The sequence below is a fragment of the Portunus trituberculatus genome, unplaced genomic scaffold, assembly GCF_017591435.1.
Source record: "Portunus trituberculatus isolate SZX2019 unplaced genomic scaffold, ASM1759143v1 PGA_scaffold_205__4_contigs__length_1045770, whole genome shotgun sequence".
NCBI classification, from domain to species: domain Eukaryota; kingdom Metazoa; phylum Arthropoda; class Malacostraca; order Decapoda; family Portunidae; genus Portunus; species Portunus trituberculatus.
In genome coordinates, this window is record NW_025541373.1 from 818,836 (window position 1) to 890,924 (window position 72,089).

At 41.3% G+C, this 72,089-nt stretch overlaps 1 protein-coding gene across 4 annotated transcripts; it reads right to left on the reverse strand.

The window, feature by feature from the left end:
- Positions 1–10,219: 10,219 nt before the first annotated feature.
- On the reverse strand, positions 10,220–41,971 carry LOC123500366 (52 kDa repressor of the inhibitor of the protein kinase-like). 4 transcript variants are annotated; one of them, XM_045249085.1, is made up of 4 exons: positions 40,348–41,330; positions 36,268–36,351; positions 12,934–13,506; positions 10,220–12,885 (listed from the first exon to the last, which is right to left on the reverse strand). In XM_045249085.1, the coding sequence occupies exons 1-3, from the start codon at positions 40,348–40,350 to the stop codon at positions 13,048–13,050; spliced, it is 546 nt and encodes a 181-aa protein (XP_045105020.1). In that variant the 5' UTR covers positions 40,351–41,330; the 3' UTR covers positions 10,220–12,885; positions 12,934–13,047. The 4 variants fall into 4 exon arrangements, with proteins under 4 accessions (XP_045105020.1, XP_045105019.1, XP_045105021.1 ...); XM_045249083.1 differs by lacking the exons at positions 10,220–12,885; positions 12,934–13,506 and adding exons at positions 26,153–26,724; positions 41,913–41,971 and having other exon boundaries at positions 40,348–41,295; XM_045249084.1 differs by having other exon boundaries at positions 10,220–13,506.
- Between the last annotated feature and the right edge of the window lie 30,118 nt (positions 41,972–72,089).

Genomic DNA, 72,089 nt, shown 5'->3' on the forward strand with positions numbered 1-72,089 from the left:
ACCTCCCTGATCTAAAGCCATGTTGGGTATCTCTAATTAATCTATTCTCATTTAAATGCTCCCAAATACTACCCTTAATGATTTTCTCTAGTATCTTACATACTATACTAGTTAAACTGATCGGTCTATAATTATTCGCATCATCCTTCCTACCTTTTTTGAATATTGGAGTAACATTAGCTAAGTTCCAGTCCTGAGGTATCTCAGCAAACCTAAGTGATCTTTCAAAGATTAACTTAAGTGCTTCAGAAATACTGTCTACACCCTCCCTAAATACTCTGGCATGTAGCTCATCAGGACCACTAGATTTCCTATTGTCTAGTTCAAGAATAAATTTCCTAATAATTCCCGGTTTTATATCAATATTTTCTAAAGCTCTTAAACTACTCGTCGCACTGTTTGTAACAGGATTTCCTATTCTTTCCCTAGTAAATATCGAAGAAAATTGTTCATTCAATAATTCTACTATGTCTTCCTTTTGATCCACTACTATGCCATCTTTTCTGAGTGGTGCAATCCTATCCTTATTTCTTTTATCACTGACCTTGTAATAACTATATAATTTTTTGGGATCTTTACTCCCAGCTCTAGCTAGTTTTATCTCTGCCTGCCTTTTACTTTTTTTTATAACCTTACTCAAATCATCTCTGACCTGTCTGTACCTAATCAAATCTATATCTTCCCCACTTTTCTGCAACTCTCTGTATGCCCTCTTCTTCTCTCTGATCTGGCTACCTATCTCATGAGTCCACCATAATGGCTTCCTGTTTCTCTGCCTTATATCTTTGTAAGGGATACACTGCATCACTATACCCTTTACTACAACCTTAAAAATATCCCACATCTCCTGTGCAGTTTTATTTCCAAAACTATCTTCCCAGTTTACCTCTCCTAATAACTGACGTAACCTACCATGATAGTTTGGGACTCTAGTCTTATTCACTATATTATCCCTACTGGAATTAATGATAAATCTAATTATATGATGGTCATTGTTTGCTAAAGTCTCTCCTACCTCAACTTCCTTTAAACAATGCTCAATATTTGTTAGTACTATGTCTAAAACCTTCCTCCCCCTAGTATGTTTATCTACCATCTGCACTAAATAGTTATCCTGAAAACTTTCCATAAACTTATTTTCACTAGCATCTCCTACCATCCTCTCCCAGTTTACTGACTTAAGATTAAAATTCCCTAAGATAATTGTCTGACTAGTACACCCCCTATTTATCTCATCTACCATAAGCTTGTCTACATCTGCTGACTGGTTAGGTGGTCTATAATAATCTTACTTTTGTTTACTCTAACATCCAGCCATAAGGACTCTACTCTGTTATCTACCTTAATACCATTAACCTGACTGGAAATGAAGGATTTTTTTACATAAATAACTACTCCTCCACCTATCCTACCAATTCTCTGGTATAAATACATAATGTATCCATCTACTTCATATTCTTTCCTATTTTCCCTTAACTTTTCCTCATTTACCCATGCCTCTATGACATACAACATCTAAGTCCTCCTCAACTATATAACTAGATAACTCGTCCTTCTTGTTCCTAAGACTCCTGGCATTTACATAAAAACATTTAAGTCCTGCTACCTTCCTAGATGCTGTCTCCTTATTTGGAATCCTAATCTTATTCTCTCCTATTTTCACCTGGAAATCTTTCCTAATCTTTTCACTATCTCTGTTTATCCTATCTAATTTATGTCTAACATCTTTCTTCTGGAATGCATTTGTTACCTCACCCCCTACACTCCTATGTTGTGCATACTTCAAATGTGTATTCTGTAACGCTAACAATAAACAAGATGTCACGGTGTGGAGGTTTACACTCTGCACATTAAAGTGTTGATATACCCAGTAGCCACCAAACAACTACAAAAATCGGGTTCAACTATATTGTGGTTTACATTAGATAAACCATCACTTCTTCCTTAGATTTCCTCTAGTAATGAAAAGAAGGCGAAAATTTCCCATTGCTTAACACGAGAGAGGGCAATGTTTAGGGTGAGTTACGATCGTAAGCTCCGCCCACTGGCTTCACTTTTTGTAGTACAGCGGGATAGGCGCGCGGCGTCTCCATCAATATAACGTCCTTCCATCATTACCGTATGCCCTGCTACACCACCACCACCACTGCGTACTGGCGGCGGCGCAAGGCGCGGGTGCGGCAACAACCTGTTGCATGTGGGGAGAAGATAATTAATGGGGTAAAATATGGGTTACTCACCAAAATTAGTAGTTAATTGGGTAGCCTTTCTTCTTCTTGACCTTCTCCAGGCGTGTGGGAAGAGAATCAGCTAGATGTCGAAGGTGTTCCTCATCAAGATTATCCCAAATATCTTGAATAGCTGACTTAAGGCGATCGATGGAAGATGTATCCTTATCTTGCAGTCGACGCTTGATGATTGCCCAAAGATTTTCAATGGGGTTAAGGTCCGGTGAATTACCAGGCCAAGGTGCCAGTAACTCAACCCCACAAAAATCAAACCAATCACTGATCAACTTATGGCAAGGTGCACCGTCTTGCATGAAAATATCAGCCTTGCACTGCAACATGCACTCATCAAGTTCATCCAAAACTAACTGAAAATAGTTAATTTGATTCATCCGAATGTTTTTAGGTAAGAACACTAGCTTGCCAACACCGTGGTATGAAAAACACCCCCACACCATAAGCGAGTCTGGATGTTTCACGGTGTGCTTGGTGTAGCGTGGGTCGGTAGGGTCGCTCCCACGGCGTCGGTACACTCTCCCTCTCTGGTTATCAGTAACCTCAAAGCTAGCCTCGTCAGACCACAACACTGTACGCCACTTGTCAAGGGTCAATTCACGGTGTTCAGCCACAAAACGCAGTCTATTTACTCTGTGGGCACGTGTTACCCATGACTTAGGCACATCACGGCAACTTCGGTATCCCAGCACTTTCCTCAAGTAGTCACGTAGTGATCGTTCCGCCACTCCAGCCAACAGACGTGGGTTCCTCGACTTAAGTTCCTTACTAGTTATACAAGGTTCGACCTCAAGCTGCCTTCGTATAACGTTGAGAGTCCTCTGAGATAGTTTGGGCTTAGGCCCTGCTGGCTTGTGTGGTGGTGGGACCTTCACGCCTCCTCCCGAGCAAAATTTCAAAGTCCAACGTTGAACAGTTCTCAGTGCTAGTCCGGTGTGAGCAGCTATTTCCTTGTTTGTTTTATTCTCTTTCACTAAAGCACATATCACTGATATTTGAGAGCTATTTAAAAGCTTTCTAGGCCCCATGCTTGGCTGGTAAAACAGCAAGATCGTAGGCACGGGAACGCTAAAATGCGACAGAAAAATGGGCACTCGACGCTCGAAACCCACCACGAGCGGTAATTATTAATCACCGAGGCAAGTTTTTTTTTTTTTTTTTTTTGTTTCCTATAGGCAACGGTCCCAGTAACCTGCCAGATGTCGCTAGATTCCGAATCCCCGAGTAAATAACGGACTTAGAGGGGTTACAAAGAATTTGGTGGTGGCGGAAGGCGCGGGCCCTTCGCGCCTTCCGCCACCGCCAGTACAGCTGTCTGTGACGGCAGTACAGTGTTGCCAGGTTCCCAACCCATTTTTTCTGTAGCTTTGCCATTAAAATATCTTGAGATTCCGGAAAAATTCTGTAGACTATGCACACACACACACACACACACACACACACACACACACACACACACTATATATATATATATATATATATATATATATATATATATATATATATATATATATATATATATATATATATATATATACTGTATATCGGGACTACAGTAGACTAAATTAAACTCAATACTACATCAATTACATAATATTTTCATTTACATTTATTACCAGTTTTTTGGCTTATTTTTGCCATTACAAAATAAAAAAAATCCTCCTGAATGTGAAACTGAAATTATGAATGGAGTGCAAAAATCAGCATAATACAAAATTATTAAAAAATATTGAAAAAACTTATCTACTCACTGTTATCATCTTCTATGTCTTTTTCCATACTGTACATATCCTCTTTCATTAACTTCATCATTTGAGTTGGCAAATTCATATTAAAACATGTACTAGTGTTTGAGAAGAGTCTCTTAGTGTGCAACAGGCCAGTCAAAGTACCAGTAGACAAGCGGTTTCTAAGCTTTGTTTGATGGTGTTATTCTACTGAGATAAATCTAAACGTCGCAGTGCACAACAACAGGATACTTCGCGTGACCGTCACGCTGCTCAGCTGCTGACTGCCGAGTGCCGACTGGCGGCCGCGGCCGCGCGGCGACTGCCGAGTCTCACCGGGTCTGCCTGCTGACGCGTACGGTTCAAGTACAGTGCATGGGGGTGGGGGGGCCTTGGCGGAATGGCGGGACGATTGACCGACGGCCTCATTTTTTTGTCATTTGTAAAAGTTGTAAAGTTTATAACTGGATATTCCATGATATTTATTGATTATCAGAAATTGGATGAGATTTCTGCAAATTTTCTGTGTAAACTTAAAAATATCTGTAGATTTTGCACAAAAATCTGTTTTTCTGTATACTCTTCGAAATATCTGTAGAAATACAGATATTTCTGTAGACCTGGCAACACTGCGGCAGTACAAGAGTCGCCGTGGAAGGTAGGGCCGCGAGAGGTCTGCCGCTAGCATGAGTTGGTAACAGTTGTTTCGGTATTGGTATAACTGTAATCCGGATTTGAGCTCCACGAACGACAACAAAACCACAGTGCCCGCTACAAGAATGGAGGGAAGAAGCGTCTACTCCTCACACCAAGCTGCGGTTATCCGCCTCACCTGCGTCTTCCTGAAGAAGTGTGGACAACTACCACGCCTGTGATCACCTCACAGGCCGCCACCAGGGCTCATAGGATCTGTGGGATCGTCGAAGCCCGAAAACAACAACAACAACTCACGCACGAACAGAGAATAATGATTCTCAATCTTGTAAAAGAGAATAAAGACTTGCAAGACCGCTCAACAAACCCAGCTAGCCTTCAAAAGAAAAAAATTAGCTTGGGAGGTGATCACCAAGTCATTTAATGCCATTAACATTTTTTTAATACTAAGATATTTATAGCTAAATCAAAATTCAAGATTTTAGCATCAGCTGGTGCTCAGAGAGAAACTGACAATGTGAAAAAGAGGCAGGCTCAGGTAGTGAGTAACAAGCCCACATGTGATCAGAGTTATTGAATATCTGTGTCCTCAAGCATTCCTTATTGAAAACCTGGCATAGCTCTTTTCCCGTATGTTACAATTAGGTAAATACAATTAGGTAAATACACACACACACACACACAAACACCTGCCAGGCCTGGCCGCCAGTGCACCCCACCACACACCCACACGCTCCCAGGAAGAGTGAAATGGATAGACCCATAAGAAATAAGTTACCAAATTCAAAATATGCCGATGAAGCCCAGGGAGCAAAACCTAAAGTAGCCATTCAAAATATGAGTCCATCATCAACAGGGGCAACAATGCAAGGTAGATTGGTAATGTTAGAGAAGAAATTTGAGGAGTTGGTGAAGGAGTTAAAAGTTCAAAGGAGTGAAGATGAGCAAGATAGAGAATTCCGCAAGGCTTTGAAGGAAAGAGTCAGGAGAGTGGAGGAAAATGAAAAACGATTGGTGGATGAGAATGCACACTTAAGAGAGGAGGTTGAAAAATACAAGAGACGGTTGGAGGAGAAAATGGAGAAAGTTGTAAAGGAGAAAGATGACTTTAAGGGAATGATCAGTGAGCAAAGTGAGAAGTTTAAAAGGGAGTGGGAACTGAAGAAAACACAATGGACTGAGTCGAGGGAAGCTGAGATGGTTGAATTACAAAAAATAATTAAAGATCAGTTGAATGAAGACAAAAAAAGAAAGGTCCAAGGAACTGGTTAATGTTATGAAGAACAAGGAAACATTGATAAGAGAAATAGCAGAAAAGAAGGAGAGTGTGTTAATATTTTGGATGAAAGAACAAAATATAACATATAAGCCTAAGAGAATTAAAGAAAAATTAAAAACGGTAAGAGATCTGTTAAAAATCTAAATGATGATGAAAAAAAAGACCTACAAGAAGAAGTGGAAGAGATCCATAGACTGGGTCCGTATAAGGAGGGAGTAAGGAGACCGATTAAAGTAGTACTGAAGTCACAACAAACTGCGGAGGACATTTTATATAGAACATCAAAATTAAGAGAGGTAGAAGGTTGTAAAGAGGTGTTTGAAGAAAAAATAGAAATGAGGAAGAGAGGAGAAGATATAAGGAATTGTTGGAAGAGGCGAGAAGGAAAAATGATGAACGGTCTGAAGAGGAAAAGGAAAAGTTTTTTTAGAGAGTTATAGGAGAGAGAGTCAGAAAATGGTATGTGGAAAGAAGGAATGCAGAGAAACCCCTAGAGGGAGCAGTAGGTGGACTGTAATGTATACTAATATAGATGGGATACTGTCAAGTAGATTAGAATTGCAAGACTATATGATAGTGGAGAAGCCTGATATAGTGTGTTTGACTGAGGCAAAATTACATGAAAAATTTGGATAATAAATATAATATATGGAGAAAGGATAGAGAGGGTAAAGGTGGAGGAGGAGTTATGATTATGACGGAGATAAATGTGGATAAGGTTTGGTATGGGAAGAACAACGCAGAAGTGATAAGCATAAGGTTAAAAAGTGATGGAAAAGAATTAATAATCATGGTGACCTATGTACCTCCTAAAACAAATTCTTGGACATTAAGGCAATATGACAATATGATCAAGGATACTTTACAGAGTTTGGAAAGTGTATTAACTGGAAAAAGAAAGGTGATACTAGTAGGAGATTTTAATTGTAAAGAAGTGGATTGGGAAAATCTAGTGAGTGGTGTTGGAGAGGAAGCATGGGAGAGAGATTCTTAATCTAATGATGGAAAATATGATGGAACAGAGGGTGAAAGAAAATACTAGATATAGAGGAGATGATGAACCGGCTAGACTGGATTTGGTGTTAACAAGAGAAGTGTACCTATGTGGAGATATACAATATAAATGTCCTTTGGGAAGAGTGATCATGTGGTTATGGAAATGCAGATGGCAATAACACAGCGAAGGAGAGATGAGACATACAGGAGTGGTAGATTGAATTATAGAAAGATGGACACAGAAAGTTTGAAAAATTATTTCAGAACATTAGATTGGGAGATGTTACAAATCAGAGAAGTGCAAAAAAAATATGAGATTTTTATGAAATATTATAAAGAAGGAGTTATGAAATTTGTACCAAAGTATAAACCGAGAGAGGAAGGAAGAAAGGATTGGTTTAATGCAACTTGTGTTAAGGCTAAGAAAAGAGAGATGTGGCTTGGAAAAGATGGAAAAGAGCAGGAATATACTAAATAAGGAGAATTATAGAGTGGCGAGAAATGAGTATGTGAGGGTAAGGAGGAGGAAGAAAGAAAATTTGAAAAGATATTGTAGACAAGAGTAAGGAACATCCAAAATTGTTTTACAGGTTCATAAATGGTAAACTTAAAAGAGAGAGTCCATTGAAAGATTAAAAGGAGAGCAAGGGATAGTAGATGACCCTAAGAATATAGCGGAATTGCTAAATAATAGGTTTCAACAAGTATTTACTAAAGAAACAATGTTTGTAAAGCCTCAAAATGTACAAGGAAATGTGCACATGGATGACATTAAGATACCTAAAAAGGAGTTATATAAAATGTTGGAGGAACTTAAAGATGATAAAGCGATGGGACTAGATGAAGTTTCAGGAAAATTATTGAAGGAATGTAGAGAAGAATTGATAGATCCATTATATGATATTATAAGGTGCTCATTAGAAACGGGGGAAGTACCAGTGGAGTGGAAAAGAGCTGAAGTGGTGCCCATTTATAAGGGAGGCAGTAAGGAAGAGCCTCTTAACTATAGACCTGTGTCTTTAACAAGTGTGGTCGGTAAGATTTGTGAGAGGGTGATAAAGAAATATTGGATACGGTTCTTGGAGGATCATAAGTTATTATCGGATCATCAATTTGGCTTTAGGAAAGGGAGGTCATGTGTAACAAATCTACTGAGCTTTTATTCAAGAGTGGTTGACAAAATACAAGAGAGAGGAGGATGGATGGACTGTGTATATTTGGATTTGAAAAAAGCTTTTGACAAGGTACCTCACATGAGACTGCTATGGAAATTAGAGATTTATGGAGGACTGAAGGGAAAATTGTTAAAGTGGATGGAAAACTACTTGAGATGGAGGGAGATGAGAACGGTAATAAGGGATGCAAAGTCGGACTGGTTGGTGGTGGAGAATGGAGTCCCACAAGGCTCAGTGCTGGCACCAATACTTTTCCTTGTCTATATTAATGATATGCCAGAGGGAGTAAACAGTTATATTAATTTGTTTGCGGATGATGCGAAATTGTGTAGGTGTGTGAAGAGTGAAGAAGATTGTGAAATTTTACAGGCAGATCTGGATAAGATTTGGGAGTGGAGCAAGAGGTGGGAGATGGAATTTAATCTGAGCAAAAGTCATGTGATGGAGATGGGGAAGAGTGGAAGACGGCCAAGAGGGTCATATAAGATGGGTGAAGAAGTAGTGTTGAAAAAGGTGGAAAAGGAAAAGGATTTGGGAGTGATAATACAAGACCATGGGCAGTTTGAGGCTCATATTGACAAGATGTTTGGAGAAATATATAATTTGATTAGAAATATTGGATTAGCCTTTCATTATATGGATAAAGATATGATGAAGAAATTAATTAGTACTGTAATTAGACCAAGATTGGAATATGCTGGGATGGTTTGGTCCCCTTATAAAAAGAAGCATATAAGGAAGTTGGAGAGATTGCAGAGAATGGCAACAAGAATGGTTCCAGAATTGGCAGAAATGACCTATGAGGAGAGATTAAAAGAAATGAATTTGCTTACCTTGGAACAAAGAAGAGAAAGAGGAGATTTAATACAGGTTTATAAACTGTTGAATGGACTGGATGAAGTGGATAATGAGCAAATGATGTTGAGAGAGGAAAATTTAAATAGAACTACGAGATTGCATAGTAAAAAGATAGCCAAGGGAATATGCTTGAAGGATGTGAAGAAATATAGTTTCCCACAGAGATGTGTGGAGGTGTGGAATAGTTTGAGTGAGGAGGTGGTGTCAGCGAGGAGTGTGCATAGTTTTAAAGGAAAGTTGGATGTGTGTAGATATGGAGATGGGGCCACACTAGTATAATACCCAGGCCCTGTAAAAATTACAACTAGATGAATACACATTATAAGTCTCTGCCTCTCCTTGCACCTCACAACACAAACACAGTACATACAACACTGACTGTAAACTACAATACAACAAAGTACACACCCCTCACAAGATACACAAGGCTAGGTGTAAACTACTACTACTTTCTGTCTTATAACCCACAATACACAAAAAATACACTCCTCACAATACAACAAGTACAAAACTAGGTGTACACTGCTTCGTTCTACCTTGGTGGAGGAGGGGTGTGCTGTCTTTAGAGGCACTGCTACACATGACAACAGTGTAGTGTCTGCTGAGGTGACACTATCATCAATGTATCCTGTGGTGTGGCAGGCCAGCGTAGCATGGAGTCACACAGGCATCCAACACACACCAACGTCCTGAAACAAAGACATTCATTAATACATTATCTTCAACACAACACACACACTGAGTGGTGACACATACAGTGATGGGGGCTGGGGGCCTGGCCTGGGCTATGTGTGTCCTCTCAGACCATATACTGCTGTTATACAAGCACTACATACATTCATACATATACAATCCTGTATCTATGTATCTTTCACTGAACACCCTTCCAGGAGCCCAGTACACACTATGTATCATGTATCAGCCACACTGACAGGACCACTGCCTTCTAGACGAGAAGGCCTGAGTCTCGGATCGATGTCACAAAGAGTGGGTGGACCCTCTCGCGCGCTCTACAGACTTACCAATGTTTCCCATTTTTTTCTCTTATTCTGCCTCCAGTACAGCTCTCCAACAATCATTATGTTTTAAAATATGTGTTACTATTGTTTTCTTTCTGCATCACTCACTTTTCAAGTTTCTTTAGGAGTTTCTTTAATAGTAATTTTAGGAAAACATCAAATACTTTAAGAACTTCCTACAATATTACCATGTTGGAATGATAATAATAATAATATTACACTACTATACTACTACTACTACTAGTAATGGATAATAATGCACACTTACTACAAAAAAATATTTATTAAATAGATTTCAGCATAGAAATGTTGGTTGCCCTTTATCAGTATACTGACCTCAGTGTTCAAGTGTTGACAGTTTTCTGTTTTTTACAATCATGAATTATTGCACACTACAAAAATGTTTATTGAATAAATGTCAGCATAGAAATGTTGGTTGCCTTTTAACAGTATACTGGCCTCAGTGTTCAAGTGTTGACAGTTTTCTGTTTTTTACAATCCTGAATTATTCCACACTACAAAAATATTTATTGAATAAATGTCAGCATAGAAATGTTGGTTGCCCTTTAGCAGTATACTGGCCTTAGTGTTCAAGTGTTGACAGTTTTCTTTTATAGCTATCCTGAATTATTGCACACTACATACAAAAATATTTGTTGAATAAATTTCACAATAAAACTGTTTATCAGTATACTGGCCTCAGTCACTGCGTTGTGCCTCAGTGTTCAAGTGTTGAGTTTTTTTTTTTTTTTCTGAATTATTGTATTATTGTAGGTCTTTGAGAAATTATTTAATAAAATATTTGCTATTGGCCAGATACACATCCTCAGTAGTTTCTCCACTAATGCTTTGCAGGGGCAACACTCACTCATATCAAAAGAATTTTCCTGAACATTTAATGCTAACTGAACAAGAATTTCTCTTTGATTGTTGCACTGTATAAAAGTTGTCTTGAAGTTGCCAATAAGGGCCTCAAACATTTGGTAGGCAGATCTGCAGACTGAAAGTGTAAAATCTGTTGGCCACTTCAAGCCACCTCGATCAAGGATTTTGAGATACTGACAGTTATCAGGAACATCACCTTCAAGTTTTTCATCAAGAGAGACCCTACTAACACATACTTGACACTAACTTTTTCTTAATACTGTGTGCAACATAGCCAGCAATGAAAACCATTGCATTTTCATCATCTTTTGTCAAGCTTTTCTCTTCCAAATATTCCTCAACTCCCTTGAACTTTTCCATGTACTCATCACAACCACTGTGGGAGTCAGGCTCACACTTGGAGAAACTTAAATTACTTAGAGATAATGGTCCACACTTGCCTTTAGCCATGGACAGAACATTCATGACTTTCAGTTTCTTTTCAGATTCCATTACTTGAGCCACACACACATTGTAATTAGTCCCACTCATCTTCCTATACTGTGAGAACCTATACTCCAGATTGTCTGTTTGGAATTTTCCAAGTAGCACATACTGAAAATTCTGGTGTTGCAGCAGATAGTCACACAATTTTATCAGTGTTGATGTAGTGTGTCTAAGAGCAAAACATGTCTCTCTTGATAATTTACCTGACCTTTCCTTCTGAACCTCCAACTCTTCCCAGGCCTTAAGCCACTGATCAAAATTACTTAAAAATAACAGATTTTGGTCAACTGAGGAATGCTGCCTAATAGAGTTAAATTTTTCCTGAAGGTGAACACCTTTGTCTGGAGTTTTCACATTTACTATCTGCCACCATGATATTATTTGTTCCAAGAAAGCAACAGTACCTGATTCATCAGAATTATTCATTATTTTCAGTGCTGCAACATTTTTGTCATCAAATAATCTTACAACTAACTGCACATTTTGCCTTTCTAAATTAGTAGGGAAAAGCACCTTCTCAGACAAACCTGGAGCTAGTTTAACACACTGACTGTGTTCCTTTATGCATAGCTGCTTTAGTGGCAGAAGTTTTGCTTCATATTGATTTTGAAAGTCAGATGGTGAATGTATGACAAAACTTTGGATAGGATTTCTCTGATTCAACCAATTATTCCTTATGCACTTCAATAAATGAACTGAATCAAAAAGTAAGAAAAGTGGCATACTTGAATCACAGGGATGTGGTATGGAGGAGATAAGACTTCCCCCACACAACCTCTCAAACATATTTCTGTTAATCCTGTTATTGTCAGATATTAATGATACTACTTTGTAACTCAAACATATTTCTGTTAATCCTGTTATTGTCAGATATTAATGATACTACTTTGTAACCTGTCATGGAGGAAAACCAAAACTTTGATTGTCAGATCAAAAAGTGTATCTGCTGTCAGATGGCAAAGTGAGTAAAGTGCAGCAATATGCTTGGTTTTAGACAAGAGGGAAGAGATCATAAATGCCTGAATTGTTGTTGCTGGTTTGCATGAGTTCATTGTGGCACCATAAAGTCTACCACCCTTATATGTGAGATTTTTTTTAACATGTATTTCATGAAGCACCAAATTTACTAGTTTTTCTTCACTTTGTAGGTTTGTTACATTTTCCCTCAAAAAGAGCTCATGGGAATTTTCTGTAACCACTGAATTTGCACCACTTACATTGTTTTCTTAGATAGTTAGGGTGAGGGAGAATGATAAATTTACTATCATGCAGGTCTGTGTACAGTGATGGGCTAGACAAATATACACTATAAGCCCAAATCAGAAACTCACAACTGTATCTCATTTTATCTTTACATAACATACTTAGCTGTTCACCACAGAACCACAACACTTCACTTTTTGAATATCTGTTATTTTCTGATTCACAGTCTTTTTCCAGAATTTGGTTTATAGCTTCAATACACTGAGAAAGTTTATCAACATAGCTGATAGCTGATTCTGAGTAAGAACTCATATGGCTTATCAAATTATCAAATTTTGACCATCGATCACATTTTTTTTCTGAACCTAAAAGCCATTTGAATTTTCTTGATTCTAATTTTGTGTTTTCATACCAGATCTGTACCTTTAAGTCTTTCATCACTTTAAAAGATGTCTTAATCATTGGCTGGTCATCACAACATATTTTCATAAATGACACAAAATCCTAAGTAGAAACAAGCAACTAATCTTTAGATACCTTGGGAACAAAATTATCACAAAAATCACTAAAGGTATTTATCATGTCATCTTTCATCCAGTCCTGAAACTGCAGTTCATCTCTTTCTAATGCCTTATCTTTTCTTACTTGTGGATTTACCCGAGCAGGTGGTGCTTTCTTAGACATATATTGTGGGTGGTTAGGAAATATTGTTGGGTAGGCATCCTTTGTCAGAGTTGGCTTTCCTCTCTTAGCTGTAATTACTGTGCCATCTGGGCGTGTCATGCTGTCTTCTCTGATTATAAAATGATCCTCAAAATGTCTGGCACAGACCACCGAGTTCTGGTTTGGCGTGAAGTCTTCTCTGTGGATGGCCTTCACCCACTGCAGCCGTCGTGCTTCATCCTTAGGGAAGTGGAATGCCGACGCATCTGACGAACTATAGTTTGCCTTGCATCCAGGGACACAGCATGACCTAGGCATCTGCAAAGAAGCATTGCTATAGTGACGTGAAACTATAATGTACAGTACGTGAAAGTACAATGTAAACAATAATTTGTGGGAAATTTATTATTGTACGACTGTAAGGCCGCTTCACACCAAGGCAGCACATAAGTCACACATCGCAAGTGGCAAGGCACGTGGCATACCACTTGAAAATGAATATCTGGAAACATATGAAACCTTTCAAACCGAAGTGGCGTGGTACATTGCATGTGCCACGCCACTTCAGTGTGAAAGGTTTCATGTTTCCAGATATTCATTTTCAAGTGGTATGCCACGTGCCTTGCCACTTGCGACGTGCGACTTATGTGCCGCCTTGGTGTGAAAGCGGCCTAAGACTTGATAAATACATATATAATGATAATGTATTTATTTTACAATCAACAAATATTCTACTTAAAAAGTCTTTTGTGCAAATGTGATCATACTGAGGAATGTTGAGGCTCCAATGTATGCATTCATTGCTTATAACAAGAAATAAATTACTAAAAAGTATCTCGTAAAAGGTCTTAGGTATATAACACAAGTAAATTTCCATAAAATGAGAACAATAGATGACAGTAAATCTAATGAAATAAATGCATTAAAAATAAAACACACATTCTGCATTCACATTTAAACTAAGATGATTAATGAGCAAACAAGCACATATGAGATTTTGATATCAAACATAACATGAACAATTTTCCATGAAATAAAAACACTGAAAATATGCAGAATAGTTTCTTTATCAGAATTAGCCTAAAAGTTGGTCCTACATATAATGATGCCTGTTCTTAACACAGTGAAGGTTTTAATGAGTGGTGTTAGGTTATGTTATACTGGTGTTGGTTAACTTAGGTTAGGGCTGGTCATTAGCTAAGACCTCTTCATTCATGGCATTTCTCCTTTCTTTAATTTCCCTTTTTATCTCCTCATTCATCCATGATGGTTCTTTCTTCTCTGCATCTGTATCTCCTATCTCCTTCTTCCTCCTGTATCTATATTTCAATGCTCTGCCTACTGTATATATTTTTAATCCTTTCCTCCATTCCCTGTATACTTAAAGCACTTTCCTCATGTTTTTTTCTCTCCATTTCATCTCAATAAACTTCTAGTGCTCCTGTGTCCATATCATAGTACTCCCTCTGTCTGCTCTCCTTTACAAACTTTATTTTCCTTATGTAACCTAAATATTACTGCCATTAAACAATGATCCAACGATCCGACACAACAAATGCTTCCTTTTCTTCATCAATTTCCACTGCCACAAATTTGTCATATATTTTTTTGGTTGCCAAAGCATTATCAATTACGTATACCTAATCCGTTTCTCACCTTGGGCTCATGTAAATTCTCCTCTGCACTTACAATCATTATTGAACATTAATAATCTATATTTTTTTCCAGCCATTCAATTATCATTTTACCATTTCCATCGAGTTTCTGTTTTCTTTTAAATTCTACATAATTAAAGTCACCAATCACCAACAAAGGATCTTCATTTGTATCCACGATAGACTATTTCCTTCCTCATCTTATCATTTCTCTCCTTATCACTTACACTAAAATATACTTTTGATTTTCCATTCTTTAATAATTGCCTTCACATATAGGATGTCTTCGCTTACAGTTTCTAACTTACTGAACTCAACATGCACTGTGTTGTTTCTTACATAACACCATTATTACATTGTTTGTTTATCATATTATTGAGTAATAGAATTTCATTTTTAAAGTTTATATCTCGTCTTTTTCTGCGTTTCTTTCAAACATACAATCTGATCACTAATTATTCCACTTCCTTACTTTCTTTTTTTATAATCCTTGGATATTTAGTGCATTATGCACATAGATACTACATACATAACACTTGCACACATACACACTCACACACTTCTAGCTTCTAGGTGTCTTGGTGGATGATCAATTATCATGCAAGCAGCATGTTTCCAACATCATCAGGTCAGCCTCATACAAAATCTATTTACTGCACCGACTCAGGTCCCTGGGAGCACCGGCAGATGAGCTGAGGGGAGTGTACCTCACCTTTATACTCTCTAAGCTCATGTACGCCGCCCCAGCGTGGTCCTCCTCCCTGAACCTCACACAACGACAACAGCTGAAGAGGGTTCAGAGGAGGGCGTTCAGGGTCATCCTTGGGCCTGCCTACATGTCCTACGAGGACGCCCTGACCTGCCTGAGTCTGCCGAGGCTGGCCATAAGACACCAGGAAGCCTTGGAAAAATTTGGGGAAGGACTGCTGCGTCATCCACGTCTCTGCCACCTGCTACCCCCCGACGTGCCTCCCCCTGCTCGCGCCACCCGACACCAGAATCGCGTGGCGTCCTTAAGCGCACTGATCGGTATCGACTTAGCGCGGTGCCCACTATTGTGCGAGCCTTAAATAAATAAGTAAATTAATAAGTGAATTCTAGGTTAAGTTATATCCATAGTTAGGTTAAGCATTACAGTTCATTGTCTTAGTGTCCCCCCCCCCCTGTACATTTTCAGTGTAATTTTTTACATTGCCAAAGTAATAAACCGTATATTATTATTATTATTGCACTGGGTGACCAGCAGATGACCGTAGATGAATGAATGAATGACACGGCGGTGGTGGGAGCGGGCAGCGGTTGACGTGATGAGGCACACACTGTTTTGCATGCATTTTACCACTAACAGTTGAAATGGTCTGGGTAATGCACTAAGCAAATAGGTACTACATACATAACGCATGTACACACACACAGTGGGTGAGATCACCAACAAGGTGCAGGGGACAAGATGTTGCAGCAAGGCTGGATTTGGTATTTACCTGGGGCATCTCCCTAAAAGAGGAAATTGAACATGAATGTCCCTTGGGGAAAAGCGACCATGATGTCCTAAGCTTAGAGCTGGATACGGAATTAAGCCCGGATAAGATTGTGGAACACAGGGAGGAAAAATTAAATTATATTAGGGCAAATTATAACCATATAAGGGAGTTCTTTAATGAAATTGACTGGTCCGTGGTATACCAGGAAAGGGATATGCAACTGAAATACGATAAATTTATGGATTTATATAACTCTGCTGTGAAGAAATTTGTGCCATATCACAGAAAAGGGACTTTAAATAATAAACAGTGGTTTAATAGAAATTGTGAAGAAGCAAAAAGGAACAAAGAAAAGGCGTGGAAAAAAATTAAGAAAAACAGTGATGTATTATCAAGAGAAGATTACAAAACAGCAAGGAATAGATATATTGAAGTAAGGAGAACAGCACAGAAGGAATATGAACAGAGGGTGGTGGAAAACTGTGATAGTGACCCTAAAATGTTTTACAAATTCATAAATGGAAAACTAAATAAAAGAGAGGCAATAGAAAAGGTAAAAAATGGGGAAGAAGTATATGAGGATGCTAGAGATATAGCTGAAATTTTGAACGACAACTTTTGCAAAGTGTTTCCAAAGGAGGAGCATTTTATAGGAGAAAGGCCTACAGAAATAAAGCAAATGCAGGACATCATGGTTACTAAAGAAGATATAAGGAAAATTATAAGCAATTTGGATATTAATAAATCAATGGGGCCTGATGGCATATCTGGGAGGTTGCTAAAAGAATGTAAGGATCAATTGTTGAACCCCATAATTGATATTGTGGAAACCTCCATACGAACAGGAATAGTCCCGAAAGAGTGGAAAAGAGCTGACATTGTGCCTATATATAAGAATGGTAGTAGAATGGAACCATTAAATTACAGACCAGTATCGTTGGCTAGTATATTGTGCAAGGTATGTGAAGAAGTAATTAAAGCTAAGTGGAGTGAGTATCTAGAAAGTGAAAACATCCTGAGTGAAAGGCAGTTTGGTTTCAGTAAAGGAAGATCATGCGTATCCAATTTATTTTGTTTTTATTCAAGAGTGACTGACATACTACAACATAGAGAGGGATGGGTGGATGCTATCTACCTGGACTTGAGAAAGGCCTTTGATAAAGTGCCACACAATAGACTGATGTGAAAACTAAAGAAGATTGGAGGAGTAAGTGATAAACTAGCAAAATGGATGGAAAATTACTTAGTGGGAAGAGAAATGCGAACAGTGGGGAAAGGAAAGCAGTCAGAGTGGAAAAAGGTAACCAGTGGAGTTCCACAAGGGTCAGTGCTTGGTCCCATCATGTTTTTTTATTTATGTTAATGATATGCCAGTAGGAATTGACAGTTACATGAATATGTTTGCGGACAATACCAAAATTATGAGGAGAGTAAAGAATGTGGAGGATTGTAACAAGTTACAGGAAGATCTTGATAAAATATATGAGTGGAGTAAAGAATGGCAGATGGAATTCAATATAAACAAGAGCCATGTTATGAAAATGGGAAGAAGTAGATACAGACCAAACAAGGATTACAGGCTGGGTGATGAGAAAATTGAAAAGACCAATGAGGAGAAAGACTTAGGAGTAACCGTGCAAAACACCTTTTCACTGGAGAAACACATTAACAAGATATTTTTGAAAACATATAACATGCTTCAAAATATTGGCCTTGCATTCCACTACCTAGATGAAGGAATGATGAAGAAGATATCATGCACCTTAACCCGTACAGCGTCAGAAGATCTGAGACTTTGTGATTTCGCCAGTGCTGGCCACATCATGGATTTTTTTTTTGCTAAACCAGTCTTAAATGATGTGAAACAAATGAAAATGACAGTCATTCCTCCCAGAACTGACTGGAAGTGGTATTAATTGGTGCGAGATATTTTGCGCTAAGGTTAGCGACTTAGCAAAGCCTTATGTGACTAGTTTATTTGCTTTCTCGTTTCTCACCAGTCGATCCCTGAGTTGGACACATGCATAATATCGTTCCTGAGTTGAAAGAAAAACAACATATCATGTTTTGCTGTTTGAGAGTGCTTGTAGATAAAAATAGACACGAGATATCGCGAGGGAGTGTTGCCTTTCACGGTGCAAATATTTTCCGAGTAATATATACTTGTTTTTCCTTATAACAAAGCGATTGGAAAATACTTATTTATGTCATACAAAGTTTTCACTGCCACAATATAACAGTTACCAAAAACAACTGAAATGGCAAGAGTAAGTAATGGAAATTACGCTTTGTTCATATTAGCGAAGTTGAGGTGTCAGTTTCCCGCTACACCTAGCTGAAGGCAGCAGAAACTGCTAAAGTTCAAAATTGTAATAAATAAATACAGGAAGCATTCATGTTAGCAGGGACGAGGAGGCAGCATGAGCAATGTCTACAGTGCATGATGGCAGTATACTGGTAGGTTTTGAGGACGCAATACCTCCGAAAACACGAGAAAGCTCGCCGACGTATCTCATACGTCTCTGACGCCCGGTTCGCTCAGAGTAGCCGACGTATCTCGTACGTCTCTGACGCTGTATGGGTTAATAAGACCCCAGTTAGAGTATGCAGCTTGCGTCTGGTCACCGCATATGAAGAAAAATGTGAAGAAGATGGAAAGGGCACAGAGGCTGGCACCAGGACTCAGGGAGATAGACTATGAGGAAAGACTCAGGAAACTGGGGCTGACCACATTGGAAGAGAGAAGAATAAGAGGAGACATGATAATTATGTATAAATTGGTGAACAAGATTGACATATTGGACAGAGTTGATAAAGGTGACCACAAGTAATCATCTCCGAGGACATGGAAAAAGCTAATAAAAGACATCTGTCTAAATTATGTGAGAAAATACAGTTTCCCGCATCGTAGTATTGATAAGTGGAATAAACTGAGCAGTGATGTCGTTGACGCAGTGTGTGTCAATCAGATGAAAGAGATATGACAGGAGTGGACAAGGAGACAGGACACAGAGAGCTTAGCTCGGGCCCTGTAATACACAAATAGGTAAACACACACACACACACAAACACACACACACACACACACACACGAGGTAACGAGGCAAACGGGCCAGCCTCAACGTGTACGTAGCCACTGTTCACCTAGCAACAAGTAGGTAAGGGATGTAACCTAGGGGTTGTGACCTCACTCTCCCAGTGTGTGGTTTCAGTCCTACCCAAAGATTGGTCAGAATGAGCTCTGAGCTTTCTGTAGGGGAACGACTGGCTGGGTGACCAGCCGCCCGGTGGAATACTCCAGGAGAGGTACTTATGGGGATGTAGGCAGTGCTGCAGACTGAGTGATTCCCCGTGTCCTCTCTTCCCGGTTCCCTTTGTGGTTTCATTTATACAATTGAGCAGCTGCAGCCTGCCCTCTAAAGACAACTTCTACTACTTCCTACACTACACTACAACACCTTACACTTTTACACTCTCTTCAAATCAAAATTTAATAATGGCTTCACCACGCCCTGCCTCGGAGTCCCCCTCTGGGGAGGGGACCATAAATGTCCCCAGGTCGGACTGCCCTCTGCTGTCGACCTTGGGTGTCTTGACACTTCATCTAATACTTTCACTATCAATTTCTGCAACATTCGTGGCCTTCGTTCTAATTTTCAATCTGTGGAACACCACCTCTCCTCTACTAAACCTCATCTTCTCTTCCTAACCGAAACACAGTTGTCTGTGACTACTGACAGCAGCCCCTTTTCTGTTCCCTCCTACTTGCTCTATCATCATTTTCAATCCAAAGATGGATGTTGCGCATACGTTGTTAACGACACCACTTGCTCTCGTGCCCACAATCTTGAATCTTCAGAATTTTCTACCATCTGGCTAAGACTTCAATGTCACTCTCTAACTAAATTCATCTGTGCTGTATACCTCTCACCTAATTCCTCTGACTATGTAAAATTCTTTGACTATTTGACTTCCAAGGTGGAGCACATCTTATCTCACTTTCCTTTTGCTGAGATCTCCATTTTAGGGGATTTCAATGTTCACCACCAGCTTTGGCTTTCATCTTCTTTCACTGACCAACCTGGTGAACAAACCTTCAACTTTGCTATCCTTCATGACCTAGAGCAGCTAGTGCAGTTCCCTACCCGTATTCCTGACCGCCTTGGAGACACGCCCAACATTCTTGATCTTTTCCTAACCTCCAACCCTTCTGCTTACTCTGTTAAACTTTCCTCTCCGTTGGGCTCCTCCGACCACAATCTAATTTCCGTTACCTGTTCTATCACTCCAGTGCAGCCTCAGGACCCGCCTAAGCGGAGGTGCTTCTGGCATTTTAACTCTGCTAAGTGGGAGGAACTAAGGCAGTACTATTCTGATTTCCTTGGGATGATTATTGTTTTCATGTCAGAGATCCTTCTCTTTGTGCCGAGCGCATAACAGAGGTGATTATCTCTGGCATGGAGCTATACATTCCTCATACTTTCTCTAACCCTAAAGCTAAAAAGCCTTGGTTTAACTCTGCTTGTTCTCGTGCTGTCAATGATAGAGAGGCGGCTCACAAACGGTTCCGTAGCCATCCAACTGCTGAAACTCATGCCCTATATATTTCTGCCCGTAATCATGCCAAATCTATTCTCCAACTTACTAAAAACTCTTTCATCAATAGAAAATGTCAAAGTCTTTCCAATTCTAACTCCTCTCGAGATTTCTGGCATCTAGCCAATAATATCTCTAACAACTTTACTTCTTCGTCTTTCCTCCTTTACTTCATCCAGATGGCTCTACAGCTGTCTCTTCTTTTTCTAAAGCTGAACTCTTCGCTCAAACCTTTGCTACCAACTCAACTTTGGATGATTCTGGGCATATTCCTCCTACTCCTCCACCCTCTGACTACTTCATCCCTAAAATTAAAATTCTTTATAAAGACGTTTTCCTGGCCCTCTCTGGCCTTGATTCTCGGAAGGCTTACGGTTCGGATGGAGTCCCTCCTGTTGTTCTCAAAACTGTGCTTCCGAACTCGCTCACTGCCTGGTCAAACTCTTTCATCTGTGTCTCTCTACTTCTATTTATCCTTCTTGCTGGAAGTTTGCTCACATTCAACCTGTCCCTAAAAAAGGTGACCACTCCAATCCTTCTAACTACCGCCCTATAGCTTTGATTTCCTGCCTTTCTAAAGCCTTTGAGTCTATCCTTAATAGGAAGATAATGAGGCATCTATCAGCTCACAACCTTCTCTCTGATTGCCAGTATGGTTTCCGTAAAGGCAGATCTACTGGTGATCTTCTTACTTTCCTAACTGAATCTTGGTCATCCTCTTTTACGGACTTCGGTGAAACCTTTGCTGTCGACCTTGACATATCGAAAGCCTTCGATAGAGTCTGGCACAAATCTTTAATTTCTAAACTACCCTCCTACGGATTCTATCCTTCTCTCTGTACCTTCATCTCCAGTTTCCTTTCCGATCGTTCTATTGCTGCTGTAGTAGACGGTCACTGTTCTTCTCCTAAAACTATCAACAGTGGTGTTCCACAGGGTTCTGTCCTATCACCCACTCTCTTTCTATTATTCATCAATGATCTCCTAAATCTGACTCAATGCCCTATCCACTCCTATGCTGATGATACCACCTTGCATTATTCAACAGCGTTCAACAGACGCCCAAACCAACAACAATTAAATGACTCAAGGCGAGATGCTATAGGACGCCTAACTTCTGATCTTTCACTTGTTTCTGATTGGGGCAGAGAAAACCTGGTTTTGTTCAATGCCTCAAAACTCAATTTCTACAACTATCTACTCGACATAACCTTCCAGACAACTATCCTCTCTTCTTCAATAACACTCAACTTCCCTCTCCTCTACATTAAACACACTCGGTCTATCCTTCACTAAAAATCTAAACTGGAAATTTCACATCTCTACTCTTGCTAAATCAGCTTCCAAGAAGTTAGGTGTCCTGTGGTGTCTTCGTCCATTTTCTCTCCCTCCCAGCTGCTTGCTCTGTACAGGGCCTTATCCGCCCGTGTATGGAGTATGGCTCTCATGTCTGGGGGATCCACACACAGCTTTACTAAACAAGGTGGAATCTAAAGCTTTTCGTCTTATCAACTCTTCTCCTCTAACTGACTGTCTTGATTCTTTAAGTCACCGCCGCAATGTTGCATCTTTATCTGTCTTCTACCGCTGTTTTCATGCTGTCTGCTCTTCTGAACTTGCTAACTGCATGCCTTCCCCCTCCTGCGGCCTCGCTGCACAAGACTCTCTACTTCTTCTCATCCCTATTCTGTCCATCTTCCTAATGCAAGAGTTAACCAGTATCTTCACTCCTTCATTCCCTACACTGGTAAACTCTGGAACTCTCTACCTGTGTCTGTATTTCCACCTGCCTATGACTTAAACTCTTTCAAAAGAGGAGTGTCAAGACACCTCTTACGTTAACTGGACCCTCCTTTTAGATTTTTTTGTTTTTTCTCTTTCTCCTACTTTCCTCTTAACAGGGCCTGGCAACCAGCGGGATTTTTTTTTTCCAACACTTTGTTTTCCCTTGGCCAGTGCCCTTGTAATGTAAAAAAAAAAAAAAAAAAAAAAAAAAAAAAAAAAAAAATCGACCATAGGCGAATGACATGTGGCGGAGGCAGCAGGCGATGTAACGCGGCTGATGTGTTTCGCATGCCTTCGTCATCTCTTGATACAGATTCTCTCATACACTCACTTCCTATGGTACCACAGGTCACATCTATTACACTGTATAGCCTCTGCTCCATCCTCTACCTCATACTTGCATTTACCACACTCCAATTAAGTCGCTGGCTCGCTTCCTCCTCACATTCTCGGCACAAGTCTTCTTTGTTGACTTCCCATATACAGGCAACCCCCGTTTAACGAAGGTTCACACAATGACATTTCGTTACAACGAAGGTTTCATTTTACTACCATTTGCTCGTTTAACAAACAGCAAACTCGTTATAATGAAGTTTTATCCAGGTAATTTTTTCCAAGTTTGAAAGCCCCACTGTATCACGTAAGCCAACAAGCTTTTGAATACACCAGGAGATGCAAATACTAAGGCCTGCCTCAGGAGAAATTCTGAGACATCTGTAGAATTAAGATAAAGCCTCTCGTGGACAACACGCACCACATAACGGCGTCAGCAGCAGCTCGTCTTCACTCACTCAACTTACCACCAAAACGCCCTGCAATGTGGCCTAGCGTTCCTAAGAAGACCAGGAAGTCTCTTACTCTGGAAGTGAAGCTGGATATTATTCACAGACATGAAAGAGGCGAGAAAACTACAGCATTGCTAGCCACCATCTTGACTCCATATACTGTCTCTACTATTTTCAAGTCAGCAGACTATGAAGAAGGCTGGTAAGACTGTATCTTTTTTGCAAGCTAAAAGAACCACCTGAAATTGTGACTCTACAATAGATAAAATGGAAAGCCTTGTGGAAATGTGGTACATAAGTTTTGTATGCGGTACAATGATGTGCCCTTTGTCTACATTCCACAGGTTGCTGGTTAGTGTCTTTTCCGTTTCACTTTCCCTCCCTTTTTAAATTTAAGATCATCAACATTATAAAGTTATGTACATACATACATTAGTGTACATTATAATGACTTAAATTTAAATTTAACTGCCTAAATGTTAAACTTCATAATTTTCACTTTCATTAAACCTTTCACTGTACTATGATGCACTTTCGCTTTGTTTACTCTCAGTGGAAGTTCAAGTCAGGGGTTATAATCGGTTCGTTTCGCTTAACGAAGTGTTTTTTAGGAACGTAACCCCTTCGTTAAGCGGGGATTGCCTGTACTTGCACTTCCTGCATCCTTTCATTTTAGATTCACACATACTTCCTTCTTTTATCATACTCGCTGCATCTTCTCTACTCATTTCAGCTCATAATTAGCTCAGAATAAGCACTCAAAATAAGCTAGCCCTATACCAGCACTCAACCGTTAAATTTCAAACGCCTCCATTTTCTCTTCCTCTTTTTCCTGTGACAGTGAGAATCTCTCTTTCTCATTATAGTATACAATATCAATACATAACAAGGAGTGAGATTATCTTCAATGAAAATTGCTTTGTTAGTCCGTATTATTTTAATTAAGCATGCCGAGCTGGGATTACCGACATGGCTAACCCTCACCATATTATTTTATGCCTACTGTAGGTAGACTTTCAACATCCAAATAAGATTCCTATCTCTACTGTGACTCTAATAAATACTGATACATATAACATTCACCTTGTATGAAATCCAGCAACAAAAGCAAAAAAATTATAATCCTGATGGAGTACGTCCGTCCACTGACACTGGTGAGGTTGGCTGAGCTGCAAAAGAGCGGACTCTTTCGATGACGTCACGGCTGCACTTGCCCGCGTAGACTCAGGCCTTCTTGTCTAGAAGGCAGTGGACAGGACACACACTGCACACACTGGAATGCTGAGCCTCACACCTCCTCACCCCCAGTGGTGAAGGGGAGTGCCCTAATTGCTGGTCTGTCTGTCTGTCTGTCTGTCTTTTAAAAGGTGTATCTAGGACTGACAATGTCCTTAGTTTTGATTCTGACATGGTACTTGCACTGCCAGGTTAGGTAATGGAATAAGGTATCACTACTCCAATCACATCCACCACTCATGTTTTCATTCTTACTTCCACTTACTTACTTACTTGCTTGCTTGCCTGCCATCTTGACCTCCGCCACGTCCTGCTGGAGATGGAGAGCCTTGGTGACACCCTCGGGAGACCGGTTCCCACTGAAGGCGTGCTTCACCTGGCTGTGCCGAGGAGCAAAGGCTGGAAGGTCAGGCCAAGGTCAGGAGGAAGCAACTCAAGAGAAAAAAGAAGAAAGAAACACACCGCCCACCACCACCACCACAAACTCCCACAGGCATGGGTGTGGCCCCACCGGTCTACACAAAACACCACCTCAAAAGTGGATCTTCACATGCCGGGTAATGTCAGGCTTAGTCTTGAAACACTTGCCACAAACATCACACTTGAACTTCCTCAAGCCAGTGTGTCTGAAGACGTGGCTGTTGAGAGCACCAATGGTTAAGAATTTCTTGCCACACTCCTCACACTCATGATTCTTGATGCCGCCATGTGTCAGGGTGTGTTTGGCGAGTTCACCCTTTCTGGTGAATTTCTTGCCACATTCTAGACACTCATAATTTTTAACACCACTATGTCTAAGGGTGTGTGTGGTGAGGTCACCCTTTGTGGTAAATCTTTTTCCACATTCCACACACTCATAATTTCTAACAAAATTGTGTGTCAGGATGTGTGTGGTGAGGTGACCTTTTTGGGAGAATTGCTTTCCACATTCCAGACACTCATAATTTCTAACACCACTGTGTGTCAGGGTGTGTATGGTGAGGTTAGACTTTGTGGTGAATTTCTTGCCACATTCCAGACACTCATAATTTATAACACCACTGTGTATCAGAGTGTGTGTGGTGAGGTAAGACTTTTTGGTGAATTTCTTGCCACATTCCAGACACTCATAATTTCTAACACCACTGTGTGTCAGGATGTGTGTGGTGAGGTTACCCTTTCTGGTGAATTTCTTTCCACATTGCAGACACTCATAATTTCTAACACCACTGTGTGTCAGGGTGTGTGTGGTGAGGTGACCCTTTGTGGTGAATTTCTTGCCACATTCCAGACACTCATAGTTTCTAACACCACTGTGTCTCAGGGTGTGTGTGGTGAGCTCAGACTTTGTGGTGAATTTCTGGCCACATTCCAGACACTCATAATTTCTAACACCACTGTGTGCCAGGGTGTGTGTGGTGAGGTAAGACTTTGTGGTGAATTTCTTGCCACATTCCAGACACTCATAATTTTTAACACCACTGTGTCTCAGGGTGTGTGTGGTGAGGTGATCCTTTCTGGTGAATTTCTTGCCACATTCCAGACACTCATAATTTCTAACACCACTGTGTCTCAGGGTGTGTCTGGTGAGCTCAGACTTTGTGGTGAATTTCTTTCCACATTCCAAACATTCATAATTTCTAACATCACGGTGTTTCAGGGTGTGTGTGGTGAGCTCAGACTTTGTGGTGAATTTCTTTCCACATTCCAGACACTCATAATTTCTAACACCACTGTATCTCAGGGTGTGTTGTCTAAGCCCTTGTCTGGATGTAAAAGTTTTGTCACATTGCTGACACACAAACTTTCTCTCTCCACTGTGGGTGGAGCTGCCTGCCTCCAGGTCATTCTTGCCACCATGCCTGGACCTCCCCACACATGAGGCAGACTGCTGCTGCTGCTGCTGCTGTTGTTGTTGTTCACTCATACTGCTGCCCAGCCTCACCCCTCCACTGCAGGAATCCCCAGCCAACTGGATGGAGCCACGTCAGAGCCCAGCAAGGCACCCAGCCTGGACACCTGCAACAACACTGATGGTGAGGACACTGAGAGCCACTGGACACTGGAACTGGCCACGGCCAACAATAGTTCTCAGGAGGAAAAAAAAGACACACGAGTGCCAAATGCCAAGGTGAATGTCAAAGACAAAAATCAAACTTGAGAGGATAAATGTGTTGGAACCTTTCTCTTGAAAGAGTTCAAGTCCCAGGAAGGTGCAAACACACAAGCAGGCAGAGAGTCCATCAGTGTACTAGATAAAGGAATGAATGACTGAGAGTACTGGTTAACTCTTGCATTAGAGAGGTGGACAGATTAGAGGTGAGAGAAGGAAGAAAGAGTAGTGGTGGGAGGATAGAGGAGGAGGGGAGGCATGCAGTTACCTAGAACTGAAGAGCAGTTGGCATGAAAATAGCTGTAGAAGACAACAAGAGATGCAACACTGTGGTGAGAGAGAGAGAGAGAGAGAGAGAGAGAGAGAGAGAGAGAGAGAGAGAGAGAGAGAGAGAGAGAGAGAGAGAGAGAGAGAGAGAGAGAGAGAGAGAGAGAGAGAGAGAGAGAGAGAGAGAGAGAGACTGCACGCAGTCAATCAATTAGAGGAGAAAAGTTGATAGGATGAAAAACTTTTCATTCCAGCCTGTCTAAAAGAGCACAAAAAGCTCAGTGCAGGAGAAGATATGAAGTCCAAGTGGAGAGCAGTAGAAAGTGGAGTGCCGCAGGAGTCTGTATTAGCACCAATACTTTTCCTCATTTATATTAACGACATGCCAGAGGGAGTGAACAGCTACATAAATCTGTTTGCGGATGATACGAAACTGTGCAGAGTTATAAAGCAAAAAGATGATTGTGAAATACTGCAGGAAGACCTAAATGAGATCTGGGAATGGAATACAAAAGTGGGAAATGGAATTCAATGTGGGCAAAAGCCATGTCATGGAAATGGGAGAGAGTGAAAAACGAGCAGTGAGAATCTATAAGATGGGAGATGGAGTAGAACTGGAGAAAGTAAAAAAGGAAAAGGACTTAGGAGTGACGATGGAAGAAAACAATCAACCAGTAAGCCATATTGATAGAATTTTCAGAGACATATAATTTGCTAAGGAATATTGGAGTAGCATTTCACTACACCTTCACTAAACCTTGGTTTAACTCAGCCTGTTCTCATGCTATACATGATAGAGAGGTTGCCTACAAAAGGTACCTGAGCCTTCCATCTCCTGAATCTCATACACTTTATATCTCTGCCCGCAATCATGCCAAGTCTGTTCTTCAATTTGCCAAACACTCCTTCATAAATAGAAAATGTCAAAATCTTTCAAACTCTAATTCCCCCCAAGACTTCAAGCATCTAGCCAAAAACATCTCAAATAACTTCACTTCTTCATCTTTCCCTCCTTTATTTCATCCTGATGGCATCACTGCCATCTCTTCTGTCTCTAAAGCTGAACTCTTCTCAAACCTTTGCTCACAACTCCACCTTGGATGATTCTGGGCTTGTCCCTCCCTCTCCTCCTCTTTCTGACTATTTCATGTCTCCAATTCAAATTCTTTTGTTACGGCCCGCCCGTAACATACTCCACTACCATCACCTTCTCCGCTTGCTACCTCGTTCGCCACCTCTCCACCTCCCCTTCCACGTCACCGTCTCATGAAACCCTGCTACTGTCCCGAAGTTGGATTCACGCGGCCCCATTCGACTCCAGCGGAAGTGTTAAAGCAAGGTCGGCTTCCTGGAAAGTCAGTTGAGGTCCAGGCCTCAACCAGTGAACACAACGCCTCTTGGACTACCATGGGATCCACCTCACCCAGCACTTCACCACTGCGACTCCGCATAAGTATCACTTCCCCTCGTCCGTTTTTTCCACATTGCCTCCATATAGGATTAGGATTATTGTTAGGTATTAAGTTGGGTTCTTTATTGTTGTATTTATTTCTGTGTTATATGTATATGTGTATGTCATTTTCCTGTGTTTCATGTTATATCTATGTGTATGTCAGTTTCATTATTGGGTTATTAGAATAGGTTTTTAAAGTGCCCCCCTTGCATTTCCTCACCAGTTGAACTGCAGTGTTTTTTTTCATTGTTATTGTTCACCGGCTCCCCGATGCCAATCTTACCCGTTTAACTGGTGAACGTAACACTTCGTAATGATGTTTTCCATGCCCTTGCTGGCCTAAACTCTCGGAAGGCTTATGGACCTGATGGGGTCCCTTCTATTGTTGTCAAAAACTGTGCTTCTGTGCTTGCACCTTGCCTGGCCAAACTCTTCCAACTTTGTCATATTTACTTTTACCTTTCCTTCCTGCTGGAAGTTCGCCTACATTCAGCCTGTTCCAAAAAAAGGGTGACCGTTCTAACCCCTCAAACTACCGTCCTATAGCTTTAATCTCTTGCTTGTCTAAAGTTTTTAATCTATCCTGAATAGGAAGATTCTCAAACATCTGTCACTTCACAATCTTGTGTCTGATCGCCAGTATGGCTTCCATCAAGGTCACTCTACTGGTGATCTTCTGGCTTTCCTTACTGAGTCTTGGTCATCCTCTTTTAGAGATTTTGGTGAAACTTTTGCTGTAGCGTTGAACATATCAAAAGCTTTTGATAGAGTCTGGCATAAAGCTTTGATTTCAAAACTGCCCTCCTACCGCTTCTATCCTTCTCTCTGCAACTTTTATCTCAAGTTTCCTTTCCGACCGCTCTATTGCTGCTGTGGTAGACGGCTACTGTTCTTCTAAATCTATTAATAGTGGCGTTCCTCAGGGTTCTGTCCTATCACCCACTCTCTTTCTATTATTCATTAATGACCTTCTTAACCAAACTTCTTGCCCTGTCCACTCCTATGCTGATGATACCGCCCTACAACTTTCCACGTTCTTTCAGAGATGACCAACCCTTCAAGAAGTCAACAGATCAGACAGGGATGCCACGGAAAGCCTGACTTCCGATCTTTCTATAATTTCCGATTGGGGCAGAGAAAATCTAGTAGTTTTCAATGTCTCAAAAACTCAATTCCTCCATCTATCAACTCGACACAACCTTATAGACAACTATCCCCTCTTCTTCAATGACACTCAACTGTCTCCCTCTTCCACAATGAATTTCCACGGTCTGTCCTTTGCTCATAATCTTAACTGGAAACTTCACATCTCATCGCCTGCTAAAACAGCTTCTATCAAGTTAGGTGTCCTGAGGCGTCTCCGCCAGTTTTTCTCGCCCCTCCAACTGCTTACTCTGTATAAAGACCTTATCCGTCCCTGTATGGAGTACTCTTCACATGTTTGGCGGGTTCCAGTTACACAGTTTTGCTTGATAGGGTGGAATCGAAAGCTATTCGTCTCATCAACTCCCCTCCTCTGACTAACTGTCTTCAGCCTCTTTCTCACTGCCGGAATGTTGCATCTCTTTCTATCTTTTATCGCTATTTTCATGGTACCTGTTCTAATGATCTTGCTAACTGCATGCCTCCCCTTCTCCTGCGACCTTGCTATACAAGGCTTTCTTCCTCCTCTCATCCCTATTCTGTCCAACTCTCTAATGCAAGAGTTAACCAGTACTCTCAATCATTCATCCCTTTCACTGGTAAACTCTGGAACTCCCTCCCTGCATCTGTATTTCCAAATTCCTACAACTTGTCTTCTTTTAAGAGGGAGGTATCGAGGAATTTGCTCCCCTACTTTGGCTGACGGTTTTGGAACTTTTTACACTTTTTAGAAAGCCAGCACTCAAGTGGACCTTTTTTTTAATTTCTTTTTTTTGCCCTTTGCTGCCCCTCTTCCCTACATATAAAAAGGACAAAGCAATGATGAAGAAATTGATAAGTACTATAAGACCCAGATTGGAATATGCAGGAGTAATGTGGACTCCTCAGAAAAAGAAACACATAAGGAAGTTGGAGAGACTACAAAAAATGGCTACAAGAATGGTCCCAGAATTTGAAGGGATGACATATGAGGAGAGACTAAAGGCTATAGATCTACCAACCCTGGAACACAGAAGGGAGAGAGGGGATCTGATACAAGTTTATAAATTGATCAACAGAATGGACCAAGTGGATAATGAGAAACTGATCCTGAGAGAAGAATATAACATTCAAAGCACAAAATCACATAGTAAAAAGCTGAGAAATGGAAGATGTCTGAGAGATGTTAAAAAATATAGTTTCCCACAAAGATGTGTTGAGACGTGGAACAGTTTGAGTGAAGAAGTGGTGTCAGCAATGAGTGTGCATAGTTTTAAACAAATATTGGATAAGTGTGGATATGTAGACGGGGCCACACGAGCATAAAGCCCAGGCCCTGTAAAACTACAACTAGGTAAATACACACACACACACGCAATTCAAGTACAAGCAGAAGTAGTATTGAATGGGTCATGGAAGTTAGCTGGAAATGATGAATTTAAAAATGTATGGATCAACAAAGATTTGAATGAGGAGAGAACCAGAGTAAAGGAATTGGTCACAGAGGCTAATTAAAAAAAAACTATGAGGACGGAAGAAGAAAAGGAGCAGTTTTACTGGAGAGTCAGAGATCTAAGGTTGAGAAAGAAATTTATCAGGAGGCAAGCAAAATTTGTTATACCAATATTAATGGATTGATGTCAAAAATGTTAGAGATTGAGGAGTTCCTAGCAAGAGTTAAGCCGGATATGTTAGTATTGTGTGAAACAAAGTGGAAGGCTGAGTGGAAAATACCGGACGTTGGAAATGGATATTATGATATATGGTTGAAAAACAGGCGTGGTAAGGGAGGAGGTGGAGTGATGATATTAACAAGGAAAAGTGTTAGAGTGGACATGGTGGAAACAAGTAAAAACAATTCTGAGATTGTGCAGGTTGAAGAGAAAAATGGAAATGGAAAGTCAATGATATATGCAGGGCTTTACATTACCACCACTGACAAATGCATGGACAAGAAATGAGCATGAGGCTTTGTTGGAAGATACAATAAATGAGATGGAAAGGATTGTATCACAAGACAAGGATGTATTAGTCATTGGAGATTTTAATTGCAAAGAAATCAATTGGGAGGAAGGAACTTTTCAGGGAGGAGAGAATTCATGGAGCAATAAACTGATGAATTGGGCTGTTGACAATCTAATGACACAATGGGTTGACTGTGAAACTAGAATAAGTGGGAAGGTTAAACCATCCAGATTGGACTTGTTGTTCACCAGTGACGAAGAGATCATAGAAAAAATGAATTATGAATGCCCATTAGGAAAAAGCGATCACATACTAGTTGAAATAAGTCTGAGTATAGAAATATTAAAAATAGATGAGGGGCACAAAATAGAAAGATATAGATATAACAAAGCAATTTTTGAAGAAATAAGGAGATACTTTGAGGGTGTGAGCTGGAAATGTTTTGAAGATGAAAAAGATTTGCAGAAGAAATGGAACAAGTTTATCAAGATATATAATACTGCAGTGGAGAAGTATGTACCGAAGGGAAGAGTAAACTGTCAAAAAAGGGAAGGAGTGGTACAATGCTATATGTGAAAAGGCTAGACAGTGCAAGACAAATGCATGGAATAGATGGAGAAGTCCATCAGTGTACTAGATAAAGGAATGAATGACTGAGAGTACTGGTTAACTCTTGCATTAGAGAGGTGGACAGATTAGAGGTGAGAGAAGGAAGAAAGAGTAGTGGTGGGAGGATAGAGGAGGAGGGGAGGCATGCAGTTACCTAGAACTGAAGAGCAGTTGGCATGAAAATAGCTGTAGAAGACAGCAAGAGATGCAACACTGTGGTGAGAGAGAGAGAGAGAGAGAGAGAGAGAGAGAGAGAGAGAGAGAGAGAGAGAGAGAGAGAGAGAGAGAGAGAGAGAGAGAGAGACTGCATAGTCAGTAAGTTAGAGGAGAGAAGTTGATAGGATGAAAAACTTTTCATTCCAGCCTGTCTAAAAGAGCAGAAGCAGCTCAGTGCAGGAGAAGGGGTTGGTAAGAGTGCAGATCGCTGAGTTGCTAGGGAAGAGGTTAACAAACAGAGCAGTGTGCCTCTTCTTGATATTTACCATCTAACCTAACCTAACCTACCAGGGCGCTGCATCCCCCTGGAACCACCCCAAGCATGTTAACCTAACCTGGATCCCCTCAGGGATGCTAACCAGTCTTAACTAAACTTGGATTAACACTGTATCAAAAAATAGATATAAAAAAAATAATAAAAAAATCAAATAAAAGTAATGGTGCCTACCGTTGAAGGGGCTATTATGTCACGTTACTGGCCTAGGATCTGATTTAGGGAGTCTTTAGGGGAAGTGGTCGTGTCTAGGGACGTTTACCTGCTCACACTCGTAGGCTACATTTCTCAGCAAAACCCGGCACTGTAAGCGTCACCAGACCACAATTGTCTTGCTAACCATTCCATCCCTTGTCTTACTAGTAAATCAGCGCGTGTCATCTCTGCCACCCAAAAACACCACGTTGCCAAAAATGTCCACACTTGCTGGGGAAGAAGGCAACATTTCAAACACTAAGCATTTGCTATCCAAACTCAGACACACACACACACACGCCCGGCAGCTCAGTGGTTAGAGCGCTGGCTTCACATGCCAGAGGACCAGGGTTTGATGGAGATATTTGGGTGTGTCTCCTTTCACGTGTAGGCCCTGTTCACCTAGCAGTGAGTAGGTATGGGATGTAAATCGAGGAGTTGTGACCTTGTTGTCCCGATGTGTGGTGTGTGCTTGGTCTCAGGCCTATCCCAAGATCGGAAATAATGAGCTCTGAGCTCGTTCGTCCGAGGGTAACGCCTGGCTGTCTCGTCAGAGACTGTAGCAGATCAAACAGTGAAACACGCACACACACACACACACACACACACACACACACACACACACACACACACACACACACAGAACTGAGTATAGAAAAGAAATAGAAGAAATATACAGACTTTGTAAATACAGTGAGGGGACTAAAAGACCACTAAAAGTTAAAATGAGATCACAAGTAAGGGTGGAAGTAATCTTAGTGAGGACTGGAAAGCTACCTGGTAAGACAGAATATAACAACATTTGGATGAGGAGAGATATGAACTAGGAAGAAAGGGACAAAGAGAGAGAAGACTGAGAAGTGAAGCTATGGAAAAAAAACGAGAGAAGGACAGAGAGTGAGATGAAGAAATCCAACTGGAGAGTGCTGGAGATGAGGCTGAGGAAATGGTATATTTGGGAAGGGGAAGGAAAGCATTAGGAGTCATGTATACAAACATAGATGGGTTTACATCAGGAAGGTTGGAAGTGAGAGATGATACATTGGAAAGAGGACCAGACGTGGTAGGTATAACAGAAACAAAGTTAAGTGAAGACGACCAAGTGAATCTTAAAGAGCAGGGATATAATGTTTGGAGGAGAGACAGAAGGGGACAAGCAGGAGGAGTATTGGTAATGACTGGAGAGGATATATTTGTGGAGGTGGTACAGTACGGAGATGGAATGGCAGAGGTTTTAAGCCTAACAATTAGGACCAGTGGGAGGGAAAGGAGGAGTATCATAGTAACATATGTGCCACCCAAGACTAATACTATCCAAACCCAACACTACAATCCTCTAGCCAGGGACGGGGGGCGGGGCGTCTCCGCCTGCCCAGTACTCACAACCCATCTAAGGTTACTAATGAAACCCAACAGTATAACCCCTCTCTCTCTCTCCTTTTCATTTTTTTTGAAGATAAAAGCTGGTCAAGGGAATAAAAACAATAGAGAAAAAATGCCGTCCACTTGCCAGTTGGTTAAACACGCTACAAATTGTTAAAAAAAAAAAAAAAAAAAAAAAAAAAAACAGTGCAAGCTTGACACATTATGAGGGTGATTGGTTGTTTTGTTTGAACATGAATGCAGTAGCCAATAAAAAGGTGGAATTTATTGAGCCAATCCTAGTGTGGTATTTCAAGGTGTGGCGGGAGAAGCGGTTCAATTTGAACTATTTGAATCAGTGTTAGGAAGATGTCACCGTGTGTTGGGTGTAGCGTGCACTACTTCCTTGCTATTCAACACTTTTTTGAAAAAGACAAAAAAGTGTACAGTTCCTAAGGGAGCACAGTGTTTTCCTAGTGCGGTGGTGTGCCCCAAGTGCCACAAACCCTGCACACTCAGAGATAAGACTTGGAGGTGCATGGCCACTTCTTACATTCCAATAAGGTAATGACTTCCTGCGCATAGCTTAGCCATTGCAATGAGGTTAGGATGGGTTGGTTTGGGTTAGGTTGGGTTAGGTTAGATGAGGTTAGGTTAGGTTAGGTTAGTGCATATTCATTGGAAACATGAAAAAATATACTCATCTAAAAAAAAAAAAAAAAAAAAAAAAAAAAACTTCATTTTACCGCAAACTCTTGTTTCCAAATAGATGCGAGAGAAAGGGGTGGTATAAAAAAAAAAAAAAAAAAAATACAGCCAAAACAACGTGCATATTCATTGAAAACAAGTCAAAATCTAACATAAAAGAAAAAAAAAAATGGGTTTGTTTAAGAGCAAAATCATATTTCCATAAGAGCCACAGGGGGAAGGATAAAAAATAAATAAAATAAAATAAATAAATAAAGCTTTGCGAGGGAAACAGTGCACATTCATTCCAAACAGGTCAAAATCCACTAGAAAAAACAAAACATTTCATCGAGAAGTGAGCTGTTCGTGTTATTGTAAAAATGTACCTGTTCTAGGAGGTAATAATGTTTGGTGTGGTGAATAACTCTTGGAGGGGGTCCTGGGGGGAGCAGCCCCAACAAACAAGCCGAGTCAACCTTGCATTACCTGTAGCTACAGGCTCAAATGGTGAACACTCACTCACATATCTCTGTTCTTTACCTTTGTCTCACCGCTCTCTCTCCTCCCAAGCCTCCTCTGGTCACCTCTCTCCCTTCTCCCTCCGTCAGCAGGCCGGCACAAGGAAGGGCCCACGAGAACACTTGCTAATTGTGAGGCGGAGCGCCACGAGTTTCGCTGTGCCTCATGTCACACACTCTGGGCCTCTGCCTGGGGCAGGCAGCATACGCTTACCTACATTAGCATATGTCTTCCCAGCCTCCTCTGTCCCCGCCTTGAAAACCTCGGCCTCTCTTTCCTGACTTTTCCTCAGGTTCCTCACCTCTTCCCTCAAGGACCTATTTTCCCTCTCCACCGCACCAAGACTCTCCATTAGCGTCTTGATCTCGCTGTCTAGCCTGTGTTGTTCCTTCACCAGTCTTTCTCTCCTCCCGCATCCTCCTCACCGTCTCCGCATATTTTTTCGCCTGGGCGATGCACCTAGTGCACACCCAAGGCATCTCCTCTTCCTTCTGTAGTTCCCTATACAGCCCAACTCCCACCTTTTCGCATTGGGCATGTAGCCACATATGGCACAGGTGGCATTGCAGGCCATTATCCCTGTCCTCCACCTCCTGGCTACATACCCCACACAGAACCTCACTACTTTGCTCCGCACATCTCCCACCTTTCTCCTCAGCATTAACCTTGCCAGTGAAGTTGCACACCTTGCAAGTCTTTTTCCTGACAGACCTCATTCTAGCAACAAAACAAATAAGTAAATGGTACAAAATAACAAAGGGGGACGGACAACACACTCACCCTGCTTGAGCTTGAGCTTGAGTTGGGAGTCACCCAGCACTTGCTGTCGGTGTAACCTTTGGATCGGCGTTCTCCCATACACACCTGGAAATGGAAGAACGGGGCAGGAAGTTTGAAGCATTAAAGCTTTCCCTCCCTCCCCCCTCCCTCATCATTCATCACATTCACACCTGTTCCCCATCCCCATCCCTGTCCCTGAGAGGTCCCTGCCTTTCAATCATTCTCATACATTCCCTCCAGGCACTCTCTAAGAAATCTTTCACACCCTCAATCACCCGACCATTTACCTGTCTCTCAACACACAGCCCCACCAGGTACTCCATCCATTCCCTAGCATTCCTCTCTCTCATCTCACTACATGCTTCTACTCCTATCTCTTCTGTCACTACACCTAACATCCTGTCTCTTGCACACCCATATCCCTCACACTCCAGCATCAAATGTTCTACTGTCTCATCCACACCCGTCTCACATACCTCACACACCTTGCTTCCTCCATTCTTCCACCTATACACTCTGCTGTTCACCTCCAGGGACTTGGTCTTGGCTCTGAACAGCAGTTCCCCCCCGCGGCTCCCATCATAAAAACTTTCACACCTAGGCCGGTCCTTTCTCCGATACCATTCTAGCGTTGTCTTCTCACTCATCCCCCTCCTCCACTCTGCTTTTCCTTTCTCTTCTACACGCCCATTGATTTCTCTCTTACTTGCATCTACACTTCCATGTCCTATGGCTCTTCTAACAAGCATTCCTATTTCACCCACCTAAATTTCTATATTAAACGACTCCTGTGCCCACTGTCCATACACGTTCCATTCGTACACCTTTTTTGCCCATTTACTCTCATCCATCCTCTGCAGTCTAACCCTATACCTCAACACTGCCTTAGCTAACCTTTCTCTAAATGTACTCCATCCCATATCTCCTCTGATCGCCTCCACTGCCACATACCTGTTGGCACCTAACGCTATCCTGCCTGTCATGTTCTGCAGCACCTCTAGCCTATTCAGGTCTTTCCTAGTCCACACTGTTGTTTCTAAACCATACATGATGCTGGGATAGCTACTCCCTTCCATAGTCCTCTAACTACCTCATACTTATTTGCCCTGCACCGTGCTACACTACCTAGCCTCCCCACCCATTGGTTAGTCCGTGCTATTCTTTCCTGCTTGGTCCTTTCACACCCTCTTTCATCCACCCAAATACCCAGATACTTGTACTCCTTTGTTCTTCCTATTTCCTCCCAACCCAGCATCCATGTCCTGTTCCTGTCTAACGCATCCCCATTTACTACTAATACTTTACTCTTCCTGCTGAATTTAACGTGAAAATCCCTTCCATACTCACTCTCAGCGTTCAGCATTTCCTGCAGCTCTGCATGGTGCTCACTAAGGACCACCACATCATCTGCATACAGGAGAATGCTCAGCACATCATTCTCCACTTTCACTCCTAATCCTGTTCGCCTCACTCGCTGCCATCTCCTCCACATATAGGCCAAATAGTAAAGGGGAAAGAACACAGCCTTGTCTCACTCCTCTCTCATTACTCACCCATCCAGTCACCAGATCCCCCATACTAAACACCGCTCTTGTATTCTCATACATACTCCTAATGATTCTCACTATCTTCTCACTCACCCCAACTTTTCTAATACCTTGCACAGCATTCTCCTATCTACTCTATCATAGGCCTTCTCTATGTCTAGAAAAGCTAAATACTTCTTCCTACCGTCCTTTCTCGCTCTCCCTATCACTTTATTTACTACATACATGTTATCCTCACCTGTTCTATCCTTCCTAAACCCATTCTGTTCCTCACCCATTACCCTATTTCTTTCTATCACTTCACTCAGTCTTTCATTCAACACGCCACAGAATATCTTACACACTGAATCACACACTGCTATTGGTCTATAGTTCCTAATTTCCTTCCTAGTCTTACTACCTCCTTTATGAATAAGTGTTACTCTACTTTCATTCCAGGTTGCTGGCACTCTTTCATCCCTCCAGATCCTTCCAAACAACTCATGCAGCCCCTCAATCACTTCTCGACCACCCTCTCTGTAAAATTCATTCAGAATCCCATCGATACCCGGAGCCTTACCTCTCTTTAGTTTCTTTACATACCTCTCAATCTCCTCCATACTGATCTCTTCATTCATTCCTTCCTCTATTTTCCTATCTAGGGTGATGTTTCCTAAGTTCCTAGCTGGTTCATTTACTCCTCCAATAGTTTTCCAGTACTCTTCTATCTCTCCAATCATTTCCTCCCTTTCCCAAATTCTCCTTCCATTCACTACTAACTCTTCTACATGGTCTACTTTACTACCTTCCTCTCCTCTTAAAAATTTATACCATTCCCTACCTCCTTCTTCACCCTTTCTCCTAAGTTCCTCAATAATTTTCCTCTCCTCATTCCCTCTGGCTCTCCTGATTAATGCCTTCACCTCTTGCTGCTTACTCCTATACTCATCCCACACTCTATCATACTCTATTCTCTCTACCTCACTGTTCTGTCTGTACCTTCTAAGGCTCCTACATCTCCTATTCAGTTGCCTTCTTTCCTTCCTCGCCCTGTCTATCTCATTGTTCCACCACCTCTTCCCTTTCCTTTCTCTCCCTTTACCTCTTGGTTCTGTCCTACCAATACTCTCCTCTGCGGCTATGGTTAATTTCCTAACTAGACTCCTATTACACTCATCCACTCCTCTCTCTGTCTGTGGCCCGTTCTCATCAGTCTTCCATTCCATCTTCTCTATCGCTTCTCTAAAACTATCCCAGTCTGCCTCTTTAACTTTCCACCTTCCCTTCCCCTGTGTAGTCACTTTTACCTTCTCCTTCACACACTCATACTCCAATACCATAACATTATGGTCACTCGCTACATCAATCTTTCTCTCCTCATCCACTCACATGCCTTTCACTCGTTCCCTCGCTTTGTCGTTAACCACCATGTAGTCAATAACAGATTCACTTTCCTTTCCACACCATGTCACTCTACCCTCTGCCATGGTCACATTCAAAATCTCAAGCTCATTCCTTTCCACAAAATCTAATAGCAATTGTCCATTCCCATTTACTTCCTCACCCAATACTCCTATATGACCATTCATGTCCCCCATCACAATTACTCTTTCATTCTTATTCTCTTGTACCAGCCTTTCAACAATCCTATATTTTCTTTCATTCTCAGCTCTCGCTTCTGCTCTTTCAACGGTCATGTAGCACACAATTAATATTATTTTCTCTCTGTCCCTACCTACCTTATACTCTAATCTCACTGCCATAACATCCTCACTCATCTCACACTCCCTTACGTCTATCTCCTCTATGTCCACGCCTGCATCTAATCTTACCATTACTCCAACCCCTCCCCCCTTCCTCTGCTGCTTACTCCTACCTTTACCTATCATTCTAAAACTCTCTGCCTCCAGTTCTACTCTCTCTCTTAGCTGGGTTTCAGTTACACAGACTACCTCTACATTCCAGACATTCATTTCCCTGCTGAGGTCTTCCATTTTTCCAACATCCCATCCTCTCACATTCACACATCCTATCCTCAGACACCCTTTCTCTCTCATCAGTCACTCCTTTCCACTCTCCCAAAGACACCCACACCACACCACCGTCTTGTTTCACCTGTTTCGCCGCCGCCCACACCACGGGATTATACAAAAAGTAAGTTGGTGTTGCGTGGCTGTCTTGGGATTACTTCTACATCTTCCAGACAAAACTACCGGTGTACTGCTGGACCGCTGGCTAGCTTTAGATGCAGAATGTAACTCCATAAAGACCTAGGTAACAGTGCCCATTCAGACGATGACCCAGGAATCGCTTGAACAAATCTTGGGTCATCGTCTGTATGGGTAGTGCTGGCTAGGTCTTCATGGAGTTAGGTTCTGCATCTAAAACTAGCCAGCTGTCCTGCAGTCCCCGAGCGGTCCAGCGGTACACCAGTAGTTTTGGTTGGAAGATATACTAGCCCCCAAGACTGCCAAGCCACACCAACATCTTAATTCACCCATTTCTCTGCCGCCCACGCCCTCACACGCCACCGACACCACGGCAAAGCACTTACCATGACAGCAGAAAGGTAATTTGGCACAGCTGATCGCCTCTCTTCTTCTTCGTGTTGAGGGCCGTGAAGATCTGCTGGATCCTATGAGCCCTGGAGGAGGCCCGTGATGTTATCACAGGCGTGACAGCTGATCAATCTTTTTGAGGAAGGCACAGGTGAGGCGGATGACAGTGGGTTGCCGTGACGGGTGAACGCCTGCTGCCGCCAGCAGGGTGGGCAGGTCGAATGTTGCCACGTCCAGGGCAAGGAGTCGGGAACGTAGCACAACACGGTGAGAGTGAAAGCGTGGGCAGTGGAGAAGGAAGTTTTCGATGGTTTCAGGTACAGTCCTGCACCATGGGCAGTATGGGTCAGGGGACAGATGCAGGCGATGCAGGTGAGCAGTGAGTCTGGTGAGGCCCAGGCGGAGACGGGTGAGGGCGACGTCTAGTGCACGGGACTGCTGTCGCATCCAGGGTTGTGGGGAGGAATTACACCTGTACTGGCCCAGAGAAGTGGTGAGGAGAGCAGTGTTGAGGGAGGTGTCCCAGGTGGAGTGACATTTTCTGGAGATAATGCGCTTGGCGGTGGCGAGAGGGAGAGGGAGCGGAGTGATGTTTACCTCCGACAAGCCCATCTTGGCCGCAGCATCGGCAACCTCGTTTCCTCGGATGCCTGAGTGGGATGGAACCCACTGTAGGGTTACCCCCCAACCCATAGTGGGAAGCTGTAGCAGCGTCCGCTGGATGGAGTGAACGAGGAAGGTGGATGAGGTTGGATGGCGGGATTGAAGGAGGTGCAGGGAGGAGAGGGAGTCAGTATAAATAACTGCTGAGCCTGTAGAGGAGAGTGTGGTGAGGTGGTTGAGGGCTTGCTGAAGGGCATAGAGTTCCGCTGTCAAGACATCGGTGTCTGGTGGGAGCCTCCACGTCGTGCAGGTAGAGGATGCAGGTAAATAGATGGCTGCAGCTGTGGAAGGGGGTGAAGGGGAGTGGGAGCCATCAGTATATATTCAGGTTCTGTCCAGCTGTAGAAAGAGGGTGGGAGCTAGGACACCAGCAGAACCATGAGTGGGAGGGAGGCCAGGAAGGTGCAGGTTGATCTTGTCTGATACAGGATAACCTAGATGGGGGGCCATGGTGGCCCTTTTTTATCCTATTATTTATGTTATGTTATGTTAGCTTAAAATACCTCCAAACACACAAAACTCACTAGAAACACCCAATATATACGGAAATAACAACCCCACACACCCAAAAGACCACTAACACACATCCCCCACCACTTATAACACTCAAAATAAACCCAAACCCCACTCAGAACACCAACTAACTCCTCAAAGTTCTCCCAAACCACACTCAAAACATGCTAATACTCACACACACCTCAATCCACTCTCTCAATATACGTAAAATATATCTAAAAGATCTAACACACACTGAAAACACACGAAATGAACCCCAAAACATACTTTTAACACTCCAAACAGCCTGCAACACTAATGAACAAGCTTAAAATACCCCAAATCTATCCCAAAACCAACAGTATGCATTATAAAGAACGTTAGGATTAAAAGGGACACTTACCTAAATATTACACCTTGGCTCCTTCTCCTATTCCACCTTTATTTCTCATTTTTTCTTCATTTTTCTCCATTGTTACTCCTTCCTCCTACTCCTTCCATCCACACGTCTGAGCCTAGAAACACATCAAAACACTAGATATTAGACAAAATATTCAGGAAACGGAGGGTGACTTAAGTATTATGGCTTTGGTGCTGCTGCTCTTCCTCCTCCCTTTCTCCTCTCTTCCTCTTTATCCTCCTTTATTTCAACTTTCTTCCTCTTTCTGCTACAATTATCTAAACACCTGAACCTAGAAACCCACGAAAACACGTAGAAATCACTAGATATTAGGCAAAATATCGACGAACTGTGGATTTGGAAAAGTGGCGCCAGCCACTACCTGGGTGGGCTGTGGTCATCCGAGAGAGAACGGGAACGGGGGTGACTCAGTTAGATTACGTAAATAATTTGATTTCAAAAATGACTTTTAGAAAGAACGAAGCCACGGCCAAATGCTTGTTCTTTTATGACGTGATAAATATTTAAACAAATTTTCAAAGTATCAAAATATCTCCAGCTTAACTGGTTTTTAAAAAAGGTATAAATTAAGTACGTTAAAAGTACAAAAACATTTTAACCCATAAATCTCTTAAAATGTCCTATAAAATCAAGCCATTTTCACTTGGCGTGTATTTTATCACATTTCAGGGAGTCTGACCTATCTTTTAGGGCCTTCTACAGCGTGTTAGACCGAGAAGCAGAAACGTGAGCAAATTAAATAAAGAAAAATAAGAGCTTTATACAACAGCACCGAACACCATTTCAAAGTACACATATTTCACTCAATAGATTGATTTCATGCTTAAAAGAGTATAACCGACTTTTTGACACCATAATGGCTCAGTTATACCTTGAAATGAAAAAGCTCAAAATTCCAAGTGGGAAATTTTGACCGTTAAAAAGCCTTTAACATACGCCATGAAACACCACTAAACGCCACATATTTACCCATCACAGGAGCGGAACACACTTCAAACACAACGAAACATTTATAGAAACCATAAAACACACCATGGAAGCGTAATATTAGCGTCAGGAAATATTCGAAAAAAAGTATTTGACCCAACTGGCTGGTGACGGGTGGGTGAGGGCGGGTGTAGGGTGTTGGCTAGGGGACCGTCGGGGGGGGGAAGCGGCCTGGAGGCAACACCGGCGGCGGGACATCCATATATAGCCTTTATCATCTCACCAAACCAAAATTAAGCCACAGAGAGAAATTTTGACCATGGGATATGAAATGTTAGACTGGTGGCTACCTTGTGACACATGTTTGGCCGAGGGTAAGTGAAGGAAACAAATATGAGAGGGTAATACAGACGCCTTGCTTTTTTTTTATGGTCCTTATACCATTACTTGAAAATATTTGCGTACTGTTTTCACTCTCATATGTAAAGAAAACCTAACATTAAGTGAATAGCCTTATAAATACCTTTAATAGACGAAGATTAGGCAGTGTGGTGAAGGCTTGCACGGTTTCTCATACTGATTGCCTCTTGGTGGTCCTTGAAAACTGTCGGTAATATAGCAACACTTCACTTTACGTTTGTGTGGGTGTGTGTGTGTGTGTGTGTGTGTGTGTGTGTCTTTGGGTGTGGGGTGTGGGTGTGCAAGGGTCAGTATAGGCACCAATGTTGTCACCACCACCGCTACAAGACTACTGCGGTACAGCGCCGTCTACTGCCGCAACATAAGGTTGTCTGTGAAGACAGAATGGATGTACATATGTTTATGATAACTATCTGTTACTAAATCTCTTATCAATGAGACATTATACATATACAAATACCACATGTCGATTTATTGGTTATGGTGACATCTTCCTCTTCGTTATCGTGTCCAGCTTTTGTTATTTGTCAAAGCAGGAAATATTAAAGCGGGAGTGGAGCTGGACACTGGCTACATGTGATGAAGACTTTTGGTACAAGTTTTGACCGAGTTGATATGATCAGAATGACATTAACTCAATACTGCTCTCTCTCTCTCTCTCTCTCTCTCTCTCTCTCTCTCTCTCTCTCTCTCTCTCTCTCTCTCTCTCTCTCTCTCTCTGATGAAAGTGAGGGTACAGGATAATTGGTGCATCACTAAGGCTTTCCAGATGAAATGAGGGTAAATCAAGGAAGGAAAGCACATGGAAGTCAGGTGCAGGTAAGCAGCAACCTTCACAAGTTAAAAGCAAGAATTGGGCATGCCAATTTATAGATAATATTTCATTAGTTTAATGGGAAATGGGCTCTGGTCAAATGGGCAAAATAAGAAATAAAAGGATGAAAAAAAGGTTCACTGTAGATGAAAGTCCCGAAAGTGTGTCGAGCAAAAAATAGATAAATAAATAAATAAGGCATCTAAAATTGTAATATGGAGGAATTAAAACGAACACCCTTTTTTTTGTCATTCAGAGAACCATCCCTCGTAGTAACACTGAATTAATAACCCACGAAGATACAAGCCTCCAGTGTAACAGAGTATGAACTGGCGAGAGCGTGGAGACGATCATGTACAGGCGGTAAGATGAACACCTTATCACCCTGCCAGACCCAACCCTCACAGCAGCATTGAATTATACACCATGATAGAGTGCTGTCGTTATAAAGGTTACTGCGCAACACTCATCAGTATCAGTATCCTTGCGCTATGCTGATTGGAACATCTCGCTGTACAATTATAGATACTTCCAGAGTCGTTATTTGTGAGGGAGCAGAGAGATGGCAAGACTGCATACCATATAATATCTTCAACGAGGCTGATTGAATAAGAGGTAAGGTGTGGGATTTAAAATGTGGAGCCTTATTGTGTAGAACGAGTGCTGAGAGTGGAGGAGTCGCTCTGATATAAAGGAAAGAGAATAGTTGTGTTTATTTGACAGGAAGATTATTTATGGTGGGAAAGCTTGTGAGATAGTTGAGTGTGAGGGAGAAGGTTAGTGTAGTGCAAGGGAAGGGATAGGTGTGTGGCAGTTGTCTTGTGTTTAGTTGATAGGGACAATAACTGACGTGTCTCCTAAGGAAGCTTGCTGATAGGAAAGCGTTGGAGGTACCTGAGAGTGAGGGAGGTTAGTCTAGTGCAAGGGAGGGAATAGGAGTGTGGCAGGTTGTGGTTAGTTCGTAAGGGCAATAGTTTATGTTACTCTTAAGGGAAGGTTGCTGAGGGGAAAGTCATACACGGTGTACTGGTGTTCTGAAGGGTCGTTTTGCCTTTGTGTCTTTGTCAATATTTCTCTTCCTTTCGTTTAGTATCCATGTAGGTTTGGTTTCTTTTCCGTGGCCATCAACGTGCACCACTACACCAGCTTTTGTCCAGTCACAGTGAAGGAAAGGAGTTTGTGTCTGTGTGTGTCCGGCTTTCGATCTTATTCTTCTTTTCGCGCTCCATGTTTCTCTTCCTCTAGCTCTTGTTTTCCTGCGTGGTTTTGTGTCATTTCCTTTGCCGTCACCGGGAACCACTGCACTTCACACTACCTGTTTTATCGCACCTTCTTTTGTCCAGACACAGTGAAGTAAAGCAGTTTGTGTATTTGCGTGGGCGGCTCTCCTTTCCATATCCCTCTTCCTTCAGCTTTTGTTTTCCTGTGTGGTTTAGTGTCTTTCTCTTCGCCATCACTGTTAGCCACTGCACTTCACACTACCTGTCTTAACACACCTGCTTTTGTCCAGTCACAATGAAGGAAAGGAGTTCAGTGTTCTTAAGGCAATGGACACCGCGCGACCTTCTTTACCGCATGCGTTCGTTCCAAATCAGTAGTGAAGAATCGGACTCTTTTGTACTTAATTGAGACGTGTTGACAATGGACATCACACTTATTGCATTTAGTTGTCTTGTGAATAGTGAAGGACACGATCTTTGTCTTCTGCGCATGCGCAGAAGACGCAACTAAACACTTTGTCACGGGCCACACTTTGGCATGTGACACCGGCACACGCCTATCCCGCCCTGCTTAAAAAAAGTGAAGGCAGTTACAGTGCGCGGAGCTGATGAGGGTGTGGGCGCCGGGCGGAGCTTAAACGCTTTACACGCAAAACATTAATAGGCGTCGCTCTCCCGTGTTAATAATGGGAAATTGCCACTCTCTTTTGCATCACTAGAGGAAAGCTAAGGAGAACTGATGGTTTGACTTTTGTAAACCATATTATAGTTTTGTCAAAATGTCATGCAGACCCTTTATTAATGGTGTTAATGCCAAGAAGCTGCAATATTGAAAGAAATACACCAGGCGTTTCCAGGAGAAATGATGGTAAAAAGATTGCTTCCTCTCGTTCATTGCATGGCAAGGAACAAACACTGAAGGAACATTTCACTGATAGATGCTTCACAATGCACGCTCACATCAAATCACTCACCATTCGAGAGAGAGAGAGAGAGAGAGAGAGAGAGAGAGAGAGAGAGAGAGAGAGAGAGAGAGAGAGAGTATATTTGACATGTGCATGTGTTGAGTTATTGGTATACCAAGACAAATCAACCTTCAGGCCAACTTTCACCTGATAAACAGTTTATTTATCCTTCATTTCGAATGCACATGTATATGTAGCCTGCATGTGTACATCTACATGCACATGCACATGTGTACATGTGTACATGATCTGGTCCAGCCAAACGTTTGCCCCAAAGACAGCTTCCATGTGCACCTCTCACCCAAGTCCACCAACGCTGGAAAACACTGTATTATCTCGCTGGTATGTAGGATTTACCGTCTAAATCTTCGTGGCGCGGTGTGCCACGACTATTGCGAGTCTTTTAAGGTCACATGTATGGAAGGCGGCCTCCAAACATGGACATAACAATGAAAATAACTCGGGCGTTTCCATGTGTTGTCAATGGGCGGCTGGTAAATGGTAAGTGGGGTCATTAGAGGGGCAGCAGCGGTACACTAGCGCGTCCCATTCACTTTGGTGACGTCACGCCGCCTTCTCTTGTTCAACCTCCTTGGTTGAAATATATAAAGAAAGGTGACTTGATGCAATGAATTGTAAAGGTGTACTGCTTGGAAGGTACCGCCACCCCACCTCCCACGAGTCACCTCATCACCAAACTACAAATGTTATTATTATTATTATTATTATTATTATTATTATTATTATTATTATTATTATTATTATTATTATTATTATTATTATTATTATTATTATTATTATTATTATTATTATTATTATTATTATTATTATTATTATTATTATTATTATTATTATTATTATTATTATTATTATTATTATTATTATTATTATTATTATTATTATTATTATTATTATTATTTATTATTTATACTATTATTATTTTTTATTTTTTTTTTCTAATATTTTTATGCAAGAGGGAAAGGTGACAAGGACAACAAAATGTTAGATAAGAAAATGGACACTGGACCTACAGGTCCCTAAAAGGTCCGAAAGAGTCATCCAAAAGCCAGGGACAAATGTGTTGACATCTTTCTCTTAAAAGAAGAGTGAAGTGGTAGGAAGATGGAAATACAGAAGCAGGCAGGAGTTCCACAGTTACCAGTGAAAGGAATGAGTGAATGAGAATACTGGTTAACTGTTGTATTAGAGCAGCGTGTCTCAACCGTTTTACTCTTCACTAACCCTTAAAATAAATGACATGTCTCAAGGAACCCCTGCGCAAAAGCAAAATTATATACCATATTGAATTTCTCGTTTTATTTTCGTTCTATTTCACGTGACAAATATCATTATATAAATTTTTGAATAAGTAATTTAAGGAAAAATAATGTATTATAATATTACAATACCCAATAATATATTGTGCGTGTTTAGTTATATTACGTATATGAAATTATAGATTAAAAGTCAAAAGTGCATTAGCTTATCTCACTTGTTCTTGCCGAACCCTTCGGAACCTTTTGCGGAACCTTAGGATTCCGGGAACCCCGGTTGAGAAACCCTGTATTAGAGGGTTGGACAGAATAGGGATGAGAGGAAGAAGAAAGCCTTGTGCAGCGAGGGTGGGGGAGGAGAGGGGAGGGGAGGCATGCAGTAAGCAAGATCAGTAAATCGGTTAGCATGAAAATAGCGATAAAAGATAGAAAGAGATGCAACATTTCGGCGGTGGGAAAGAGGCTGAAGACAGTCAGTCAGAGGAGGGAGTTGATGGGACGAAAAGCTTTTGATTCCACCCTATCTAATAAAGCTGTATGAGTGGAACCCCAAAATATGCGAGAAGAGTACTCCATACAAGGACGGATAAGGCCCTTGTACAGAGTTAGCAGTTGGATGAGCGAGAAAAACTGGAGGAGACGCCGCTGAACGACTAACTTCATAGAAGCTGTTTTAGCAGGAGATGAGATGTGAAGTTTGCAGTTAAGATTATGAGTGAAGGACAGACCGGGGATGTTAATTATGGAAGAGGGAGACAGTTGAGTGTCATTGAAGAAGAGGGGATAGTTGTCTGGAAGGTTGTGCCGAGTTGATAGATGGAGGAAATTAGTCTTTGAGGCATTGAAAACTACCAAGTTTTCTTTGCCCTAATCAGGAATCTTAGAAAGATCAGAAGTCAGGCGTTCTGTGGCGTCCCTGCGTGATTGTTATATTATTATTATTATTATTATTATTATTATTATTATTATTATTATTATTAGAGAGAGAGAGAGAGAGAGAGAGAGAGAGAGAGAGAGAGAGTCTCCTGTCTGTTTCAAACTATTATTATTTATTATTATTATTATTATTATTATTATTATTATTATTATTATTATTATTATTATCATTATTATTATTATTATTATTATTATTATTATTATTATTATTATTATTATTATTATTATTATTATTATTATTATTATTATTATTATTATTATTATTATTATTATTATTATTATTATTATTATTATTATTATTATTATTATTATTATTATTATTATTATTATTATTATTATTATTATTATTATTATTATTATTATTATTATTATTATTATTATTATTATTATTATTATTATTATTATTATTATTATTATTATTATTATTATTATTATTATTATTATTATTATTATTATTATTATTATTATTATTATTATTATTATTATTATTATTATTATTATTATTATTATTATTATTATTATTATTGTTATTATTATTATTACTGTGAAGGGAGGGCATGACACTGGCCTATGATACGCGGAAGGAGGCACATCCGCTCCAGATAGGCGGAACTTTTCCCAGATTAGATTAGCGGAGCAAAGTTGGGATGGCTTGGATCATATATATTCCGGTTCTCCGTATGTTGTCCCAATGCAAAAATAAACATAAGATATGTAATAAAACTTCATCATTCAAACTAAAAAAACGGCCCTAAACTTTTTATATTGGAATATTAAATAATATTTCCTCAATGTAGAAAGATGAAATGTCTGTATATCATGTCGAGAGAGAGAGAGAGAGAGAGAGAGAGAGAGAGAGAGAGAGAGAGAGAGAGAGAGAGAGAGAGAGAGAGAGAGAGAGAGAGAGAGAGAGAGAGAGAGCCAAAACTTCGCGGACTTTACATTTGGCGCCACTCCCTCACTCACTAAGTTAAGCGTCACTCCGAGCCAAAGCCACGCCCACTACGCCCATGACAGTCACGCCCCCTTGCTCCCGATAGTCAAGGTACAGGCGTCGTGGTAGTCGAAAATAGTCGCGAATGTTTTGATCCGCGAATACTGCGACCACGTGGTTTTTAAAGGGATTTGTTTACATCTGGCGCGGAGGGAGGAGCTTAGGATGACGTCATGGGACATCCCTGCTCGCTGGTTGGCTCACACCCTGCCCTACTCCCCACCCACCACCACCACCATATACTACTACTACTACTACTACTACTACTACTACTACTACTACTACTACTACTACTACTACTACTACTACTACTACTACTACTACTACTACTACTACTACTACTACTACTACTACTACTACTACTACTACTACTACTACTACTACTACTACTACTACTACTACTACTACTACTACTACTACTACTACTACTACTACTACTACTACTACTACTACTACTACTACTACTACTACTACTACTACTACTACTACTACTACTACTACTACTACTACTACTACTACGACTACTAGAACAACTACTACTACTACTATTACTGCTGGTGCTACTACTATTACAGTAGTAAGCAGACACACACACACACACACACACACACACACACACACACACACACACACACACACACACACACACACACACACACACACTAACTAGTGTAATATGCAAGATGTGTGAAAGAATAATAAAGAAACAATGGATCGAGTTCGTTGAAGACAACAAATTAATATCAAAGAGCCAATTTGGTTTTAGAAAAAGACGGTCTTGTGTAACTAATTTATTGAGTTTCTATTCTAGAATAGTTGATAGAGTACAAGAGAGAGAGGGATGGGTTGACTGTATTTATTTGGATTTAAAAAAGGCGTTTGACAAAGTGCCACATGCACGATTACTATGGAAGTTAGAGGAGAAGGGTGGCTTAAAAGGAAGCACATTGAGATGGATAGAAAATTATTTGAGGGGGAGAGAAATAAGGACGGTAGTTAAAGATATGAAGTCCAAGTGGAGAGCAGTAGAAAGCGGAGTGCCACAGGGGTCAGTATTGGCACCAATACTTTTCCTCATTTATATTAACGACATGCCAGAGGGAGTGAACAACTACATAAATCTGTTTGCAGATGATACGAAACTGTGCAGAGTTATAAAGCAAAAGAGGATTGTGAAATACTGCAAGAAGACCTAAATAAGATCTGGGAATGGAGTAAAAGTGGAAATGGAATTCAATGTGAACAAAAGCCATGTCATGGAAATGGGAAAAAGTGGAAGACGAGCCGTGGGAATCTATAATATGGGAGATGGAGTAGAACTGGAGAAAGTAAAAAAGGAAAAAGACTTAGGAGTGACGATGGAAGAAAACAATCAACCGGTAACTTTTAGAGAAACATATAATTTGCTGAGGAATATTGGAGCAGCATTTCACTACATGGACAAAGAAATGATGAAGAAATTGATAAGTACTATAATAAGACCCAGATTGGAATATGCAGGAGAAGTGTGGACCCTTATAAAAAAAAACACACATAAGGAAGTTGGAAAGGCTACAAAAAAATGGATACAAGAATGTTTCCAGAATTTGAAAGGATGACATATGAGGAGAGACTAAAGGCTATGGATCTTCCAACCCTGGAACAAAGAAGGGAGAGAAAAGATCTGATACAAGTTTATAAATTGATCAAAGGAATGGACCAAGTGGATAATGAGAAACTGATCCTGAGAGAAGAATATGACATTCGAAGCACAAGATCGCATAGTAAAAAGCTGAAAAAAAGAAGATGTCTGAGAGATATTAAAAAATATAGTTTCCCGCAAAGATGTATTGAGACGTGGAACAGTTTAAATGAAGAAGTAGTGTCTGCAACGAGTGTGCATACTTTTAGAGCAAGATTGGATAAGTGTATATATGGAGACGGGGCCACACGAGCATAAGGCCCAGGCCCTGTAAAACTACAACTAGGTAAATACAACTAGGTAAATACACACACACACACACACACACACACACACACACACACACACACACACACACACACACACACACACGTCCACGTGTAAGTTAGAATTCCATCACATACCACTTTGAAGTTATGTCATTTGTGGAGTGGTTTGAAGTTAGCTACATGTCACCAAGATACCTACCCAGGTTCTAGGTGGTTGCAACAAAGACGCGCTTGGGTGGTGATATGAGCCCTAATATGCCCATCACTATAAAGAAAATTGCCTGCGCCACTAATGGGTGGAAGCTGAACAGCGCTATAGGCCATAAATTAAACAACAACAAAACAAAAAGAAACACAAAGACAGACAGACAGACAAGACCTGCTAACACTGACGGAGGATGGAGACACACGAACAAGAGAAGGAGATGCAAATGTCATGAAAATTCAGTGTCTGAGGAACATTAAGAAGTTCAGTTTTCCACGCAGGACGGACGCTAGTGTAGTGAACCACACTACTACTGCTACTGCTACTACTACTACTACTACTACTACTACTACTACTACTACTACTACTACTAGACGGTGTGAGGTCACGGGCCAGGCTGGTCTCAGGTCTATCCGAAGATCGGAAATAATGAGCTCTGAGCTCGTTCCGTAGGGTGACGTCTGGCTGTCTCGTCAGAGACTGCAGCAGATCAAACAGTGAAACACACACACAGAAATGCTGTCTGCTGTCTGACGACAGCAAAGCAAAGTTCTCTCTCTCTCTCTCTCTCTCTCTCTCTCTCTCTCTCTCTCTCTCTCTCTCTCTCTCTCTCTCTCTCTCTCTCTCTCTCTCTCTCTCTCTCTCTCTCTCTCTCTCTCTCTATATATATATATATATATATATATATATATATATATATATATATATATATATATATATGTGACGTCAGATCAGCTGGGTGGAGGAGCTGCGAAGGGGGAGCCGGGAATCGAGGCGAGCGGGCGGGACGGATTCTTTACGAGAATGCCCTAATCATTACGTCACCACCGCCACCACCGCCACCACGATCATCATCATCATCACCACCACCACCATCATCATTACATCACCACCACTGCTATCACTACTATTACTACTATAGCCATCATTACACCACCACCACCACCACCACCATCATCATCATCATCATCATTACATCACCACTGCTATCACTACTATTACTACTTTAACCATTATTACACCACCACAACCACAACCACCATCATCATCACCATCAGGCAGGTAAACACACCCATCCTCTCTCCTCTGCCTCTCCCACCCTCACTCCCTCCCTTCCTCGATCCTTTCCTCTCTCCACATCCTTCCCCCGCCCGCCTCTCAATCATTCCTTTCCCTCTCTCCCTCTCTCCCTCTAGCTCCATCCCTCCCGCCCCAATTCTCTCTACCCCTCTCCCTCCCTCTAGCCCTCCCTCCCTCCCTCCCACCCGCACCCTCCCTCCGTCCCCCCAATCCATTACCCTCCCTCCCTCGTCGTCATGAAGATGTGTAGCGTGTACGTACGGATATAGAAAATAGATAACTCGATATTATTACAGGAATTTCATAGACGCTCCCGTAACGAAATCTGGGAACAACATGCAGGTGGCCGTGGGAATATTGGGCTAAACTATTGGAGATGCAAGGAGGGACACGGAAAACTGACATCTATCGGGGAAATGTGAAAGGAGAACCGAGACCAGACCAGGCCAGGGCGGCGGACGTTACTGGTAGTGTCCTTATAAGCTTCTCCATATGTGTCACGGGGAGGGAATGAGAGAGAGAGAGAGAGAGAGAGAGAGAGAGAGAGAGAGAGAGAGAGAGAGAGAGAGAGAGAGAGAGAGAGAGAGAGAGAGAGATAATAGAGTGAGATGAGAAGGATGAAACCAGAAACTGTCTGAGGAATTTTCGTATACTAATGAGATCACGACAAGGAAAAACAGACAGAAAGACACACAGACGGACAGACAGACAGGTGGACAGAGAGACAGACAAGGAGGGCGGACTGGAAGAAGGAAGATGAGTGTTATGAAAGTTAAGATAAGGAATAGAGAAAATGATGGAAAAAAGTGATAGATAGATAAACAGACAGAAAGAGATAGATGGACAGATGGATAAGATGATAGATAGATGTATAAATAAATGAATAAACAAATATATAGGATGGTAAGTAAGTAGATAGACTGATAGATAGATAGATAGATAGATAGATAGGTGAACAGAAATGTGGTTAGGTTAGCTTTGTTATAACCTCCGTATCACTTAAAAACATCTATCAGGTCTACTCCATTTAAAAGCCATGTCTTTCCTCTCTATCTTTATCTCTCTTATTTTTCATCATGCTTGAGCCCATTAATTCTCGTTCTCCCCTAATTACTAACTTTTATCTGGCATACTCAATTTAAAAACCAATTCTTTCCTATCTCTTTTTTTTATCTGTTTTTCTATCTATTCATTTATTGACTTTTTTTTTATTTATCATATTTGAGTACTTTAATTCTTGTTCTCTCTTATTAACTTCTATCAGGCCTACACTATTTCCAGACCAGTTATTTCCTGTATATATTTCTTAGTTAATTTTTATCATGATTTGAGTCCATCATTTGTTGTCTTATCCTGGTTACTGATCCTGAGAAATATCCTACCGTTATCCCTATCACAACCCCTGCACCACTTAACCCCTTGAGTACCATGACGCGTTCTCATATTCATTCTGCTTACTGTTTGGTGATTCTGTACACCTTTAGAAACTTATGTTGGGGTTTGAAATAGTGAAGACTCCAGCCATTTAGCTTCTGACCTCCATAGACCCTTCTTAATGTATATAAAGTCTTTTAATCATACACAAAACTGAAGGTAAAATTGTGTCCCAGTACTGAAGGGGTTGAAGGCCACTTAAGCTACACTTGTATAAGAAATATAAAGAAAAACATTAGTCTCTCTACAATGAATTAGAAGACAGATAAAGAAGATAGATAGATAGATAGATATATGGATAAATAGATAGACAGATTGGAAAATAAAAATCTGCATATGTTATCTTTGTTGTAGCCTGTTGTAGACTGCCACATATAAGCCTGATGGTTCCTTGCAGTCTGCCTTATTTTCTTAATTTGTTATGTTTTTTTCGTAATGGATACTCTTCATTTCCCGTACGTGTTTTCACAAATTCTTCTTTGTACTGATTCTAATAGACGTAAATCCTTCATTAAAATCCTTTCCTATATGTTCTTTAAATCAATCTTATTTGTACCGATTCTTAAATCCTTCACTTTTAACTCTTGTATCATTTAAAATCTTTTCCTGTACGTTTTTTAAGCCATTCAGTACCAGGATGTGTCTTAATATTTATTCTGCTTACTATTTGATGATTTTATACAGCTTCAGAAACTTGTGTAGTGATTGAAATAGTGAAGACTTTGGCCATGAATCTTCTGACCTCCATAAACCCTTGCTAGTGTAAATAAAATCTTCTAATGGTACCCAAAACTCGTGGTAAAAATGCGTCCCAGTACTGAAGAGGTTAAATAAATCTTTGTACTAATTCTAATAGACTCTTGTACCACTTAAAATCCTTTTCTCTCTGTCCTTTTAATAATTCTTCTTTTTACTGAATCAAATAGACGTAAATTTTCCTCCTTATCCTCTGTGCCACTTAGAAACCTTTGTAAAACTTGGCCGTGATCATAAAGAAGCTCAACCTAATTCTGGCGGGTTGGCAATACTGTACCGCGGCGCAGGTGAGGTGGACGTGCTATACGTCATGTCAGGAGAGGTGAAGGTGATGGATTGGGCGCGTGATTACCTGTGCTGCTGGGGAAGGTGTGGGAGTGGGGGAATGTGAGGGGACACGTGGGTCTGTCTCATTCCTCTCATTCCTCCTGCCTTGAATCCGCGGATGTAGTTTCGCGTGACGGACGGCTCAGGGAAAATAAAGGCGTGGGACGTTTCTCGTTTCCTCTCGTGTCTCCGTTTTCTTCGTGTCCTGCCCCCTTTCCCGCCTCTTTGTCAATAGGGGGGACTTGGGAAATCATACTGGCTAGGATGGAAGAATGAATGGTATCAGTATAAGGGAAGGATGGATAGAATAGATGGTATTAGCACGAAGAAAAGTAAGGATGGATGGATTAGTATGAAAGAAGAGAAGGATGGAGAGAATGGATGGTATTAGTATGAAGGATGGAATATAGTGTATGATAGTGTCAGTTTAACCCATTCAGTACAATGACGCGTTTCCATATTCATTGTGCTCAGTATCTGGTGATTTTATATAGCTTCACATACTTATATATATATAGTGAAGATATGGCCATATATATATATATAGACCCTTATAATATATATGAAATATATAATCGTATATATAGGTGAAAATGTATCCCAGTATTGAATAGTTAATATATAGAAGACTGGATAGTATATATATATATATATATATATATATATATATATATATATATATATATATATATATATATATATATATATATATATATATATATATATATATATATATATATATATATATATATATATATATATATATATATATATATATATATATATATATATATATATATATATATATATATATATATATATATATATATATATATATATATATATATATATATATATATATATATATATATATATATATATATATATATATATATATATATATATATATATATATATATATATATATATATATATATATATATATATATATATATATATATATATATATATATATATATATATATATATATATATATATATATATATATATATATATATATATATATATATATATATATATATATATATATATATATATATATATATATATATATATATATATATATATATATATATATATATATATATATATATATATATATATATATATATATATATATATATATATATATATATATATATATATATATATATATATATATATATATATATATATATATATATATATATATATATATATATATATATATATATATATATATATATATATATATATATATATATATATATATATATATATATATATATATATATATATATATATAGAGAGAGAGAGAGAGAGAGAGAGAGAGAGAGAGAGAGAGAGAGAGAGAGAGAGAGAGAGAGAGAGAGAGAGAGCGCTCAGAGCTCAAAGACCGGTCTTCGGGTAGGACTGAGACCACAACACATTCTACACACCGGGAAAGCGAGGCAACAACCACTCCAGTTACATCCCGTACCTATTTACTGCTAGGTGAACAGGGGCCACACATTAAGAGGCTTGCCCATTTGCCTTACCGCGCCGGGACTCGAAAACGGCCCTCTCGATTGTGAGTACTCCTGTGCTAACCACTACACTACGCAATGTGTGTGTGTGTGTGTGTGTGTGTGTGTGTGTGTGTGTGTGTGTGTGTGTGTGTGTGTGTGTGTTTACTTAGTTGTATTTACCTAGTTGTAGTTTTACAGGGCCTGGGCTTTATGCTCGTGTGTCCCCGTCTCCATATCTACACTTATCCAATCTTACTTTAAAAGTATGCACACTCGTTGCAGACACAACTTCTTCATTCAAACTGTTCCACGTGTGTCTGTGTGTCTGATCAGCAGAATTAACCCTTATACTGGCAGGGCCGCCGGGGTGGCTTGTCTAGTAGGCTGCCATGCAGAGCCGCCGCGGCAGCTCTAGCGTAACTTTTCGTCTTCGTACACAGTCAGTCACTAAGTCGTATTAACAGTTATAGTAACAGTAGTAATAGCAATAGTAGCAGTAGTAGTAGTAATAGTAGTAGTAGTAGTAGTAGTAGTAGTAGTAGTAGTAGTAGTAGTAGTAGTAGTAGTAGTAGTAGTAGTGGTGATGATGGTGGTAGTAGTAGTAGTAATTGTAGTAGTAATAGTGGTAATATAGTAGTAGTAGTAGTGATAATAGTAGTAGTTCTATTAGTGGTAATATTATTATTAGTAGTAGTAGTAGTAGTAGTAGTAGTAGTAGTAGTAGTAGTAGTAATTGTTATTGTTGTTGTTGTTTTTGTAAATGTATTTTTAATAGTTGTAGTAGTACTAGTAGTAGTACTAGAAGTAGTAGTAGTAGCAGCAGCATAAAATAAAACATTTTATCGCATCCCCTTCATGCCTTCCTTTTTTCCTCCTATTTACAGAATGCTGTCATTAAAAAGATGAAAGAAAAAAAATTGAAGGACATAAGAAAATCAGAAGCTAAAGTAGATCAAGCTGTGGCAGTTCTTGTATACATGTTTACTTACGTCCATTCATCCTCCCTGTCCAGAAATGTACTTCATCTTCTGAAGTCCGCCATGAAGTAGGCAGCTGCCAGTGCATTACTGGCTCTTTCCAGGCATCTAGGAACATGTGCATCATGATATTCACGGGCAACAGACGTGCAAGGTACACACTCCTTATGTTATACGAAGTGATGCAAAGCTGCCTTGTGTTGTTTCACTGATCACCTTAATTTTCCACAATTTTCAAACACCCTCGTTTTTCACTTGCAATCGATGATTTTCTATTCGGATCAAAATCTAAAATAAGTTTGAAAACAGTTTCGGCCAAAATTTGTTGAGGGCCGTGGCGGCCTTGGGCGCCGCACTGGGGTAGAAGGTGGCTGTTGGGTCCCTCCTGGGGCCCAAGGCAGGGAACTGGCAGCAGGTCCTTCTTTTCCTTTGCGGCCTCAAGCTTCAGTAATAATCATCCACTTGCAGTGCCTCATACTAAGCAAGGAGTTACCATAAGCAAGGGATCAATGTCTACCATTCATCAGATGTTGACCAGAGGGGGGAGTCCTGGTAGGGAAATTAGGGCTTCTTCCATAGAGTCTGGTGGAGGGTGTCTCTTGATTGTGGTAGCACTGGGCTGAATAAATCGCCATGAACGAGGGCACGCTGTGCACCATGCTCTAGACACTGGCAGTACGAGGGGAGTCCTTTAGAGGTGAGAGGGCTCACTTCATGCCAGTGGCTGGGCGTAGTGTGGCACGCTGTGCACCGTGCACCAGACACTGACAAGACGAAGGAGGTCCTTTTGGGGTGAGAGGACTCAATTCATGTCAGTGGCTGGGGCGTGGTGTGTGGCACGCTGTGCGCCATGCACCAGACACTGGCAGTACGAGGGGGTCCTTTTGGGGTGAGAGGACTCACTTCATGCCAGTGGCTGGGGTGTGGTGTGTGGCACGCTGGGCGCCATACACCAGACACTGGCAGTACGAGGGGGTCCTTTTGGGGTGAGAGGGCTCGCTTCATGTCAGTGGCTGGAGGTGTGGTGTGTGGCACGCTGGGCGCCATACACCAGACACTGGCAGTACGAGGGGGGTCCTTTTGGGGTGAGAGGGCTCGCTTCATGTCAGTGGCTGGAGGTGTGGTGTGTGGCACGCTGTACGTTATGCACCAGACATTGGCAGGACGAGGAGGGACCTCTACTGGTGAGAGGACTCACTTCATGACAGTGGCTGGGGCGTGGTGTGTGGTGGGTCATTGCTCATGGCGATCCGTGTGAGGCGCGGCAAGGTTGCCTCGTCACTGCTGTCACACCCTCGGGACTGGGATGGACCCTTGGGGAGGAAGGGTTCGGCCCAGTACCAACCCATGTAAGTACAATTTAAAGAGTTTCGTCAACATCGACCGCTTCGTTATCGTGAAATCGCATCGAGGGAATCGCATAGTGGAAAATATTATCGTGGAAAATCGTATCATAGAAATTAGCATCGTAGAAAATCGCATCGTGGGAAATATTATCGTGGAAAATCGCATCGTAGAAAATCGCATCGTGGGAAATATTGTCGTGGAAAATCGCATCGTAGAAAATCGCATCGTGGGAAATATTATCGTGGAAAATTGTATCGAAGGAAATCGCATCTTGAAAAATCGAAAAAAATCGTTATCGTGGAAAATCGTATCGTAGGAAATCGCATCGTAAAAAACCGCATCGTAGAAAATCGCATCATAGAAAAATCGTGGAAAATCGTATGGTTATCGTGAATTTGTTTATTTATTTATTTATTTATCTATTTATCATTTACTTAACAATATACATGTACTGTACCATAGTGTTATTTATATTTGTCGATATTATTTTCATTTTTGATTCAGACTACATAGAAATGAGAGAGAGAGAGAGAGAGAGAGAGAGAGAGAGAGAGAGAGAGAGAGAAGACTGTCTTGTTTAGAAAATATACATATGCATACAAGTGAATTAAAGGTTGGTTTGTCTGTCTGTCTGTTTGTCTATCTCTCTCTCTCTCTCTCTCTCTCTCTCTCTCTCTCTCTCTCTCTCTCTCTCTCTCTCTCTCTCTCTCTCACCAGTTCGAGAATAAATTTAATCATTTCGTGAACAATATTCACCAAAAATGAGATTCCTCATGAGTTGAATTTGTTCACCTTTTCAAAGAAGAAATTAGCACGTTTTTCATTCTTTCCGTTGATATTTTTACCGAGCCACACGTTTTACTGAATTTTCTCATCGATTTTAATAGTTTCACTCCTGGAGCCAGACAGAACGTTTGTTATTTACTAGTTGTTGTTGTTAACGTTATTTATATCGCCATTGTTGTCAGTATTTCTTTTTATCCAATGTCAAAATTATATCTATCATTTTATCATTATTATTTATAGCAACATAATTATTATTATTATTATTATTATTATTATTATTATTATTATTATTATTATTATTATTATTATTATTATTATTATTATTATTATTATTATTATTATTATTATTATTATTATCATTATTATCATTAATATTATTACTATCAGTATTATTATTGTTGTTGTTGTTGTTGTTGTTGTTGTTTTTTATTATTATTATCACCATCACCTCACCTTGATCATCATTATTACACGCGGGAGTGGAGCTGGACACTGGCTACATGTGATGAAGACTCTTTGGTACAAGTTTTGACCAAGTTGATATGATCAGAATGACATTAACTCATAAATACTGCGCTCTCTCTCTCTCTCTCTCTCTCTCTCTCTCTCTCTCTCTCTCTCTCTCTCTCTCTCTCTCTCTCTCTCTCTCTCTCTCTCTCTCTCTCTCTCTCTCTGATGAAAGTGAGGGTACAGGATAATTGGTGCATCACTAAGGCTTTCCAGATGAAATGAGGGTAAATCAAGGAAGGAAAGCACATGGAAGTCAGGTGCAGGTAAGCAGCAACCTTCACAAGTTAAAAGCAAGAATTGGGCATGCCAATTTATAGATAATATTTCATTAGTTTAATGGGAAATGGGCTCTGGTCAAATGGGCAAAATAAGAAATAAAAGGATAAAAAAAAGGTTCACTGTAGATGAAAGTCCCGAAAGTGTGTCGAGCAAAAAATAGATAAATAAATAAATAAGGCATCTAAAATTGTAATATGGAGGAATTAAAACGAACACCCTTTTTGTCATTCAAAGAACCATCCCTCGTAGTAACACTGAATTAATAACCCACGAAGATACAAGCCTCCAGTGTAACAGAGTATGAACTGGCGAGAGCGTGGAGACGATCATGTACAGGCGGTAAGATGAACACCTTATCACCCTGCCAGACCCAACCCTCACACCAGCATTGAATTATACACCATGATAGAGTGCTGTCGTTATAAAGGTTATTGCGCAACACTCATCAGTATCAGTATCCTTGCGCTATGCTGATTGGAACATCTCGCTGTACAATTATAGATACTTCCAGAGTCGTTATTTGTGAGGGAGCAGAGAGATGGCAAGACTGCATACCATATAATATCTTCAACGAGGCTGATTGAATAAGAGGTAAGGTGTGGGATTTAAAATGTGGAGCCTTATTGTGTAGAACGAGTGCTGAGAGTGGAGGAGTCGCTCTGATATAAAGGAAAGAGAATAGTTGTGTTTATTTGACAGGAAGATTATTTATGGTGGGAAAGCTTGTGAGATAGTTGAGTGTGAGGGAGAAGGTTAGTGTAGTGCAAGGGAAGGGATAGGTGTGTGGCAGTTGTCTTGTGTTTAGTTGATAGGGACAATAACTGACGTGTCTCCTAAAGAAGCTTGCTGATAGGAAAGCGTTGGAGGTACCTGAGAGTGAGGGAGGTTAGTCTAGTGCAAGGGAGGGAATAGGAGTGTGGCAGGTTGTGGTTAGTTCGTAAGGGGCAATAGTTTATGTTACTCTTAAGGGAAGGTTGCTGAGGGGAAAGTCATACACGGTGTACTGGTGTTCTGAAGGGTCGTTTTGCCTTTGTGTCTTTGTCAATATTTCTCTTCCTTTCGTTTAGTATCCATGTAGGTTTGGTTTCTTTTCCGTGGCCATCAACGTGCACCACTACACCAGCTTTTGTCCAGTCACAGTGAAGGAAAGGAGTTTGTGTCTGTGTGTGTCCGGCTTTCGATCTTATTCTTCTCTTCGCGTTCCATGTTTCTCTTCCTCTAGCTCTTGTTTTCCTGCGTGGTTTTGTGTCATTTCCTTTGCCGTCACCGGGAACCACTGCACTTCACACTACCTGTTTTATCGCACCTTCTTTTGTCCAGACACAGTGAAGTAAAGCAGTTTGTGTATTTGCGTGGGCGGCTCTCCTTTCCATATCCCTCTTCCTTCAGCTTTTGTTTTCCTGTGTGGTTTAGTGTCTTTCTCTTCGCCATCACTGTTAGCCACTGCACTTCACACTACCTGTCTTAACACACCTGCTTTTGTCCAGTCACAATGAAGGAAAGGAGTTCAGTGTTCTTAAGGCAATGGACACCGCGCGACCTTCTTTACCGCATGCGTTCGTTCCAAATCAGTAGTGAAGAATCGGATTCTTTTGTACTTAATTGAGACGTGTTGACAATGGGCATAACACTTATTGCATTTAGTTGTCTTGTGAATAGAGAAGGACACGATCTTTGTCTTCTGCGCATGCGCAGAACACGCAACTAAACACTGTCACGGGCCACACTTTGGCATATGACACCGGCACACGCCTATCCCGCCCTGCTTAAAAAAAGTGAAGGCAGTTACAGTGCGCGGAGCTGATGAGGGTGTGGGCGCCGGGCGGAGCTTAAACGCTTTACACGCAAAACATTAATAGGCCTCGCTCTCCCGTGTTAATAATGGGAAATTGCCACTCTCTTTTGCATCACTAGAGGAAAGCTAAGGAGAACTGATGGTTTGACTTTTGTAAACCATATTATAGTTTTGTCAATATGTCATGCAGACCCTTTATTAATGGTGTTAATGCCAAAAGCTGCAATATTGAAAGAAATACACCAGGCGTTTCCAGGAGAAATGATGGTAAAAAGATTGCTTCCTCTCGTTCATTGCATGGCAAGGAACAAACACTGAAGGAACATTTCACTGATAGATGCTTCACAATGCACACTCACATCAAATCACTCACCATTCGAGAGAGAGAGAGAGAGAGAGAGAGAGAGAGAGAGAGAGAGAGAGAGAGATATTATTATTATTATTATTATTTATTATTATTATTATTATTATTATTATTATTATTATTATTATTATTATTATTATTATTATTATTATATTTCTATTATTATTATTATTATTATTATTATTATTATTATTATTATTATTATTATTATTATTATTATTATGACACTGGCCTATGATACGCGGAAGGATATTCCAGATAGGCGGAACTTTTATTAGATTAGCGGAGCAAAGTGGGATGGCTTGGATCATATATATTCCGGTTCTCCGTATGTTGTACAATGCAAAATAAACATTATGTAATACTTCATCATTCAAACTTTACTTTTATATTTATTAAATAATATTTCCTCAATGTAGAAAGATGAAATGTCTGTATATCATGTCGAGAGAGAGAGAGAGAGAGAGAGAGAGAGAGAGAGAGAGAGAAAACTCGCGGACTTTACATTTGGCGCCACTCCCTCACTCACTAAGTTAAGGTCACTCTGAGCCAAAGCCACGCCCACTACGCCCATGACAGTCACGCCCCTTACTCCCGATAGTCAAGGTACAAGCGCCGTGGTAGTCGAAAATAGTCGCGAATATTTTGATCCGCGAATACTGCGACCATGGTTTTAAAGGGATTTGTTTACATCTAGGGAGGAGCTTAGAGGATCATGGACATCCCTGCTCGCTGGTTGGCTCACACCCCTGCCCTACTCCTACCACCACCAAATACTAAAATACTACTACTACTATTACTACTACTACTACTACTACTACTATTATTACTACTACTACTACTGGTATACTATATTACTACTACTACTACTACTACTACTAAGCCTCACAAATATACAGGAATTTTATGCAAGTTCGATTGCTTCAACCGGACATTGTTTATAATTTCGGAAAAAAAAGCTCATCATATTCATTACCAGGTTATGAACTTTTCATAAGGACCGTGTCTCAAGAGGTGGGGCGTAGCACTTTACGTGAAGGATCGTGATCAAAAACATTGAAATTGCAGTGCCGGAAAACGTCGAATGTGTATGGGTTGTTATTGAACAAAAATTTGCCCAACAAATAAAACGGTTGTGTGTGTGCTGTATACCATCCCCTGCGGCATCCTCAAGACGACCTTGTGGAGCATCTTATTACAACCACGGACACGTTACGCTCTAACTATACTGACATGCGTACGGTTATTATGGGGGATTGTAACAATCTGAACGTCGCTAACATTATGGACTTAGAATCAGATGCATAGTAAATCAGCCAAACATAATTCAATGATAGACCTTATTCTAACGGATGCAGAATTTACATAGTAATGTTCATCCACCCATAGGACTTAGTAGACATTTGTGTGCTGTGTCAACCTGAGGCGAGAACCCTATACTGTGAGGGTGTACCGGCCATTCTCGACTCATCCGTCCGAAGCTTCGGTCAGTGGATAGCTCAGGACTGGAGTACCGTACTAAGTGTGCAGGAGGACGAGGCAGCGGACTTGTTGGAGGGCATGGTGTGGCAGCAGAGAGGACTTCCCGGAGCAGCAGCAGAGAATGAGGCGAGAAAACAAGCCGTGGATAACCGCCAGGATACTCCGGCTTATGGAAGAGACGTCGAGCTTACAGCAGGGGAGAATGGACAAGTGGAGACAGTTGTACTTTAGAGTAAAAGCCGAAATAAAAGAGCAAAGAAGGCAACAGCACTCGGTATTGAGGAAAATAACATTAATTCTGTACATTTCTCTAAGAATTTAAGATGTATACTAGGAACTCAGAAAAGAAACTTAAAATACCCTTTTAGATCATTTAGATACTCAGATTATTGGTGAAAAATCAAGCAGCATTTTACCAATATATGCACAACCCTCCCATCACTTGACCATTCACAATTATTTTTACCAATCAGTGATATTCAATAGATTATTATGTACAAATCATTAAAACAACTTAAGATTATTTTTATGGATCTTTACCAAAGATTATTATTATTATTATTATTATTATTATTATTATTATTGTCTGAGAAATGGCAGAGTAGAGAAGGAAGAGAGAGTAGAGAGAAAGAGAGAAGAGCTAGGAGATTTACGACCATTGTTTCACACCTGACTTAAATTATTATTATTAGATTGGTATTAGAAGACATTATCCCAATTATTTATTATGGAAATTATTATTATTATTATGTTATTATTATTAAATTATTATTATTATTATAAGAGAATTAGCATTATTATTATTAATTATTATTATTAGCATTTATTTATTATTATTATTAACATTATTATTATTATTATTATTATTATTATTATTATTATTATTATTATTATTATTATTATTATTATTATTATTATTATTATTATATGATAACATTATTAACATTATTATTATTATTATTTTTTTATTATTAACAGATTATGCAGAAATTATTTATGTCAAATATGTTATTATTTAACTATAATGGAAATAGTAGATGTAGATAATACAGTAACATTACAATGCAAAATTGGATGATTAGCTCGATTGGAAGTTATAAAGATGTAACCCCCAAATGTGAAGTAATGATTGTGTCCCAAAAGATATCATTCCCACAACTTAAATTAATGGACATGAACTCCGATAGTACATCTTTCAAACTACTTGGGCTCCACATTAATTCAGATCTTACTTAACCATCATATCACTCACATCATCAGTAGAGCTAGCAGTCTCCTTTTATTCATATCGAGCAAGACAATTTTCTTTTAGTCCAAATGAATGACATTATACTCATGGAGATAAGAACAGTCCTCGAATATGCTGAGAGAGAGAGAGAGCCTCAGAGCGCAGCATAATTCACTTGAAAACTTCAAAAGCGTTGCTTTAGAATTATACTGGGTGTGACTATCTTAACTACAACCATGCTTTGCAATTACTTGATACAGAATCATTATACAAGCGACGAGAAGCACGAACAATAAAGTTTGACAGGGTCTGCTCAGCACACCTGAGCTCATTTTGCCACAGACCTTATATGATGTCCATGGAGGGAAACAAGGAGATAGTCAACTCTGCTCAGTGGTGTAGGACCTCAAGATACCAGAAGTCTCCAATACCATATATTGTACTAAACTCAATGCCTTGTAAATACCTACTATTTTACTACTAGTAACTGAACTTACTACTTTCACTAACTACCTAAATATAGCACTGTAAATCAAGACTACTATAAATACTAAACTTTCTGATACTACCATCAATTATTATTATTATTATTATTATTACTACTACTACTACTAGTAGTAATAGTGCTACTACTACTACTACTACTACTACTACTACTACTACTGCTTTCTAATAGTGCTACTACTACTACTACTACTACTACTACTACTACTACTACTACTACTAGAACAACTACTACTACTATTACTGCTGGTGCTACTATTATACCACAGTAGTAAGCACACACACACACACACACACACACACACACACACACACACACACACACACACACACACACACTAACTAGTGTAATATGCAAGATGTGTGAAAGAATAATAAAGAAACAATGGATCGAGTTCGTTTAAGACAACAAATTAATATCAAAGAGCCAATTTGGTTTTAGAAAAAGACGGTCTTGTGTAACTAATTTATTGAGTTTCTATTCTAGAATAGTTGATAGAGTACAAGAGAGAGAGGGATGGGTTGACTGTATTTATTTGAATTTAAAAAAGGCGTTTGACAAAGTGCCACATGCACGATTACTATGGAAGTTAGAGGAGAAGGGTGGCTTAAAAGGAAGCACATTGAGATGGATAGAAAATTATTTGAGGGGGAGAGAAATAAGGACGGTAGTTAAAGATATGAAGTCCAAGTGGAGAGCAGAAGAAAGCGGAGTGCCACAGGGGTCAGTATTGGCACCAATACTTTTCCTCATTTATATTAACGACATGCCAGAGGAGTGAACAACTACATAAATCTGTTTGCAGATGATACGAAACTGTGCAGAGTTATAAAGCAAAAGAGGATTGTGAAATACTGCAAGAAGACCTAAATAAGATCTGGGAATGGAGTAAAAGTGGAAATGGAATTCAATGTGAACAAAAGCCATGTCATGGAAATGGGAAAGAGTGAAAGACGACCCGTGGGAATCTATAATATGGGAGATGGAGTAGAACTGGAGAAAGTAAAAAAGGAAAAAGACTTAGGAGTGACGATGGAAGAAAACAATCAACCGGTAACTTTTAGAGAAACATATAATTTGCTGAGGAATATTGGAGCAGCATTTCACTACATGGACAAAGAAATGATGAAGAAATTGATAAGTACTATAATAAGACCCAGATTGGAATATGCAGGAGAAGTGTGGACCCCTTATAAAAAAAACACACATAAGGAAGTTGGAGAGGCTACAAAAAATGGCTACAAGAATGTTTCCAGAATTTGAAAGGATGACATATGAGGAGAGACTAAAGGCTATGGATCTTCCAACCCTGGAACAAAGAAGGGAGAGAGAAGATCTGATACAAGTTTATAAATTGATCAACGGAATGGACCAAGTGGATAATGAGAAACTGATCCTGAGAGAAGAATATGACATTCGAAGCACAAGATCGCATAGTAAAAAGCTGAGAAAAGGAAGATGTCTGAGAGATATAAAAAAAAAATATATAGTTTCCCGCAAAGATGTATTGAGACGTGGAACAGTTTAAATGAAGAAGTAGTGTCTGCAACGAGTGTGCATACTTTTAGAGCAAGATTGGATAAGTGTATATATGGAGACGGGGCCACACGAGCATAAGGCCCAGGCCCTGTAAAACTACAACTAGGTAAATACAACTAGGTAACACACACACACACACACACACACACACACACACACACACACACACACACACACACACACACACACACGTCCACGTGTAAGTTAGAATTCCATCACATACCACTTTGAAGTTATGTCATTTGTGGAGTGGTTTACATGTCACCAAGATACCTACCCAGGTTCTAGGTGGTTGCAACAAAGACGCGCTTGGGTGGTGATATGAGCCCTAATATGCCCATCACTATAAAGAAAATTGCCTGCGCCACTAATGGGTGGAAGCTGAACAGCGCTATAGGCCATAAATTAAACAACAACAAAACAAAAAGAAACACAAAGACAGACAGACAGACAAGACCTGCTAACACTGACGGAGGATGGAGACACACGAACAAGAGAAGGAGATGCAAATGTCATGAAAATTCAGTGTCTGAGGAACATTAAGAAGTTCAGTTTTCCACGCAGGACGGACGCTAGTGTAGTGAACCACACTACTACTGCTACTGCTACTACTACTACTACTACTACTACTACTACTACTACTACTACTACTAGACGGTGTGAGGTCACGGGCCAGGCTGGTCTCAGGTCTATCCGAAGATCGGAAATAATGAGCTCTGAGCTCGTTCCGTAGGGTGACGTCTGGCTGTCTCGTCAGAGACTGCAGCAGATCAAACAGTGAAACACACACACAGAAATGTTGTCTGCTGTCTGACGACAGCAAAGTTGCCTTTCTCTCTCTCTCTCTCTCTCTCTCTCTCTCTCTCTCTCTCTCTCTCTCTCTATATATATATATATATATATATATATATATATATATATATATATATATATATATATATATATATATATATATATATATATATATGTGTGACGTCAGATCAGCTGGGTGGAGGAGCTGCGAAGGGGGAGCCGGGAATCGAGACGAGCGGGCGGGACGGATTCTTTACGAGAATGCCCTAATCATTACGTCACCACCGCCACCACCGCCACCACGATCATCATCATCACCACCACCACCACCATCATCATTACATCACCACCACTGCTATCACTACTATTACTACTATAGCCATCATTACACCACCACCACCACCACCATCATCATCATCATCATCATTGCATCACCACTGCTATCACTACTATTACGACTTTAACCTTTATTACACCACCACAACCACAACCACCATCATCATCACCATCAGGCAGGTAAACACACCCATCCTCTCTCCTCTGCCTCTCCCACCCTCACTCCTCCATTCCTCGATCCTTTCCTCTCTCCACATCCTTCCCCCGCCCGCCTCTCGATCATTCCTTTCCCTCTCTCCCTCTCTCCCTCTAGCTCCATCCCTCCCCGCCCCAATTCTCTTTCCCCCTCTCCCTCCCTCTAGCCCTCCCTCCCACCCGCACAAGCCTCCTCCGTCCCCCAATCCATTACCCTCCCTCCTCGTCGTCATGAAGATGTGTAGCGTGTACGTACGGATATAGAAAATGAATAACTCGATATTATTACAGGAATTTCATAGACGCTCCCGTAACGAAATCTGGGAACAACATGCAGGTGGCCGTGGGAATATTGGGCTAAACTATTGGAGGTGCAAGGAGGGACACGGAAAACTGACATCTATCGGGGAAATGTGAAAGGAGAACCGAGACCAGACCAAGCCAGGGCGGCGGACGTTACTGGTAGTGTCCTTATAAGCTTCTCCATATGTGACCACCGGTAATCCCTCCCACACCACTGCCGCAGCCGCCGCCATCGCCGCCACTGCCTCCGCCACCACCACCACCACCACAGCCTCCTCCGGCACCTCCACTAACTCGCCAACCACTGAGTCTGACACATCAGGAACGAGGGGAGGCCCAAGGAACAACAAAGCCAAGCGAAAGAAAAAGGCAAGGAAGGGGTCGTCTACTCAGCAGTCACCTCACCCCGCACTCTCGACCGCTCGGACCCGCCACCCGTCCCCCACCCCTCTAATGGCTCTGCCTCGCCACTCCCCGACAGGACAGCATAGTCGCCCCACCTGCGAGTACTGCCTACGCCCTGGACACTGGACGGAGATCTGCTTCACTGTGCAGCCGACGCCAGGCAGGAAGCCATCCTTAGAAGGGTAATAGCGGAGAGCAGGATGGAAGGGCAGCCCCGCCACCACAGCGCCCAGCCCCCCCACGCTCCCTTTCGTGACTCCAGCCCTCAACAGTACTACCGGGATGAGCAGCCACGACACCACCGGGACTGGACCTCACCCCGTGGGGCAGCAGTTATCTCGCAGTAGTCCTCCTCAACCACCCAGGGCTCCACCCGCGCGTCAGCACCACAGTCATGCCCCCCAGCTCACTGTGGTGTCTGCCAATGTCAGAGGCCTGCGCACCAACATCGCAGACCTCTCACATAATTTTGTCTTGCGGTATAAAGCAGACATCGTGGCAGTGACAGAGACGTGGCTATGTAGCGCGGTGGAGCCAACATTCGGCAGAATCCCCGGCTACACGGACTGGGTGAGGAACGACCGCGATGGCAGAACGGGTGGGGGCGTGGCCGCCTGCTTCAGGAATGGCCTCCAGACCCAGGAGATGTCAGTCAACCTCCTCACCTCATGGAAGCGCTGTTCCTCCGCATAGTCCTGCGAGATAACAGTGGTCTGCTCCTCTGCGTCCTGTATCGCCCCCCAACACAAGGACGCTTCGCGCTGGACTTCCTGGCGGATGAGCTGGACGACTTGCTTCGGCGCCACCAATGCAAGTCCGTCCTTATCCTGGGAGACCTCAACTTCCACCTAGAGAAGCAGGCCTTCGACAATCTTGTAGCGGTGCAAGGACTCGTCAACCACGTGACGTTTCCAACTCATGAAGGAGGAGGGCTGCTCGATCCTGTGTTGTCTGATCTCCCTGAAGCCAACATTACCTGTCAACAGCTGGACAAAGTGGGCAGCTCTGATCACCACGCAGTGCTGACCCACGTACAACTCACCGCTGCGAGAGAAGAGGCTGTGCCGCGCAACATATGGCTTTGGGAGGAGGCTGACTGGCCATCCCTGCGGCAGGCTCTCAGTACCACGGATTGGGAGGCGCTGCTCGTCGAGGACGTGGAGAAGAAGGTCTCCGTCCTCACCTCGAAGCTACTTGACCTCCAGACCCAGTTTGTTCCCCATCGCACGTACCTCGCCAAAGCCACAGACCCTAAATGGTTCGGCTACCGCTGCCGGGTTGCTGCCGAGGCCAAATATGCGGCATGGCGAAGGTACAAGCGACGCCCCTCACACCACAACCTCGCCCTCCACCGAGCTGCGTGCAGGAGGATGACAGCCACATCCAAGTGGCGCGGCAGCACTGGGAGGAAGTGATGAGGAGCAAACCCACTGGTCCTGGAGTGGGAGCAAGGCGTGGTGGGCGCTCGTCAAGGAGCGGCAGGGCGTGCTGAGACAGGACAGCGTGCCCCTCACCAGGCCAGACGGGTCCACGGCTACTAGCAGCGATGACAAGGCTGCTCTCCTGGCCGAACTATTTGCACAAAAATGCAAGTAGACGACCTCACCGCCCTCCACCTGAGCTGCCCCGAGACTGACCACACCATCACGTCGGTCTCCGTCACCGCGGCACAGGTGAAGAGAGTACTGAGGAAATCGATGCAGGAAAGCCACAGGCCCTGACAACATCAGTCCTCGGTACTAAAGAACTGTGCCGAGGAGTTATCTGCACCTCTCGCCAACATCTTCGCTGCCTGCCTCGAGGAGGAGAAGTGGCCATCTGCCTGAAAGAAGCCTGTGTGGTTCCCGCCCACAAGAAAGACTCCAGGACGGACCCGAGCCACTACCGACCCATCTCCCTGCTGTCGGTTGTTGGCAAGGTGTTTGAGAAGATGTTGGCTGCCGCCCTAGAGAAACACCTTGCAGACAACGGTCTCCTCTCGCCTCACCAATTTGGGTTCAGGCCGGGTCGATCCACCTCAGATCTGCTTCTCCTCCTCTCACAAGAGTGGCAGGACCCTCGACGAAGGCCGGGACACACTCGTGGTGGCGCTTGACATCGCGGGCGCCTATGATCGGGTGTGGCACTCGCCCTGCTGGCAAAGCTGCGTGCCAAAGGCGTAGCCGGGAGCCTGCTGTCTCTTCTGATGACTACCTCCATGGTCGTTCACTACGGGTAGTCATCAATGGACGGTCCTCAGCGCCTGCCCCATAGAGCCTCAGTTCCACAGGGCTCTGTATTAGGGCCAGTCCTGTGGAACATATATATAGACGATTTACTTCGCCAGCTCCCCACAGTCAAAGCCTATGCTGATGACTGCACGGTGGCCGTCTCCTACTGCCGCCAGGACAGTAGGCGCGCGGTTGCAGCAGTCAACAGGCAGCTGAAAACTGCAGAGGTAAATAAGAGAGAGAGAGAGAGAGAGAGAGAGAGAGAGAGAGAGAGAGAGAGAGATAATAGAGTGAG

Excerpts from the sequence above, each read along its gene's own strand:
- LOC123500366 (XM_045249083.1), bottom strand. The coding sequence starts at position 41,044 with ATGGGTTGGGGGGTAACCCTACAGTGGGTTCCATCCCACTCAGGCATC.